Source organism: Chelonoidis abingdonii, chromosome 7 (assembly GCF_003597395.2).
Source record: "Chelonoidis abingdonii isolate Lonesome George chromosome 7, CheloAbing_2.0, whole genome shotgun sequence".
In the NCBI taxonomy this organism is placed as follows: domain Eukaryota; kingdom Metazoa; phylum Chordata; order Testudines; family Testudinidae; genus Chelonoidis; species Chelonoidis abingdonii.
This window is the reverse complement of record NC_133775.1, coordinates 8,127,752-8,190,753: the sequence shown is the minus strand read 5'-3', so window position 1 is coordinate 8,190,753 and position 63,002 is coordinate 8,127,752. Positions and strand designations below refer to the sequence as shown.

General features: G+C 40.6%; 1 protein-coding gene across 1 annotated transcript; it reads left to right on the top strand.

The window, feature by feature from the left end:
• The first annotated feature begins 2,272 nt into the window (after positions 1–2,272).
• Positions 2,273–59,076, top strand: SPATA6 (spermatogenesis associated 6). Its single transcript, XM_075068242.1, has 13 exons — positions 2,273–2,293; positions 4,359–4,496; positions 6,498–6,546; positions 8,040–8,081; positions 9,379–9,503; positions 16,750–16,830; positions 19,324–19,602; positions 21,474–21,561; positions 24,445–24,485; positions 27,224–27,405; positions 41,065–41,164; positions 51,035–51,123; positions 55,017–59,076. Exons 1-13 carry the CDS (start codon positions 2,273–2,275, stop codon positions 55,195–55,197), a joined length of 1,416 nt encoding a protein of 471 aa, XP_074924343.1. The 3' UTR covers positions 55,198–59,076.
• The last annotated feature ends 3,926 nt before the right edge of the window (positions 59,077–63,002 follow it).

The following is a 63,002-nucleotide window of genomic DNA, read 5'->3' as shown; positions in this document are numbered from 1 at the left end:
CCGGCGCTTGCCCCCAGCGGGGCCCCGCGCTGCGGCCCCGGATGTGGCGCCGCTGCCCAGCAGGGAAACTGAGGCACGGGCAGGCCGCGCCGCGCGCCCCAGGGGATGGAGTCCGGCGCTCATCGCCCTGTGACTGGCCGGGCTCTGCCGCCGAGCTGCTCGGTGAGCGGGGCTGTGGTTCGAGCCGCCCCCCGGGGCAGCGCCTGGGCCGCCATCCTAGCATGGCGGTGGGTTCAAGGCCCCGTGTCCCTCCGCTGATGGGCTGCGGCGCCGTTAGTTTCAGCCTCCTGCTCTGGCCGCCTTCGCCTTGCCCGGCCCCTGGGCCCGAGGGTCAGAGTGAAACCCGCGCAGACCCGGGGCGGTTGATTTAGTTTAGTCTGCGGGTGTTTCTCATGGCTACCAAATTCAGGGCTGTGGAAGCCGGTCTGTTGTGTGCTTTCACCCTCTATTACCCAGACTTCACAGGGGAGCCCAGCCTTTCTCAGACGCGGGGTCCTGACCCAAAGGGAGGTGACCACAGCGAATTGAGATCCTCACTACCCAGCTGGCAAAGTGAGGTTGGGATTATGGTTGACTCTGCGTGGTCAGTGCTTGCTTGGATCTCTAGGTTATAGTAGCCCACTGGTTCCTGAATGCACTTTGCACAAAGAAAAATCCTGGATGCCATCTAAAATATGAAAATGCATTGTCCTCGCATTGTCAGTGAGAGCCTATGATGGAAACGGAGCTGGTGTTTTTGGTTTCTGATGGGTTTTACTGCTGGCAATTGCTTGTTTGCTCTAAAACAGCTGCATGACCATGCACCTATTATGAGATGAAGGATGGGGAGGGTACTAGCTTTCCTTCAGAGATGGCAGCTTGGTAAGTTTCATATCAGCCTGTATCTATGGCTGTCTAATTAAAGATGACCTTTCCCTCATTCCCCCCAAAAGCCCTTTTTGGCTGCTGGAAGGAAGAACTAATATTTTCTCTGGATTCTTCTTTGAACCCTGGGTTCTGGGTGCTGTAATGGTGTGTGTGGAATGGTAGCCCCTACTCCCTCGCCTCTGGTTGCTGCAGTCAGGGATATTGGCTACTCTTCCCACTCTCACATTCCAGGTTGCAATCAAAGGAGGCCTTTTAGTTATGTCCACCAGCCTCTTTTCTGAATGCGCCTTCCTAGAGAATAGCTCCAGTGCCTGCCTTTGATGCTACCTTTCCCAAGTAGCCGCAGAGAGAAATTCACCTGATTCTTCATTTCACTGCCAACTAGAGAGTTCTTACCTGCAGCAACATGCTGAATTACTAGAGCTGTGTGGCTGCAGGCTAAGGAAGTTAGTATTGCACCTGCATTCCATTCACATTTGGAAGGTTACCTTTGCAACCGTATTGGCTAATACCTTATTGTAAGTGAAAACTCTGTAGGAGTTGATGGGCATTGTTTGTCCTTGACACTGAGAGCATCTTATTTGTTAGTAGGCAAGTGGATTTTTGAAGCCCTGAGTCTGGAGTTAGTTAAATACACATACACCACAGCCCTAAAACTGCACGTAAACTCAAAAGAGCAGGACTCCCCTTGAAAGGAGATCATGGTTCATTATAATATGCTGTCCCCTTATGTGAAATGAGTTTGATGGGTCTCATTCCATTTCTTATTGGATGCTTATTGCATCACAAGACCACTGTGGCCACACATTTTTGGTAAGCTTGGCACAGAAGACACAAATTGAATGAGCAAGGATGCTGATCTAGTTTGTTACTGTATCTTTACTGGTAGTCTCTCCAGGTCTGTTCTGAGATCAGTTTGGGGATAGCACTGCTGCTCCCCTAACTGTACTTGTCTTGGGGATAATATTACCGTATTTGTACATAGCGTGTCACAAAGCATAGAGTAAAACTGTCCATTGTCCTTAAGAAATGCAATCAAATAGGGGCTTCAGCGTAGTTGTCAAGGTCTGTGCAGCTCCATGTGACATGTTATGGAAATTATTTAGTGAGTTAAAATATATATTTGTAATTCACTGGTATATACCCATAAATTGCTTTAAAAATTGTAGATTTAGTGCTTTTGCAGCTCTGCTAAATGAAGCCCTTAGTTTGTCTACAGGGCAGCAGAAGTGCAAGCTTCCAGCATACCCGAACAATGATCTGGGAAGAGCTTCATTTTTCTGGCAAGGCAAAATGGAAAACTGGATGAAACTTGAGTCTGTCGGATTGGAGACTTGGGTTCTGTTCTCAGCTCTGCCTTCAGCGACCTTCAAGCTTTCTTTTTTCTTATCTGTAAAATGGGGGAATGCTAGCTGCCTCCTCTAAGGTAAAGATATGAGGCCTTGGTTAGAAGGGTTGTGAAGTGCACAGAAATATTAAGAACATTCAGTTGAAGAGCTGAGTCAAACACATTGTCTCTTAGTTTGTAGTTCAGGGAATCTTTCCCTAGGCTACAAGGGGTTGCATGGGGAAGTCTCTCTCTCATTCATACTTATGTATGCATGAGCTTCCTGCAAGAGGTGTAATACTTGCAGGTATGTGTCAATCTTTAGAACTATTAACCTGGTGCCTTTCGTCAGAGATAATAGCTCTTGGAGGGGGAAACCTTTTGCTTAGTTAATATGTTTTAACAGGCTTTCTTGTTTAGACCGCAGGTCCCCATTAAATTCCACAAATCCCATGCTTAATTTGTGTCAGGGTGAGCCCTGGCACCTTTGGGGTTGACCGTTCGTAGCCCCAGCACATCTGGGCTGGCAGCGTCAGTTATGAATGTAAAAAGAATTGCTTGAGCCCCGGCACCTCTTTCATTACTAATTAAGCACTGCACAGATCCATCGGATTTAGCCTCCATAACTTCTTTCATTCAGGGATTATTTTTCTGTGATATATGAAGGATCTTTCTTTAGGTCCAGTAGGCATTTCTCATGCAAAATATTCATCTGAGAGAAGGAGAACTGTAGCAAAATTAACCTCACTTCATTCCTGTCACTCTGGTCCCTTTCTCCTCTAGCTGGCAATTGAAAATCTGAGCACTGCTTCTCCGGCAACCTTGTGTTGCAAGAGGCAACCTCACATTTATAATACTGTGATAATATGAGAGCAGCATAAACTGAAGTGAAAGGTGACTGGGAATTCTCTAGCTGGATCACACAGCAGAACCATCAGAATTGGAGAAAATAACATATACCTGTAGGGAAGAGATTTGTGTGTGTTCTTAATGTGAGAGAACAGCTGAGAATTGTGTGATATACATCACAGCTTGAAAAAATGTATGAGATGCTCACTATCCAGAGAACTAAATTTATGAGTTAGAAATAGATGTGAAAGACAATGCAGTGGCCACTCACCAGCAATGTCCAGGAGTATCACTCTAGTAAAAAAGTCCAGTCTCCCTTTAGTACTCCTGCGGTACTCTGGGCTGCCCAGAGGATTCGAGGGGCCTGTGGTCTTTGGCGGCGGGGGACCCCCGCTGCTGAATTGCCACTGAAGACCCGGCACTTCAGCGATGGGTCCCGGGGCGGAAGGACCCCCTGCCGTGGGTCTTTGGGGCACTTCGGCGGTGGGTCTTGGAGCGGAAGGACCCCCCGCCGCCGAATTGCCGCAGAAGACCTGGAGTGGAAGAAGCTCTGGGGTCCAGGGCCCCGCGAGAGTTTTCTGGGGGCCCCGGAGTGAGTGAAGGGCCCTGAAAAACTCTCTTGGGGGCCCCTGCAAATTGCCCCACTTACCCCCCCCCCCCCGGGCGGCCCTGGCAGTACCCAAACTTTGCAACATCAGGAATTGCATTGGCAACTTCCCAGGAGGCCAAGAACTACACCTAATTCCCCCATACACTTACATAAACTTGAAAAAGAAAACAAAAACCCAACCTAAAACAAATGTACCTTTCTTAGGCAGATTGAGTTAGTTCATGAGCAATAAAAACTACCAGTTCATCAGCTGAGTTCTCACTGCCGGGAGGCTACATTTTAGGACTTGGACAGCTTTTGGCTCTTGGGACGTGTTTTGTATATCTCATGTGTCATTGTTTGCTCAGTATAACCCTTAGTGATTAAATTACGTGGATCGTGAACACCAGCAGCTGTTACAAAGTGTGGCCTTAAGACTGGGGAGTCTGGTTCAGCTCTGGCTGAAGTTAATGGAGCTGTGACTGCTTATGCAAGGGGAGAACTTAGTCTTAAATATTTTAAAACTATTAAGTATTTGCCTTACTATAAGTAAGTACGTCTAGAATTACTTTAGAAAAGGAGGGTGTGTGACTGAAATATGTTACCATATGATTCTCAAGCAAACAACTATTTTCATCTCAGCCCATTCTATTTTTTCTCCCAAATATAACCATTAATTCTAATGCTGAAGCTCAAGTTTATATAATAAATATGTTGTTCTTCCAGATAACTTGCCCTGGAGTATTGCTGAAAGACAAAAGCGAACTCTATCTCAGCGCCTGTGTGTTTGGACAGTACAAAAGGACTCAATGTGTCCCTGCAGCATTTCCACTCTTCTTTGAAGAGAAACTAGTATTTGAAAAAGTAAGAACCTAACATTGGACATGAGCATTTAAAAAACAAAGAACCAGAATCCCCAAACACAAATGATCACACTGAAAATGGTATTGTAATACTACTGATTTCAGCAGCTCTTCAACACAAGACATTTGTTTTTTCAGTATAGATTTGGTAATTTAAAATAAATTTGTGAGCATATGACCATAGTACATCGTGGATTTCTTTTACAAAATGACCTTTTCCCCCCCCCCCCCCAATAGTTCCTCTTAGTTCCTGCCAAGTGTTATGCTTCTTAAATGTAAGTCAAAATGGAAAATAAAAGTAGGGAATAGGGAGAAGAATGAAAATGAAAAATCACAAAGTTAGATTATAAAAACAATTGGTAGTAAAAAGACGGAATATGAGCTTGGGCTTTCTGGTGACAGCTCTCTCATATGAGCAGTTCTTTCCTGGTTTGATGTCGCAAGAGTCCCCTTGATGGCACTATAGCCTTGTAATTTACCGTCGTCTATCACCTCTTCTGTGACCCTACTAGTTTCATTGTGATTGCCATAGGAATAATGAAATTCTGTACCTTACAAACATGATTCCGGTTTTTGACTGCTCATGAATAACCATACTTTGCATGTCTCTAGTGCTTTTCATCCAAGTATCCCAAAGCACTTTCAAAGACTGACTGATTAAGCCTCAGCAACACCTTTGTGAGATAGGTAAGGCGTGGAGAGGGATAATTTCACCCACCACTGAAAGGCAAGGTGGAAATGGAACATAGCAGCTATTTAGCAGTGCGCAACTAGAGTACAAAACAACTTAGGACAGGAAGTGCTGATTACTGTATTCAACTGAAACTGAGGGAGAAATCTCGGTGTATTTATAGAGTGCAATTTCTTAAGGGGGAATTTAGCCAGAGCACTGGGAATAACATCCAGGCTCTTACAAATAGTGTCATTTAATAGCTTGAGGTATTCAGGCTCTCTACATTTACATCTTCAAAAGTTTGGTATCTCCAGCAGTAGGATGTCCCTCATCAGCACGCTGAGGCAGTGACTCAGTACTGAATCAGTGGGAAAACTGCCAGCTGCTGAACTTTGAACGCTACTGTCTTCAGCTAAAATTACTGTTTGCCCTCTAATTGGGTGAGATGTTTGTTTACAGTATCTTTCAATGAGATTTTTAATGTTTCCATCCATATTCTGAAGACGAAAACTTAGCGTATTGTCAATAGAGTACAATTTAGGCATACTTTGCAACTGTTCAGCGGAGTTCTTCTTCTGCAGTTTAACAATAACTTATTAATCTATTTTCCCCTAGAAATTATAATAACCTAGTCACTATTTTAGCAGGACTTGCAGAAATGTTGTAGAGAGCTGCCCTTTCTGGCTTTCCAGCAGTGGTTAGTGAATGAATGGTATTACCAGGGTGGTGCTGACATGATCAGTAATAGTTATGCACAAACAAGAATGTAATGGAAATGTGCCACGTTATTTTAAGTTCAGTTACAAGTGCCAGAAGAATTATTAACGTTATAAAAATGGAAAGAAGACAAAACAAAACGGAGAATAATTCTATTTTCAAATATCTAAGAGAATTGTGGGATTGCTCAGTGTAGAAAACCCAATAATTTAAAAAGTTGCTGACATTGACCCTTTAATCTTTTTCAGTTAAAGATGAAAAATGAACGTTTCTAACAAGTTTAGCTATTTGTCTTTTATATTGCTGAAATTTGTGCAGACTGCACTTGCATGTTCATGTGAGTGCCTCTTTATCTATGGTAGCTCACATAATTTAGATGGAGAGGAAGAATCTTGAAATGGTTAGAAATCAGCGGCCCAAAAGTGCCGTCTTTCTAAGAAATAGATTCTGTCTCAGTGCCAGGTTATAATTTCAGTTTTCTGTTCTTTTTTCCCTATGGGGAATAGTATGGTTTGCAATAATCAATCAAAGGCAAACTTTAGTTTTCTCTAAGCACATCTGTTATTTCTGATCAAATGTGTCCATTACATTGTTTTTAATCTTTTGTTTTAGGTATTTACTGATGTAGTTGATCCTGGAAAACTTGTTGAGCTGCTTCAATGTAGGTTTTGCTTTTAATATATATTATATTGTATGCACCTAGGGCTAGATCCTCAGAAAGAGGGCTTAGCCTCAGCATTGTGGTGCTTGATATGTAGGCATTCTGCTTCCCATCAGAATTCATGGCCACGAGTTTGGCGCTTGGACTCTGTACAGAATGCAGTGGGGAATTCAGTCCCTTAAAAATAATCATGGGGCAAAAGAAAAAGAGAGAGACTCTGTCTCCTAGTGGTTAGTGGTCTCTCTGGGAGACTCTGGTCCAGTCCGTGCTTCAAGGAATATTTAAGTATTTCATACAAAGTAGAACAGCTTTAACAGAAGAGATTGAGAACCCTGCATGAGCTGGGTTCCGAGCGCTCAGCAGTGTCAGGATTTAAACACTTTTGCTCATGCCCACAGTCACAAATTTAGATGCTTAAGGGACTTTACCAGTGGAAACTTCGGAGTCTGGTTAATTTAGGTTCCTGTGGGATTATGTGGCCACTGAGCAGGGCTTTAGAGGATCTAAAGTTTGAAACTTTGGTGCCTAAAGTGGCATTTAGACACCTGGATCCCTTTGTGGATCTAGCCCTTGGTGGCTAATATATTAATAATATGGAATCTAAAGATACTTGTGAGAGTTGAGGGGTTAGACTGGGAACAGGAAAACATTCTTACTATCTCTTTGAAACACTAGTGCTTAAGAATGATCTGCTACAAATATGTGTGATCATTCAATGAAATAGTCATTGCTCAAAGTGTGATCCTTCAAATGTGAGCCTAAAAAAGTTTTAGAGGATGCAATGGCTTCTTTTGATAGTAATAATTTACTAGGAATACAGATAAATAAGAGGTCACTTCCAGAAATCTCTAAATTATACATTTTTTCTAGTGTATTCAAGAGAGTAAAATTTAAAACAGTTGAAAATGTAGCTTGTTCATATACAAAGACTTCATGAACTCAACAAACTGACCCTATATAGCAAGCTGTGTTCAAAGACTTTGAACTTCAGTGAGCATTTTACCTTGTCAAATGATTTTTTTTTAAACAGAGTGACTCTACAGTGAACAGTGCTGCCATACGTTGAGCATGATGAATCATGTTAAAATAATATTGTGCCTGAACTAAAACTCCAAATCTAGGTCCCTTTAAACATTGCGAGAATTATAGTCCAAAACAGGATCCAAACATCATGGCCTCTCTGTAGTCTCTTCAAAGGATTGAATCCATGTGCTGCCAAACTTGACAGTGTCTGTTATAAGCTTGAGCCAATAATTTATGATTTGCATTATGGTAGTGCCTAAAGACTCCATTGTGTTAGCCTAGGTTTGTAGTATTCATATGAAGTGTTCATAATCTGCTCTTGTTACATCATAATTGTATTTATTACATTAGCCCATACATTGTCCAGATGGTTAAATCAGTGACTGGGTTGCTCTTTTACTTTGCATATTAAAATTACTTCTGATCATAGTTTATTTTTTGACTTATGAAAAAACTTTTTTCCTTTCTAGTTGACACAGCAGTACTTGAACTAATACAACTTGTTCCTCCAGGTATTGTATCAATCTTTTCATAAATTATGCAGTTCAATAGGTGAATTTCCATCAGGATGTACAATCATTTTTCTCAACATACAAACCATGTAGAAAGCTCTTCAATAAATAGTCCTCTGAATATAAAATGTTAATAGATCAAGAGGATCTCATTTTTGAAAGAGAATAAAGCTAATATTGAAATGTTCCATTCTCAGGCTTACGAAAGTGATAATACTTCAAAAATTGAAAATAAACCGAAATCACTCAATGCACACTTATTATAGGCATCAAAATTCATTTGTGGTGTGTCTGCCTGTGAAGTTTCAAAGTGCATAATCTTGTTCTCAAAATGACACTTTTCTTTTAATGGTGACCACTCGGAAAAACTCTTATCCACGCTATAAATATTACAGGTCTCTGGGGAGAGGTGAAGATGATAATGATTTGTTGTATTTCTGTTATAGGTTTATGTGATTATAAAGAAATCTATCTTAATGAAATTTAAATGTTCCCATGGATAGTATAAATATGCATTTTATTAGAAGTAAAATAGAGTTTGAAGGAGGGCTTGTTTGAGAACTGTGGAATTAAAAGCACCCATAGTTACAGGTCCTTAATAACACCAGAGCAAGCAAGAAAATACTTGTTTCTCTCAGTGGCTCACTGGGATATTTCACAATGAAACAAACTGAATGTGGATTTTGTTATTGTGGGAGCGTAGGAGATTTTAGAAGGAGAGGGTTAATTTCAGGGGCTCTGAGATCGCTTGTAATGGATGTTTGGAAAAGTCCCTGTGGTAGAACAACTTGAAAGTTATCTATCTTGTGTTTTTTCTTTAAAGAAAATGGAACAAGATTTGAGGATCTTGAAATACTTTTTTTTTTTTTTTTTTGCTTGTACCTAAATTCCTTTCTGGCAACTGGTTAAATCTCTGATTAACAACCATAAGAGTTCTATAATACAGAATAACAGATATTGGCTACTGTTAGAAAACCGTTGGCTGTACATAGAAGAGGAAGAAAGAAAGAAATTGAAGAAATGTTGTAGGCAAACCTTTTACATGTCTCTTAGTGCAACAAAGACAGTCTACTTTACGTAAATTTGGTACAGTATTGAGTAAAAGGTGCTTAAAGGCCCAATCCTGTGCATTCTTGCTATCGGGCATAGTCCCACTTTAGTCAGTAGTCTTATAGACTAGTGTAATAAGAGTTTACTCTTAATTTTTAAAAGTAAAAAGTTATACTAGTTTCAGCATAGTCTCGTGCATGTTTCTCTACACCGTATAACTGTTTCCCAATACATATTTCCTTTTTAGTGGGAGAAATTCTAGCCACTTACGAAGAAAATACAAGAGATTTCCTGTTCCCTGACCCTAAGCTTACTCGTGGGCACCATGGTTCAGATCGTGAAGTTTTAATGAAGCGGTCTTCTAGTTTTACAGTAAGTGCATATGGTGTATTGTACTTATGATACAGTATGTTTCACAGGAACAGCTTCGTGAACTACCTCAAGCCAAAAGTGATTACTTTTGACAGTTAATTCAGTACCTGAAATGACAAGTCCTAATCCAAGGCTGAACTTCGTGAAGATAGAATATGTCTGCTGGAAATGTTATTTTAACTTGATGTGCAAACGATACGTGTGAGCAAGTTAGTTTCTAGATTGATTTGATATATAGTACCATAGCCTTTATTTCTTCTTTTCACCCATCCAGTGGGAGGGAAGCTAGATTTACTGCCAGCAGGAACCATCAAATTGTACAGCAGTTGAACTACGCAACAGGACAATCTTATTTTTGTAACTTTCTCCCCCACTTACTCTTTTTGTTACATTTTGGCTCCAGTTACATTGGAAACCCTCTGGGTCAAGGTCTGTTGATCCATCTGTTCGTACAGCACTGCGTGCAGTGCGTCTCCAGCACTCACTGGGGCTTAAGGGATCTCGCAAAATAAGAATGAATAATCATCATAACCTATATTTAGATGCTGTTATAGCTTTGGTTGTCCCTTCTAGAACTTGTCAAACTCTCTTTAGCCTCCATTCACATTGATTGGCCACGCCATTTTAGAAACTAGCCATATTTAGGCTTTCAAAAAAGCCATAATAGCTGAGGGGTGATTGGGAAAGTGAATAGAATGAATTAGCATTGATCTTTTGTAGTTGTGGGCTCAAATGTACACTAAATGAAAAGAAGTTTGGTCTCAGCCTGCATCTTGGTAGGCGTTTAAAGCTGACGATTCTCAGGTGGGAACGGGATAGTCCTGAAAGCAACTTTAAAGGAAATATCATTAAAGTGAGAGAACACTGAGATTGGGATGATCTGGGGCTCAATTAACCTGTCAGTTACTACTGAATTTCTTAAATTCATGATTAAAGGTCAAAAATGGCTTGCAGCTGGTACACTCTGCCTCATAAGGGCAACCTAAAAATCACCCTGTCAGTTACAAATAGAGGTGACAAGTTTCAGAGTGGTAGCTGTGTTAGTCTGTATCAATGAAAACAACGAGGAGTCCTTGTGGCACCTTAGAGACTAACACATTTATTTGGGCATAAGCTTTCGTGGGCTAGAACCCACTTCATCAGATACACACACACACACACACACACACACACACGACATGAAAAGATGAGTCGCCTTACCAAGTTGGGGGGGGTCAGTGTAATGAGACAATTAAATTAACAGTGGAATACCGAGGAGTCTAAAATCACTTTTGTAGTGGTAATAAGGGCGGCCCATTTCAAACAGTTGACAAGAAGGTGTGAGTAACAGTAGAGGGAAATTAGTATGGTAAAATTGTGTTTTGTAATGACTCATCCACTCCCAGTCTTTATTCAGGCCTAATTTGATGGTGTCCAGTTTGAAATTAGTTCCAGTTCTGCAGTTTCACACTGGAGTCTGAGAATACTTCATTTAAATGACTTGAGTAGCAGAGATGGGCGTATGATGATAGGTTGTATTTGAATGAACTTTGTTTAAATGAACATTTAGTTGGGTGAGTTGGAATCCAAATAGGTGTGTGTAAGCGATTTCTCCTGTACCACAAAGTTGTAACATCATGTGATGCGATTTGAAGTTTGCTTATAACCAATCCAGATCTGGACCAGGAGTGTTTTTATGTAAAAATTCAATACACAGGTGCACCTTGTTTTGGAAGATTCCCCAGTAACTACTCTATACATACCCTTTTTTTTAGCATTCTATGTGCATGTTATCAAATATATTTAGTTTGATGATAGATACAATATAAAAGCAAATCATACTGCATAAGGGTAACTTCTAATAGTAATAGGAAGGTTGTTTTTTTCCCAAAGAAAATATAGTCTTATTATACATTGCTGTTTAGGACTTGCAGTAAATATTTGAGGGTGGAATGGTATTAAATATGAAGCTTATTAGAATTCTTTAATTAAAATTTGGAATTCTTTAATTTCATTGAAAAGCTAGTTCATGTCTCCCCAAATTCTTTATGGTAAATCAAATGCATTTTTATTTGTATTCATTTTGAAAGGCTGTCTACCTCTTTGTAATACAAGTGTCCAGATAGTTGGCTTTTTGCAACAATCACTGTAATGAACGTGGTAGTTCAGCTGTTCTTTAGGGCCTTTGATTCTCGTTGAGGTGTTGAGAAGAGCCAGCTGGGGCATTGGCAGCTGCACAGTGAAGCTGTGGCAGCCCTAAAAAGACTGGAATGATGGAATGGAAAAAGGTGCTCCAGTCTCTCTCACGCCTAGGAAAGTATGTGGAGCAGTTTAGATGGTGAAATCTGTTCCTGCAAAAGCATATGCACCTCCTCCCTCCCAGAAATATGGAATGGTTTAAAAGGGTAATGAGGGTAATGACTGTACCCCAAGAATAATTTAAACAATTTGCGTCTCTTTTCTCTCGCTGATGGTTTGGGCAGCCATGAGGGAAACAACCTCCCCTTCCAAACCAGGATGAAAGAGTCTCAAATGTTCCTTCCCAGATCCCCATCATACCAGCTGTGTTTCCTTTTGGGTAGTTCTGCCTCTACTCTCTAAACGGCTTCAGATTCGAGGTTTGGAATGATGGCTGCTTCTGCCCCACTCCTCTGCTTTCTTCCCTCTTGAGTGAAAGGTGTTCCTAAGCTGCACCAGTAAGATATACTTGCTATTCCAGTGGACAGCAATCAATGTATGTAAATTTTATTGCAAATGGTAAAATATTAATCATGATCTTGAGAACCAAAAGCACTCACCTAATTTCCACACTAGTCAATTGAGTTCTTTCCACAAGAAAAGTTATAACATGCTGCCGTTATAAGTATATGTGACTAGTTTGGCCACAGAGATCCCCTTGGGACTGTCACCTGATATGCTGAAATTATCTCTGAGCCCTTTTTTCCTGCCAGCTTGAGACTCTAGAACCCTGCCTTGTTGAGCCAGACACGCTAGCCTGCTGCAACACAGACCTAGGGTCTGGGCCACACCCCCAAAGCTGCAGACTTTAACTAAAAACAGCTCAGCAGGTTACTTGTCTGCAGCACCAGACACCCAGCTCCCAATGGGATCCAAACCCCAAACTAAATTTATACAGGATAAATTCATAAATTGTCCACCCTCTGTAACACTGCTAGAGAGAGATGCACAGCTGTTTGCTCTCCCAGATATTAATCACTTACTCTGGGCTTATTAATAAACAAAAGTGATTTTATTAATTATAAAAAGTAGGATTTAAGCAGTTTCAAGTAATAACAAGCAGAACAAAGTAGGTCATCAAGCAAAATAAAGCAAAAACATGCAAGTCTAAGCCTAATACATTAAAAAATGATTTCAGGTAATATCTCCCCCTCAGAGATGTTTCAGTAAGCTTCTTTCACAGGCTAGACTCCTTCCTAGTCTGGGCCCAATCCTTTCCCCAAGCACAGTGCTTGTTAGTTCCAGCAGACATCTTTGGTGGTAAGCAGGGGTTTTCTCATAACTGGCAGCCCCCTTTGTCCTGTTCCACCCCCTTTTATAGCTTTAGCACAAAGCAGGAATCTTTTGTCTCTCTGGGTCCCCACCCCTCCTACTAAATGGAAAAGTACCAGATTTAAGATGGATTTCATTATCAGGTGTCATGGTCACATGTCAGTGTAAGACCCTTAGTCTCCATTCTTCCTGGGTTGGCCCACACTACACAAGGTGGCTTGCAGGTAAATAAACCATTTACAACCAGTTGTCCTAGTCAAGGGGAGCCATCAAGATTCTAAAACACCATTAGTGGCCTGCACTTTGCATAATTACAATAGGACTGTCATGATATAATTCCCCACTCTGAACCTTAGCGTCCAAGAGATGGGGTACCAGCATGAATTCCTCTAAGCTTAATTACCAGCTTAGAACCTGTAGCGCTGCCACCAACCAGGAATTACAGTGCCTGGTACACTTTGGTCCCCCCAAAACTTTGCCCAGGGACCCCCAAGACCCAGACCCTCTGGATCTTAACACAAGGAAAGTAAACCCTTTCCTCCAGTCGTTAGGCCCTCCCAGGCTCCCCTCCCGGCCTGGTTAGGCTGACTGATCACTGTGATTCAAACTCCTGAATCTAAACAGAGAGAATAATTCACTTTCCTCTCCCTTCTCTCTCCCCTCTCTCCCAGATCTCTCCTGAGAGAGAAGTAATCCTGACACAAAGAGAACAATTAACCTTTCTCTCTCCTTCCTCCTTTCCTCCCCACCAATTCCTGGTGGATCCAGACCCAGTCCCCTGGGTCCACCAGAAATAAAAAAACAATCAGATTTCTTAAACAAGAAAAGCTTTTATTAAGAACGGAAAACAGTATAAAAATTGTCTTTGTAATTTAAGGTGGATATGTACAGGGTTTCAGCTATAGACATGGGAATATCCTCCAGCCTAGTATACAAGTAAAAAATTCTTTCCAGCAAGAATACAAAATTTGGAACGTCCTTTCAGCCAACAGCAACAAATTGCAAATAAGAAAAACAAACATTAAGCCTAACTCGCCTTATCTCTAACCTAGTACCACTTTTTTGAATATATAAGAACCTGTATCAGGGAGATTGGAGAGAAACCTGGTTGCACGTCTGGTCCCTCTGAGCCCCCAGAGTGAACAAATTCTAACAGCACACACAAAAACTTCCCTCCCTCAAGATTTGCAAAGTATCCTGTCCCCTGATTGGTTCTCTGGTCAGGTGACAGCCAGGCTCACTGAACTTGTTAACCCTTTACAGTCAAAAGAGATATAAAGTATTTCTGTGCTATTAACTTCTACTATCTGTTTATGACAAGGACCTCAGAGTTATACTTCATATTTCTAGCTTTAGATACAAGAGTGATACATGCATACAAATAGGAGGAATATATTCAGTAGTTTATAACCTGTGTTATGATACCTCACAAGAGACCTTTTGCATAAAGCATATTCCAGTTATGTCACATTCACACTCATAAGCATATTTCCATAAAACATATGGAGTGCAATGTCACAGTATATTTGACTGATAACTGTGCTACAATAGTGCTTTGATGCCCAGTAACTTTTTTTTCTTGTGTTAAAATTAAAGGTAGCAAAAGCAAGGTTACTGCTCTGGACTTCAACTAGGCAGTGACAAGCAGTGTCTGATTAGCACTGCTAATCTGCCAGTTGGAAAGAATCCCAAGATTAGAAATCAGAACTCCTCCAGAAAGCTGGCGGTTGGCTGATAATGTCTCTAGCTAAATGTCTTACAAGGCTCACAACACACAATAAGAATACAAGGCATTCTTGGAGTTCTCTCAGAACAATTTTATTTCTTTTTTTCCTGCTCTGGTGTTGTCCTCATGCTTTTGCTGACTCTTCAACATTTCTGTGCAGACCTTACCTCTAAGAACATGATTAACCTGCTCTGATTGTGACTGCCTACATAATGTACTATCTTCTCCCTCTGTGAAATATTTGCAGCATCACTTAAAGAGACCTTTTCTCCCCTCTAGTATCTTTCATTAGGGTGTCAGTTGGGGAGCTGCTATTTTTTTTTTTTTTTTTTAAACCACAGACTACTTTCCCTCTTACCGCTAACAGTTTCAAACCTGTCATCTGATGCTTCCAAAGTCCTTTATAAGCATTAACTAGCTTTACGATGTTCCCTTGATCTAGTTCATTTTATACCCATTTGACAGCTGGGTAAACAGTTGGCACAGAGAGGCTGAGTAATTTGCCCAAGGATGCCTACACCCTCAAGCCAGTGGCAGAGTAGTGAATAAAACAAAGGAGTTGAGACTCTTCGTCCTCTCTTGCTGCTAGTCTGTCAGGTTTTCTGAGGCATCCATTGCCATGATACCTAGGTGCTAGTCGAAACTCGCTGTCAAGAAACTGTTTCTCTGTTGAACAAATGTCTAAAGTTTCTGTAACAATTCTTGGTCTCTTTAAGAACAGTAGGCACCCTACTGAGGCTTTTCATAGGAGATGTATTAATTCTAATTTTCTCCTGTTTAGGCAGTTGATAATTCATGTAGATAATAAAAATGAGTGCTGATTAAAGAAGGTCAGCTTTAAGATGTGTTTATATCCTGTGGTTTGACTTTTTCACTAAAATTAACCATTAGATTGAATTTGTCACCATCCAGGGTTCTGATGATTGTCATGGCTAAAGGTAACGAAGATCACGTTGGGCTTTTTTGTCTCTTGCACTTCTGCTTTTAGTACTCTACCTTGGGGCCAGATCATGCCATCTCATGGAGGGTAGGGAAATCAGTGGTGTAAGCATGGGGGAAGAAGGGGCAGAGAAAAGTCTCGCTCATGGAGTTCCCCCATAATTCTTAGGGTGTCAGAAGCAGGATTCACAATAGAAGAAGGCTACCTTGAAATCTCAGATGATCTTGGAGATCTACTGGGGAAGAGGTCCTTTGCCTCCATACGAATCCAAAGCCCCTCTGTCTTTCCATGGTAGTGCACCTTCTCTACCACCTGTGGTAGTGCCCAGGACCCCCAGGCTGTCCTGCAGAATGTCCCAGCCCTCATCCTCCTGTCTCCCTTGCCCCCCGCATTTCCATGTTCAGATACGTAGACCCCAGTGTGCTCTGCAGGTCTGGGGATCTGCACATGGATAGAGGTGTGGTGCTTGGAGGGGTTGGGGATGAGGGTCCCTACGGACAGCCAACCCCTAGCTCTCTTCTGCACAGCTGAAAAAAATGCATGGATAGATGGATCCCTCTGTCCCTTGATCTGTAGAACATGGTATGGCCCTTAATTCTGTATATGTTTTTTACTAACATTATACACAGTCAGTGAATACCAAAAGTTCACATATAAATAAACAGAAAATCATTAGTTTACCATAAGCTACAGAAACCGCAAGTAATAATGTGTTTTTAAATAAGTTTGCAAAGTCGGTAGGAATGAAACTTGCAAAGCATTACTTGAATTCTTATTGATGTTGTAACATGACATGAAAAATCTTTAAAACTGCTTTTGACAAAGAAATATATTGAAATAAAAGTCAGATCTTAATTGTTGTACAAAAGCAATGTAATCATCTGTAATTGAATTGTCAGAAATGCAAATGTTATCTTCTTGACATTTACCATTGCTGTTCTGTCTTTTCTAATTATCTTTATTAAAGACTGAAATTAACAAAGGAAACGGTTTAAAATTAGGAATGGTTTGTTATATTAGGTGACATTTATTTCTTTGATACCCTTTATCTTTAGTTGGAGCTTGATGTTCAATTATTGTCTCTCTTCTAGGGAATTGCACCAAAATTGAGATTTTCTACCAGCTCCCTTATTACGGAAAGCCTGATAAGTTCAGGAAGGATTCATGTACAGGTTAGCATAATTTAACTGTTTGTGATTTAATATCCAGATTTAAATTGACAGCTATGCTGTCAAATGCTTGCATGTGCTACTCCCTACAAACTTTTTTCATCCTTTTGTTTTGGGTAAAACAATTGTCAGAGGTGCTTGACAACTTGATTAAATTTTTAATCAAGCATGAGTAAAGAGAAGGCTAGGTGCTTGACTGTAGGTGCCGAGAGTTCCTCGAATAGGAAACAATTAACAGCTGCCATATCCTGTGATCAGCTGAGGTGCCAGTCCCTGGTGTGTGTGGAGTTGAGAAGATGCCTTCTCGTCATTATCTAACAGTAGCAGAGTGAACCTGGAGATGACAAATTATTAAAAACAAAACAAACCAATACATAAGTATAATTGTAATTATTCTGAGAAATTATTTTTTGTAATGGAGATGAAGACTTCATTTTAAAAGGCGACCATCAACTTGTCAATCAAATATCATTGTTTCATAATTTCCAGATGGATAAGTCATGCTTTAGATGCCCTGACTGAACAGACTGGAGGAAACTTTTTCCTCAATTTGTTTACTTTGTGTGCTTGACGGTATTTTGTGTATAGTCAGTTTCACTGTTTTGAGCCTCTGTTGGGCTTCCTGTCTTATGCACTCATATGATGACGTCACTCTTTTTTCCACGTTGTTCAAAATGGTGTTTGTTAGTAATAATGACAGCAAAACTGAAAATGAACAGGCAGTAGGCAGGAATGTACACAGGTAGAGAAAGGGGTAGCCTGTGAATTTTGGGTGGTGGTGATGATGTTGGGTCTATCCTTAAGAAGGGGAGCAAAATAAAAAAAAGCCTTATCAAGATTTTTAAAGGAGGATTTTTTTTTTTTAAAAAAAAGCACATTCTGTTAGAAAACTGAATGCTTCTAAACTGATAAACCTAAAAAAAAATCAAGTTGACATTGTCACTTAAAGAGATGCTGTCATATTGGTGTTTTTCTGAAATGTATATAGCATGTACTTGAGATTTTTAATGTACTAAAAGATACCTGAGATTCTTAACATATCTAGTCTTAAACACATAACTGTGAGTGCAGATGGAAAGTCAAGCAATAAGCATTGAATACAGCTCAGTTACTCTAGTCAATTTCTGTTTCAGTTCTTATGCACTGATCTGGCGCGTATGCAATGCAACTGCACTACAAGAATGTCTGTCATCTCTTTTTATTTTAAAAGGAAAAGTAATTTCCAAAGGCAAGTCATAAAAAATATTCAAAATTAAATACCAATAAAATAAGGTATTTGGAGCCAAACTTTACCTGAAATTCCAGTTCATTATACTGTTACATCAAAGCCAAAATGTGCCATTGAGGAAGCGTTCAAAGCATAGCATTTTTTTCTAGTGTGTCTCAAACTATAAAGCTTGTAGAGGCAGCTGAAAGATGACTTTGTGCTGAAATTACAAAAGAGGGACAATGTATTTCAAATTCAACTTCAGTACTGAAAGTATTAATCTTGAGAGTTGACTTTTAAACTGGTAAGTGAAGAAGTTAATAGTTAGGGCTGGCTCTTAGTCAAACTAAATAACTCTTAGTTTGGTGTTGCTGCTTACAGAAGAATTGTGGCTTGTTAATATCCATGCATGTGCACAATGTAGTATTTTTACAGCTTGTGTCAACTCTGAGCTAGACTCCTATGCTGGAATTTTCAATAGTCTCCAAACTTTGCCTCCAAACCTTGTATTTGTGGGTGCAAAAAATGCCATTTTTACAGGCAAATGTTTTGGTTTTGCGTTTGCATTATATTATTGGCATAACTGGAAAGTGGGTCCTTAGAGTTGTATCATTATAACTTTTTGCCAATAGCCTTTTCTTTAACAAAATACTCCAGTAAGTTCCCCATCTTTCAAGAAAATGCATTTTTCAAAGCAGTTAGCTAATTATGAATCTTTGGTCAGCTTCTAAAATGCATATAAATTAACCATAAACAAGAATTCAGTCTGTTGCCATCCGCTATTTTTTAAAAAATAGGCAGATTTATTTAACCTTACACTCAGAAAGGTAAAAACTTGAAAATATTTTACAAAAAAGGATGGTAGCAAGTTGAGCAAATACATTTTCGAATCTGTAAACTTTTAATCATATATGCTAGGCAGAGTTGTCATTAAATGAACTAAAGTGACATAATTCAACTTAATTTTATATAGTGTCTTTAGCACCAACTGTGTGAGCAAGCTAATTGGATAAATATCAGGCACTTAACCTTAAAGTCTGACATTTAACAATGTGCATTTTATCCTCCTCCTGGTTTTAAGCACATTATTTTAAAAGGACCATCTCTGGTTTTTTTCCTAAATTGCTGTGCAATTATAGTTTTGTTAGGGTAACTTGAACTGATATACGTCTATTTCTGTCGGAGATGTTGGTTCCCGCTTTGCAGATGTTTGTTTGTTTGTTTGTATTATCAGTAGCAATCTTTGCTCGGCATGCTGTCAAGCCACATAATTTCTCTTTTCACTTTAGGATAATTTGGATCGGGTGCATCATTCAGCTCCAAATGGAAGATTACAAACAAGGTCACCAAAGAAAAACACCCCTTCACCTGAGAAAAACCGACACTGCTTAGCAACAAAGAACTATGAGCAGCCCACAATAGCTTCTAAATCACGATCTCCATCTCCATACACAAAAAGACGAATGTGTGAGCTATCGGAAGAAGCCAGACAACGACTGGCCCATTTAAATCTGGGGCCTTTTGAATTCAGAAGAGAAACCGATAAACCTCCATTTGTAGTTAGACATGTATGTATTCTCTGCAAAGTGTTTCCCATTTAAGCTCAGATCAAACATTATTCTTTTGTTAAATATTACTCCCCAAATCCTAGTTTATATGAAAAATCTTTTTTTTCTCCTAAACAGCCTGCTACATAGTGATTTTAAATGTAAAATTAGCTAGAATAAAGGTCCTTTTGTCAACATTGGTAACTGACAAGGATCAAACTGTTTCATGAATACCACGTTTAAATTCTGAATGCCCATTCTTTTTCTCCTAGCACACTGGACAGCATAATAGGTGCATAATTCAAGTTGGAAGTAATTGGTATTAGTATTAAAAGTGGCTGAATAGGATTTGAAAAGAGTGCAGTGACTTTATGAAAAGTCAGACTTCTTCCTTCGTACCTTTCTTTACATTATCATCTTGTCTTTGAAATTGTCCCTTTACTAAAATATAAACTTAATCCTTCAACTTCCTTTACATTCTGACCCTGATCTAGCAAAGCACTTATGCATGTGCTTAACTTTAAATGTGTGGGTCATCCTGCTGAAGTCAACAGGACTACTCTTGCTTAAAGCAAAGCATGTTCTTAAGTACTTTGCTGGATTGGGGCCAGAGTGCTTAACATCTTGAAGGATCATGTTGTTTGATATGTACTTTGTTAATTTTCTTTTTTCTTAATATTTCCCATGAGCACTATAAACATCTACCGTAAGAATCCAACCTCGAAAGATTGCAGAGAGAAAGAGAAATGGGGTTCTTTTGTTTCTGTCCTATATCAGGGCTTGCGTGCAATTCCAGCGATCTTATCTGCCACGTTACCTGATTATCTTAGTTACTTCTCTGATTATTCCTTTTTTAGCTTATTACTAATTAATTCATTAGCATATGTTGTCAAACTCTGGAATTCACTTACAAGTTTTTTTCTTTTACTCCTAGATACCCTTTAGAAATTCAGATGAGCCTTAAGCAACCATTAATCTTCATTCTATCACTTATCATAGTCTCATGGATATTATTTTTTCTTTTAACTCAAATTAGTCAGTTCTTCTGTTTCTGATCTATAGGTGATGTTCACAGTATAATTACAGCACCTTTACATGACAATTGCTGATTCTGATTACTGACTACTTTTGGGCCTCTTCCACAAAAAGAGAATGTGTATCTGCTGCATTCTTTTAATGTACCACATCCAGACTTCCATTGCCTTTCTGATGTCATAACACTACTTACAGGTATCTTTAATGCTGAGGTCTTCTTGGGCTGGGAATTTGGTGTGTTACATTAAGATCAAAATTTGAACTTGCTAAAACGTTATCCTTTAATTAGGAAGAAGAGCAACGCTGTAAATATCTTGGTGAGATCTGAACTATTTCTGGTAAATATTAGATATCTAATTTGTAGCGAATGCATAAAAGGGAAGGCCTTTCCTTTTTTCCTGTTATGTAACTGGTGCCTGTAGCAGAGTGTCTGTCTGTAACAAAGCTGCATGTTTGGCCAAGTTCAAAACAAGAACTTGTATTTATTGGTTACTTTGAGGTACTGTAAGAAGGTTCTAGTGGATTTGCATCAATATATAAGACAATAAATTGCATCTTGTTCTGCTGCGTGTCACCCTCTCGCCTCCTTTCTGGTTTGCTTTATAATTTCTCATCCAAGGGTTTTTATAACTATGTTCTTACGTTATTGTCTGGGTATATATAATAATACTACATAGACAACATTCTGAGAATAACTTCCTGAATATTATCCTCAAAAATCTTAAATTTATAATTTGAACCAGAAAAGAGCAGAGCTGGACACGCAGGAGAAGGAAAGTTAATTTAATTTGTATGTGCGTGGCAGTATAAAAAGTTTCTCTCCAACACTAAACGTTTTAACGATGTTTTGGCTCCAGATTGAACATCCGAGCCCCACTGTTGATGTTCATACTTGGCATCCTACCAGAGACAGTGGACGAGAAGATTGGTCCAGGGTATCTTACAGTAAGTATTGACTTTTGTATCTTGTGTTAGATACTCCTGTTCCATACAGCAGGTTAGACTTTTTAACCCCTTGGTGTGGAAGGACTGTCCTTTCTTCCTAGGATTTAGCCAGGACGCTGGGATGAATGAAACTAGTGTTATAAAAAACGTGGCTTAGGGTATCTAATTACTCCAATGATTGGGGCCTTAGTTCTGTATCATCTGAAAATAGTGTCCCCCAACATAGGCTGGTGCGTTGGTAAAGTACAGCCTAGGCTAGCAAAGAACAAGGCACGGAGAACCTGCTGAGAGACACTAACTGACCTTGGCTTGAAAACCTGCAAATGCCTATTTGCTTGAACAAAGATGAGACTGGAGAGGGCACTCCAAGCACGAGGCCTGAGGAGCCCTGACAGCCCGAACAAAAATCCCTAATACTCGCTTTGAACTGTCACTACTTTAAGCTTCTGTATCTAGGATATCTGCAACCTTTCCCTTTCCTGCCAGCCAAAGTAAAATTCCCTTTCACTTAGCCATGCGTCTGATTATTGAGACCCACCAGGGCTAGCGCCTGCAAGGCCTACTGCTGAAGCCCCTCTAATGCTTGCTTCTGAATTTCAGTATACTCGGCGTGCTACTGTTAGCCTACAGGGTTGGTGTACTGGGCAGCGACAATAATTATGTATCTTCATAGGCACTGAAAAATACTGATCTTCTTACAGCCATTTTATTTAGTTTCTGATTTCTTATTTCCTGTATGCACAACATGGATTATTTTCTTTGTTGCTTCCAGTAATCCATGGATTAAAGTTAGAATCCTTTAGTGGAGAGCTATATTGAATCCTCCTTCCGTACAGTATATTTCCACAGACTTGGAGATTCCCTGTCTGTCTCAAATAAAACTAGGGAAGATGGTACTTTAAAACATGGTTTAATTTGTTCAGTATTCCTCGTGTATGATAGCATGAATTGTAGTGAACTTCATCGGTATTTAGGTGTACTTCTGTTTACGTTTTATTGTGATTCCTCACTCGTATACCTTCATTGCAATTCACTATCAATTAAAGGTACTTTGCAGTTTACCCATAATGGAAGGACTGGAGGCTCCAGATGTAGACACTGGGGATGCAAAGCCTTGCACCTCATGGTCATCAACTTGAATCTGTTGCAGTTTGATAATATCAAACCCACATTACCACCTTATAGGCATCACACACTTGTATGAAATGAGTTAGTGGTCTCAGGCCAGTCACTAGGAGACTGAAATCTACCTCAGAAAGAGTTGTCATTTCTAACAGTCATAAGATTCACTGGTAGAGAGCAACCCCATGCCTGTTTCCTGGGGTGTAACAGTTACAAGGATCAGACTTCTGAAAAATACAGATTCCTGAAATCAAATGTTCTAATAGGAGAAATGACAGCTCAGTCCTCTTTCATCCTTCCGGAGGTAGCTAGCTGAGTCCACGCAGTTTACTGCCAGTATATATTGATCTTTTGGATGAGACTAAAAACTGGAGATCCTGTCTGCTTTCTAGGAGGGGATTTAGAAATTTTGGTTACTTGGTTGCACCCCCAAATTAGATACTAAATTCCATCATTTTGTGCCTGCAGAATCAGAGACGGTTATTGAAAAATTGCCTCTACAGATACTATGACGCTTTTAATTAAAGAAGGGTTTGGCCCAGTGCTTTAGAGAGAAGCTTTCATCCCGAAGGATCCCAAATATATGGCCTCTTTTCGATATAAACACATTGTATCAAAACTTGGCAGCCATTGATACCAGTGGGATTTCTGTGCATGTATCTGTAGATAGAATTGTAGCCCCTTTCTGTTTGTTCTGCTCTCTGGATATCTAAAGTTGCACAGAACTACTAAGCTTTAGATACTATTAGGTGAACTCACTTGTACCTTTTAGGTACTATCCACCAACTCCATTCGAGGCATAGCAGCACAGAGTGAGAATAGTTGGGACATTTCCAGTCCTGTGGATACACAGTGAACTTCTCTTTTAGGGTGGAAATTTGACATCCTTTTCGAAGTGGCTTATTATAGGGTAGTGGAAAATATAGTTCATATTCTGGTTATAGTTCTACTTTCCATTGGTTTAAGCAATGAATAACAATATAAGCCACTTCAATCCACTCACAAAACTGTACTCATCCTCTGTGATGAGTTCCCATTAACTTAGGCCATGCCTACTCAGCCACTTATGTCGGCAAAATGTATATCACTCAGGGGTGTGGAAAAATCACCCCTCTGAGCATAAGTTTCTCTGGCATAAATGGTACTGTGCACAGCACTATGTCAGCAGGAGAACTTCTCCCACCGACATAGCTACCACCACTCATTGCGAGTGGTTTAGTTATGTCTGCAGGACAGCTCTCTCTCATTGGCATAATGCAGATAGGTGAGAGATTTTACAGCAGCGCAGCTGTGTCAGTACAGCTGTGCCACTGTAAGGTCTCTAGTGTAGACATAGCCTTAGGCTGCAGTCAAACCTGAAGTTGTTGTTGTCAGATGAAGAAACTGAAACCCTAAAACACTAATGGCCGTGATATTATATTGTGTAATTCAAAATATCTCGTATCAGAGGGGTAGTCGTGTTAGTCTGTAACCACAAAAACAAGGAGTCCAGTGGCACCTTAAAGACTAACAGATTTATTTGGGCATAAGCTTTCTTGGGTAAAAAAACCACTTCTTCAGATGCATGTAATTTTCATCTGAAGAATGTAAATGCATGTAAATATAGAACAACAGTAAATTGCTTTGGCTACTGTTTGAAAAGTGAGTTATAAGTGATTTTTGGGAAATACTTTTTAAAAATATTTCGTAAACTGCATGTAACTTCTAGATCTATAGTCTCAAACTTGTTTAAAAATTCTGCTGGGGTTCTCTTTTTTCCAGATCCTTCTCTTCTTGGCAGCTATAGACCCAAGCATACTAAAGTAAGTAATGCAAATAAAATTGCATGTAAATTTGTCTGTGATTTGGATTGTGTGGAATAGAAAAGCGTTTGGGATTTCTGTTGAAGGTGCCTGAGTGAAATCAAGTATTCAACTTCTTCATCTTGTTGTTTGATGCTTTATATTGGACCATTACTTAAATATAGATACGGTTCTTTTATTGTACTATAAAGCATTCTCAAAACATTCTGCACAAACAAACTGTTAACATTATGGACGTAAACTCATAGTAAATAATCATGTTCTGCAGTTATAGAACCCAATTTTTATTTACAGTAACGTCACTTTCACATTACGATGCCAGGGTGAGTCAAGGCGCTTTAAAGTGGGTGCGAAATTACATTTACATTCACTTCAAGAGGATCTCTTGTATCACCAAAGCATTGGTGTAAATGAGAGCCGGGCCCACATTGTTTGTTTTGTTATTTCAAATGTTTGGCTCTTGTGATTATTCTCAAGTTTTGTCTTTCCTTTTTCAGCTAGCTGCTTTTCACATGTTCTCGGTTGGGATGAAGGGGCTTGTTTATCTCACCCACCGGATAGCCGTGTGAAATGAAATGTAACTTGTTTATCCTTTTTTTTCCTAATTTTTGTTTTTCCTGAAATACCCTGGAAATTTTATTAGCAGACTAATAAAATAATTTTATTTATTAGACTGTTAATTATTGTGCGTGTGCCCTATTAGATTTCCTAATGGCTGGGAAGAAAGATGTTGCAGGGAGGGAGAAGGAAAGCGAATGAAAAGGATAAAACTTTGGTTCAGGCCAAACATTCTTGCCAGCCTCTCAACTTTCACTACGTAGGACTGCAGTTTTATGTAGCATGTAAATCTAATCTGTTGTGCTGCTTCTGGATTGTTTCATATTGATAAGTGATAAATTGTATAGAGAACTTCTAAATATGCTTTTATGATGGATGTTTTAATTCAAATCCATTTTTCTCAAATGGGGAAGAAGATATTAGTGGCAGTCATTGTTTGGAACACATAGATAACACAGATACAGATTAAATTCATCACTCTCCTGATGCCCTTAAGCATTCCTGGTTCCAACAAAAAAATACAGGCAAAAGGGAATATACCTTTTATGTTGCCAAAAATAATTGTATAGCTCTGAACTAGATGTTAATATTGTGTAGAGTAAGAGGACCTGAGAATTACTATTGGTGTAATGTAGCTGTTAAGGGGAAATCATTGTTAAATTTAATAAAGCAGATGATATTTGGGCATGCTGTTTGTCTGTGTGTTTAATCTGAAGATTACTTTTGAATGGAATTCTAATTTTGTAGCAAACATCAGCTGCCTCTTTTAAAATTGTTAGGTGAATTAGCTCATGGTGCCAAAATGTTAGGATTCTCCTGGCTTTTATTTGTTAATTTAGGTCTTCTGTGCGGTGTGACTGGGGCATTAAACTTTGGTTAAAGTTCACCTACAAATATTGTCTTGTACAATGGGGTCAGATACAGTCTTGCCTTTCAGAGGGTTTCCTGGCTATCATGGAGAATCCCATGGAATATTATTGAGTTCCTGTACGTGCGTGATATAAAATAAGAAATTAATTTTTTTTCTCCCACAGGGGACAGGAAGCTTTAAAGGGCCAATGGCGTAAAGCTTTAGTCAAGGTTACATTTGAATAAGGCTATAATGAATCTCTTTGTAGGAATATATGAGAACAGATCAAAATTCGATCTAGAAATGCTATTTTTGTATAAGTGGGCATGGCAAACAAGATGAGATGTGGCCTGTTCCTCATGGCTGGAAAACGTGCATCCTTATCCTGCCCTACATCTTTATCATGGAGTCTTTTTTGGTGTCTCTGCCATGTCCAAACATCTCCCTTATGGGGCTGAAGCAGTATCTAGAGATCAAGAATTTGGCCCTAGTTGATGGGACCAGCAGGGAGTGAGATGCTGGATCAAGATGGCGGAATACTAAAGGTTCATCACAGTGGGACACCTTTCTGTGAAACTTAAGGAATATAGCAACCCTTCTAATCCTGTTGCACTGTTTATACATTTTTCATTAACAGCAAACCCCATTACTCAAGTGTGCAAGGTGTAACTTTCCTTAGCACTTTACAGGCTTAGAGAGAAAACCCATGCAAAATGCACTGTATGGGTGTAGTATTCAGTTTTTTAAAGGGTCATAACTTGGGCAAATAGAGAACGCTTCCAGTGGAAATCTCCGAAGTCTCTTTTCACTAGAAACCTGCAAGGCGCTTTCTTCAGTGAGGGCTGTTTCAGATTTTTGCCTCTAATTTTTTTCAGCTCTGTAGCTGATCCAAAAAAACTGCAAAAAATTCTTTTATAATGGGGGAAAATGTTGTCTCCCTCCAGACCACCATCTTGTTTGATAATCCAATATGGCTGAAGAGCTTTTGCTGAGACAAAAGTCCCTGTGCAGAAACCAATCCTAGAAAATTTCAGCCCGAAAGGTGAAAACTTCAAAAAGATATCAGTGACTGGAAACAGGGGATTAGCCTGGAATGCAACCTTAATTATGGGGGGTGCTGCCGTTCCCACTCCTATGTTATATGCAAATCTCTGTAAATAATTGTCTTATGAGCATTGCTTAATATAGACAAGTCTAATTTTTAAACTTTGTTTTACATACAGAAAAAGTGGAAAGTATACATCTCTGCTCCCTGTTAGCGTACGCCCAGGCATAGCAAGGCACTTCTTATATATTATTTGAAGTTCTGCTGCTGTTTTTTCTCTGACAGATTATCAGGTCTCATCATGGGAAAGACTTAGATGGCTCTTCTGACAGCTGTGATGAGCACCCGATCTCGGGTACTGCTACTAGGCAATTTCGTTCTACTAGTTCATTAATACGTTCAGCACCCTCCTCATTGCAGAAACATTCCACAAGTCCTGTACTAAACCGTTCTTCTCTTAGAGAAAGGTAAAGGCTTGTTTTCATTTGTTGTCTGTGAAATTTTAGAAGAATTGGCAATAGTGAATAACAGTTATGTTTGCATAATTGTAGGTTGACTGGGGTTATACAGGCTAAAATGACTGTGGATTTCCTGTTACTTTATGTAGTCATTTGAACTGTCATCAAAGGATCACACGTACAAAACTTAGGGTGTCAATCTTCTCTCATCTGCATTAGTACAGCCCGACTGACATGGGTCCCAAAATCACGGCAATAAAAATCTCTTTTCCAATTGCATGTTTTGAATATTTGGTATAACTCAGTCCAAGTTTTGGCTCTGAAAGTCTATTATATATCTCAAGCAAAATGCTAATATTCCAAAGACTGACTTAAACATCAGGAACTTAAATGTGGTGATTGCATTGGTAAAGTATTCTGAAGGTGTTTTCAACTTTTTACTTTTGATTGTTTTTTAACCCCAGTATTTGTTTGTATTCATATCTAATACAATTAAAGCTTCTTTGTATATATAGAAACTTTACTTTAGGGTTTTCTTTTAAAATATGTAGAAATATAGTTTTAGTGGGGCATATGTGGGCTGGATTTTAAATCCTTGTGAGAGTTTAAGTTGGCGTCGCCTTAGTATTGCCCTCTGCCTGACACTTTTGCAGCATTCTGAATATGATAACTGAGAGATGAATGTGTATTGTGTGTTAATGTTTCTCTTTTTTCTCCTTGTTTATTTGATAACTCTCTGTGTGTAATTAAGGTCACTATGCCACCCTAATCGATTTTACCCCCTATTCTTTTGTGTGGGTCTTTCACAGGCAGTAGACAGGAGAGAGCAACACTTCGAAATCAACCTTTAGCTTTTTTTTGCATGGTACTCAGCTTTGCCAGTCCAGCTCAAAATCAGGTCAACATTCTTGCTGTTTCACTTCACAGGTCTTTCCCCAGCAGAGATTCAGAATTGTGTCCAATGATGTCGTGTTCCGTTCCTATCAGTAGGGGGTACCAGTGTTGTTAATAAATACCCACTGTTTCCTTACTTGAGATCCAAGACTTTTTAAAAAATGTAAATGTTTAAAAAAAGTCTTTTGGCAGAAGCAAAATCATAAAATAAGAAAGCAAAGAGGCAGGAGCAATGAAAACGTAGTCTAAATCTGACCTTAATATTAGTATTGCTAAACATGCTAAGGTTTTAACAGAATATATACTGTAAGTTACATTTGAAGTTGGCAAACATGTAGCCAGGGTCAGCTTTTCGAAATGTATTAAAATACGATTGTTCAAATCACCTAACTCTGTAGAACGTCAGCATTGCTGAAAGCATAACACAATACATCTAGACAAGATGGAGCCTAGGCTATACAATGCTAGTCAGCACATAGCAACAACAAAACTTTGCTAAATAGGTGTGAAGTGAGTGTCCTTCATGGTATTACTTCCCCAGAGCCCCACTATTCCTGTTACTTGCATAACTATGCAGTCCCAGAACCTTTTTGAGCAAAATATGGGAAGGGGTGGGGAGAGGGTTTGCATAATTCCCATGAATCCTGCATTGCATAGCCCAACGGTATAAATACTTGGCCCTTTTCTAATAGTCCCTCGGTGCCTGCCTGCCTGCCAGAGTGGTTGTAAAAGTGCTCCCTTTTTCTGTAGTGTTTGATAAATAAATCAAATAGCTCAACAAACTAACTATTTACTGAGGCTGAAAAGTTTGCTTGTTGTTTTAAAGTTTTGTCTGTTTTATTTTTCTCAGTTTTTAGGTCGCTTTGTGTCATTGTCTTAGAGAAGTCTAAGATAATGGGTTTAAGACAGGGGTGGGCACACTTGACCTGAGGGCCACATTGGGTTTCTGAAATTGTATGGAGGGCCAGTTAGGGGAGGCTGTGCCAAGCATGGCCTAGCTCCCACCCCCTATCTGACCCCCCCGCTTCTCGCCCCCTGATGCCCCCGACTCCTGCCCAATCCAACCCCTCCTGTTCCCTGACAGCCCCCTCCCCCCTTGCCTCATCTACTCCCCTGCTCCCTGTCCCCTGACAGTCCCAAGAACCTCCACCCCTGACTGCCCCCCTGCTGCCCCATCCAACCCCCCCTCCTTCCTGACTGCTCCCCTGGAACCCTTGCTCCCGTTCAACCCCCCTGTTCCTTGCCCTCTGACTGCCCTGACCCCTATCCACACCTCTGCTCCCTGACCACCACCACCCCAAACTCCTCTGCCCTCTATCTAACCTCTCCACTCTGTGCCCCCTTACCGCACTGCCTGGAGCAGCAGTGGCTGGTGCCGCTACAGCCACGCCGCCCAGAGCACCGGTGGCTGACGCCACTATAGCCATGCCGCCCAGAGCACCAGGACAGGGAGTGGTGGCGCCCGGCTGGGGTCAGCCACACCACCGCGCAGCACAGAGACGAGTCAGACGGTGGCTGTGCAGCTGCGCTGCCCCAGGAGCTCACAGCCCTGTGGCCCAGAGCATTGTGCTGCCAGTGCAGTGAGCTGAGGTTGTAGGGGAGGGGCCGGGGGCTAGCCTCCTGGGCCAGGAGATCAGGGGTCGGGCAGGAGGGTCCCGCGAGCCGTAGTTGGCCCACCTCTGGTTTAAGAGGTGGTGTTCTTTCCTCAGACCTGCTTTATATAGATCTGTAATGTGCCCTTTATACCTTGGGGAAGTGCATTCCGCTAAGCAGGGATAGACCATTATTTTTTGTCAAGGTATAGTCAAGGTCCAGACTCCAGAGAAAATAATAATAAAAAAATAATAATAAGTAAACGAACAAATTTTTGGGGTCCATTCAAAAGCACCTGGCAGTTCGGATTTGGCCTGCAGTATGCCTCTTGACTACCCCTCCTCTAAAGGCTGTGACTCTCAAAAAGGGCCCAAAAGCATTGTAAGACTTTGGTCCAGAACTTGCTTTTGGAAGAGGCTCCAGTAGCGTGCATGTCCAGGTGGTTTTCTCCTATGAAAGTATCTCTCTTCCCCACTCCATCCCCCCCCCCCATCTCCCCAAGCGCAAGTAATTTGGCAGCTAAGCCTTGCTAGATGATAAAGCCTGATGCAAAATCTCAAGCTGAAATCATCCCCTTCTTTGGGATTCCTTTACATGCATTGAAATGGGTTCGACCAGCTAAAGATCTAAGTTCTTTGGTTGGAGCTGAGAAAAGAATGCACTCGGTGATTTCTGGTGTGCTGAGAGACAAATCGGGCTTTGAGAATCATGCATCCAGTTTGAAGTAATCCTTTTTTACACCTGCAACTGGCAGATGTGAAAACTCCCTAACTGCTATTTTCAGTCTGAAAGATGTGGAGCATCATGAGTGGTCACTCCTGCTCTCAGGTGCTTGTGTGATTCCTGCCAGGGGGGATTGCTGAAACATGGATTCATTTGCTATAAGTCAGAACAACAAACCACAATCAGGTTTGCTTGAGAACAGTCAAAGATCTATGTGTAGGACTCCTTTCTTTTGCATTGCCAAGAGAGTCTCATTTTACTCCTTTCTTCTGTTTTCTCTCATTTCCAGAGTACTGGGAAAGTTTTGGCAGCATAGAGTTGGATGATCTTCGTTAATCCAATATGGGTCCAGCTGATCATGTGTGTCCTGGCTCCATTGAAATCTATGGAAGTTTTGCCTTCGAATTCAATGGAGTCATGATTTCATCCCAGGTTCTTGGCTTCTAGTTTTGTCCCCAGGTTGTTTATTCACTCTCTTCCTGAGACAAGATCCCCTGTCCCAGCAGGGTAATGCATCCGGACTTCAGGGTCCTTCGTCTCATGTTATAAAGATATCTTAAAATGGAATCCAGAAAGCCACCTCCGCTAGAAAGCAGAATGCTGGTAAATATAACTGTTTTTAAAAGTTTGCTCACCGTAGAGGCTGTGACCTGGTTTCCTGTCCAGTTCCAATTTCTTTAGACTTTCTTCTCTCTCTGTTATCAAAGCTGTTCTTAAGTAAACATCTGCAGTTTCCATCTGCTATTACTGCTTATGTTGGCCCTGAACCTAGTCCTGTGAAAAGGTGCTCTGGCTTTGTCTGTTCCCTGGTGAAACACTTCTTTAAAAGTCATACAAACTTGTACAGTCCTATTCAGGAACCTACTCAACGTTGGGACTTGGTATTAAATAAACTCATGGGAGGATGTTTGAGCTTTTAGGGTCTTGCTCTCGTCATTGCTTTTCAGTGAAGATCTCCTATTTTGTCACAGTTGACTTGGCCAGAAGGGTTTGAGTTACAGGCCTTGATGATCTATCACCTTATACCATATTCCACGAAGACCAATGGCTACTTTACCCTAATCTAGACTAATTTATATCTGACATATCATCTCAATCACTGATATCTCTGCCTGTCTCTTTCACAATGCCCCATAATGATGCTGAGGAGGTGAAGTTGAACACCATGGATGGCAAGAGCACTGGCTGCTACTTAAACGGGACTAAGCCATTTCAGAAGTCAGACCATTTATGGTCTCTGGAGAAGAATTTGAGGATCAACCACCTGAGCTCAAAGACTGTCACAATGGATAAGAAAATGCATCCAGTTATGATATATATACCAGGTGTGCCTGAATTTTTAAGGGTTCGATCAACAAGGGCATTGCAAAGTTGATGGTGTATACATGCAGTGTACCCTTATGTGAAATTTGTAGGACTGCTACCTAGAGGTTAGTTCACACCTATGAATCACTATTCTCTTGACATCGCAGCCAGAGCAAATGGTGGTATTAAAGGACATTATTTAAGACCCCCCCATCCTTAGAAGGTGATTGGCTAGCCTTCATGCTTTAAATTAAACAAGTTTACTTCTCAGCAAGTTTCAGAGTAGGAGCCGTGTTAGTCTGTATCCATAAAAGGAATAAAAGTCCTTGTAGCACCTTAGACTCTAACAAATTTATCAGCAAGAGCTCTTGCTCTCTGTGTGCCTCCGTAGAGCTACCTCTTTTCTGCTTCAGAGCCCAGCTCTATACAGGGCTTCTGGGGGTGGAAAGCAACTGAGGGACCATTAGAAGGGAAGATGCATTCCCTGTCTACAGAATTTTGCACTCGAGGAATTGAGTGCACCCCCCAGCTACTGCTGAAAACAATTATGTACTGCCATAGTATAAGTCTTAGTACTTGTCTACACTTTAAAAAAAAAATGTGGTTATTGTAGCTATTTCTTCACAGTTAAAGCAGCAAAATAAGCATAGTCTGAGAGCAGTGATATCAGTATAAAGGTGCTTATACCAGTATAGTTTCTTGTGATTTGGAAACTGAAATAAGCTATATACTATAAATCATATAGGTTTTATTGGTATAGCTATATCTACAGGAGGGCTTTTACTGCCATAATCATGTCAGCAAAAAAAAAATCACACTTCTTACTGACATAATTATGCCAGTAAGACCAATCCTTACAGCATCTCTCTGTGTTGGCAATACATGCTGAGAACAGGTTATTTTTGGTAAGTAGCCACTTCGTATCCTTTAACTGGGAATAAAGTTACTTCTGCTGGTTACCATGAGTACTGCAAAGATACAAAATATCCAAGTTCTATCTATTCTAGAATTAAGTGTACCTGTATTTGGTTTTTCTGGATGATCTGATCTCATGTTACATGGGTAGTTTCTCAAAAGATTCTTTTAGCTGCTTGTCTGGTTATAGTTATCTAAGGAGTTATTTCTTTTTTTTTCTTTTCTTTTTCTATCTTGCAATAGAGCTCTCCAATTGTGAATCTGCTACTACAGTACTTTATTGATTTCTGTTCTGTGATTGTTTGTCCTTCCATGTAGTTTCTTCTCAGCATGAAGTTTCTGCTTTGAAGTTGATAAATTCTTCATGGAGGCCACATGCACACATTTACACACACAGTTGGAAGTTTTGCTGGTGGGGAAGGGGTTGTACCTGATGCAAACGTTTTGCAGTAAGCTTTGCATTAACTCTGCTATCCAAGATGGTGTAGGTTTTCTTGCTATGTGCAAATGAATGTTTGGATTGTCTGATATTTGAAAATACCTATTTATTATAAAGTTGAGCATTGTAAGCTGGTGTTTAAATAGTATACAAACATCTATTTGAATTGCTAATAGTCTGTTCCATCTTAGTGGATGTCTGAGAATTGTATTCATCTGTATTATAACACCCAGACTTGATTCTTTTTTTTTTTTTTTGAGCTAAGGTAAATGTTGTCTGTTAGCATGACTTTAAAAAAAATCCTTACCTCATAAAAGAAAATAAATGTCTTTAGACACATTCCAAGGGAAAATAGTTTTGTACCTTAGATCATACTTGACATAGCATCTTTGAAATGAATGATGAGAACTTCTCTGATCTGGCTTTTTCTAGGTCACTGAGCTATACTTTCAAAGTGTTTATACAATCTATTGGAATCAATAAACAATTTAAACTGATGTAACTGCAGAATGTTTGCAAGTCCCAAGGAAAATTGGAAGTATGACAAAATACAGCTATAGAAGTTTATCAGGGCAAACAGCCATTGAAATGAAATGACTTTTCCTCCAACATTGCAATAGAATACTGACACCTTATTCACATAAATAAGTAGCTAGTGGTTTTTATAATGCATTATAGTGGTTTTGTGCAACTGAAAATCCTTTATTTATATTTTAAGAAGCTGTCTTCTGAAAGCCGTTTTATAAAATGTCTCCAATAGGAGTTATCACATCATTAGATGGTTTCAATTTAGATTATGGGTGTTACATTTTCTGGCATCATGTTATTTTCGGATGAGTTTTGATTGGTGTAAATATTAACATTGACTTAAAATGTGGATTAGGCTTTATAGTTATTACTAAAATTAGACAGTAAAGATACTGGCAAAACTAATTAAAAAGGAGCTGATACTGTTTTAATCATACTTAAGGTTTTGATTTTTGTAAATTAAGTTCAGGGCTTATGTGACCAACAAACATTTCTTATACCACAGTGCAGACTAGTGGATTGTTCAGTAATGCCACTGACGAGATGCATATAGCTTTTGCACTAAATACATAGTCTTCTGCTGTGGAACATGGATACATTTCATATGTGTGACTAAAATAGCAAATATAGTTTTATATTTTCCAAGATAAAGCATCTGACCCCAGTGGATATTTACAAACATAAAATCAGTAACAGTGCTTTGAAAGCCTCCAAACAAACTTTAGCCGCTTTATTTCCTGTTTCAAAAAAGCAAATACTATAAATTACAGCAACATGTCTGACCTCTGTTTCCAGTATTAAACAACACAAGCAAATCTGACAAATTGAAATTGCTGCATACATGAGACACAGTGCCATGCTCTCATGGACTGTTTCATTTGTGGCAATAGGAACTGGCACACTTGAATTGCTTGCAAATCTATATTTTTTACATGCACAAGTTCAGCAGCAATTTATCCAGTGCTAGGGTTTGAAATTAGTGATCAGAAGTTGGAAGATCACATTACTAACCCTGCTTTTCTTTTCTTTTTTTTTTCGGGGTGGGGGAAGGGGGAAGTTATTTCATTCTTACCTGCTCAAATGTCAGAGCATTTCAGCAGAGCTGCAGGTTTCTAGCAATTTATTGGATAATAATACAATGTTTTCCTTCTAATGTTCAGTCCTAATTCAGTTACATGATGAAAATGCAGAATCCAGCCCTCTCACTCATAATTTCTCTGTCAGATCAATTAAGAAAAGTCAACAGACCATTCTGCCTTTTTCTAAGAATGGTTATTGAAAATCTGTTACTCTGACAAGATTTGTTTTGTTTTTAGGTTCTTTGTGGAGAACAAAAGAGTCATTTGAACTGCTCATATGCATTGCTAGGTTTTAAAGTAACTGTAACCATTCCAGAAAAAAACATTATGTCTGGCTTAATGGAAAAAAAAATCTGCTCAGTGACGGTCAAAGAGCAAACAAAATCTTAAACTATGTAAGGAATCTGAAAATATGCCGATATATAAATCAGTGATAACCCTCACCTGGATGACTGTGTGAATTCTATGCATTCTCTCTCCAAAGAGAGATAGTAGAAACAGGAGAGGGTCAGAAATGGATGACAAATGATTAGATGCATGGAAATATTCTGTAGGAGGATAGGTTGAAAAGATTGGGACTGTTTACAGGGAAGATATGGCGGCATACCAAATAATGAATAATTTAGAACAGGTAAAATGGATACAGAAAAATGGAGAAAAGAACAGGAATCTTGAAGTAGAACACTTATGGAATAACCTGCCCATATTTAGAGTTGCTCAGTTAGAGGTTGGTTATTCTCTGAAGCATGAGAGTTTAGATCACATCAAGACCTTTGGGTTATCATTGTCATCTTTCTTGCCAGTTCCCTTTTGGGGGTTGATGGTTTTGAGTCTTTTTCCAGAACTCATGATCATCCATGAGGCTGTTGTGCAGATTGGCCGTTCTGAGGTCTGTTGATATCTGGTCAATATGCAGTGCCTATAGTCTTCCCCTGGGTTATCATCTGTGCAGAACCATGAAAGAGCCATCCTACTGATGTAGCTGTCTGATCTCTGCATGATATGCCCATACCAATGTAGACCAGCCTCCCTCAACTTGTCTTCACTTGGAGAAACCCACATTAGGCTCCTTACAACCTCATTTTGTTTCCTTTCATAGAATGTCCAACCATTTCATAGAATCATAGAATATTAGGGTTGGAAGAGACCTCAGGAGGTCATCCGATCCAATCCCCTGTTCAAAACAGGACAAACACCAACTAAATCATCCCAGCCAAAGCTTTGTCAAGCGGGGCCTTAAAAACCTCTAAGGATGGAGATTCCACTAAGTAACCCATTCCACTGCTTCACCACCCTCCTTGTGAAATAGATTTTCCTAATATCCAACCTAGACCTCCCCCACTGTAACTTGAGACCATTGCTTCTTGTTCTGTCTTTGACCATCTCAGTGTCTTAATTTCTGTGGTGGAGAGCATACTGATTTCCTTTCTTGTGGCTGGCCGAGTCTCTGTTCCGTATGTTAAGATGGATCGAATTACAGTTTTAGATACTCCGCCTTTTAACATTATTGAGGTCAGCTGCTGCCACTTGCACCACAGAGCTTTAGGGTAGTGCCAGGCATTACTCGGGGGGGAATCATCATCCTAAGAACGACCATACTGGGTCAGACCAATGGTCCAGCTAGCCCACTATCCTGTTTTCCAACAGTAGCCAGTGCCAGGTGCTTCAGAGGGAATGAACAGAACAGGCAGTCATGGAGTGTTCCATCCCATTTTTCACTCCCAGCATTTGGCAGTCAGAGGCTAGGGACACCCAGAACATGGGCTTGCCTCCCTGACCATCTTGTCTAATAGCCATTGATGCACCTATCCTCCAGGAACTTGTCTAATTCTTTTTTGAACCCTGTTATAGTTTTAGCCTTCACAACATCCACTGGCAATGAGTTCCCCAGGTTTACTCTGCATTATGTGAAGAATTACTTCCTTTTATTTGTTTTAAAGCTGCTGCCTATTAATTTCATGAGGTGACCCCTGGTTTTTGTGTTATCGTGAGCCATTGATCCTAGATATTTAATCACTTTCACTCTTCAAAGCTCTCTGCATATATAATCTTTGAAGGAGGAGGACTCACCAGAAATTATCCTAGCCTTGATCTTATCAACATTTACCTGAAGTGCAACCACTCAAAATATGTTGCCATTGTTCAGAGCTGGCTTGCAGAGTCTCTCAGTCTTTCACCTATATCACTAAGTCAGCAGCAAACAGTAGGTTCCAAGGCACCTCCCTTCGTATATTCTCATTTACATGCGTGACAACCACAAACATAAAGGGGCTCAAAACTGGCCTGTGTTATAGGCCAACATTTACTGGAAAATCTCTACTGTGGCCCCATTCAATTTGACTATGTAGTCACTCTGTCATACATGTCCTGGATAAGACAGTCACTCTGTTATACATATCCTGGGACACCCTTCTTTTACACAGTATACAGAACTGTTTCTTATGGTACGTGATTATACGCCAAGACCAGACTCAATTGCCATCTTTTTTTCTCTAAACTTCTCTGTGGGGATTCATAGTGCACATATGGCATCAATTGTGCTCCTTCCTGGCATGAATCCAGCCTGATCCTTCCAAATTTCAAGCATTCCACATAGACACTTTTCAGTAATCTTCTTCCATACTTTCGCAGCAGGTGATATCCGCTTAATTGGTTGATAATTAGCACACAATGTAATATCTCCTTTATGTTTAAAAAAAGGCACCTCAAAGTTTTCACGCCATTCATCCAGCATTTTCCCTTTCTTAAGAATATAATTAAACAAATGTATAAGATACTTAATACTTTCCATTCCCAGTGATTTCATTTCACCCACTAGTACTTCTTCTGGCCCAAGTACTTTGCCCTTTTTCATTTTCTTAAGTGCTTCTGTAGCCTCTTCCTTCTGTATGCAATCTATCAGGCCCCGATTCAGCATACATGTTCTTACTTCCTCCCTTGGGTTCTCCTCATTCATCACTCTTTCACAGTAATCACTCCAAACTTTGTTGATTAAGGAATATTGCAAATAAATGGAGAAATATTCATTTCTAGTGTAAGCAAACTTGTTCACGTCTCTCAACATTTTCTCTCTTGCCTTGGCAGGTCTTTTGATGATCTTCTCTCCCTCATGTCCTCCTAGTTGGTTATATCACACATCACAGGCCACACTTTTAGCCCCTACAACACTTGTTATGGCTGCTTTGTTTGCCTCCATGTATGCCATCTTATCTCTCCTCAAACCACTGACCAAACATTTTGTTTTAGAAGGTTACTTTTTTTCACCCCCAACAGATTCTTTAACTTGAGGAGTCCACCACCCAAATCTCCCTTCATATCCTTTTTGGCATTGGTTTCATCATTTCTAGGACTTCATGTGCCATTTCTAACAGTTTACTTTCATTGGAATCAGTTGTCCTCCACTCGTCCCTGTGTGTAGTCAGGAAGTCTATGCATTACTCTTTGTTTGAAGGTTTTCTCATTCCCATCTTTAAATTGCCATCATTTAGGCCTCGCTGGTGCCCAGGGGGCTCAGACATTTCTGCCTTCTGGAGTCCATAAGGAGAAGTCTGTGCTGTCTGACAGTGCGCCCTCTGGGTATTACCTTACCATTATTTGTGATCTATCTAATAAATCAGTTTGGGACTTATCTGGCACAAGTTATGAGATGGCTTTCCCTTTTCTGCGAGTGCTGTCACCAATTCCAATGCCAGACAAGTCTGTAGAACCTTTTCCTCTCTCAAAAGTTCATGGTTTCAGTGCCTTATGGCCTGCTTCATATCCAGCCTTGTCAGTTCAAATGTGTGCATTTTAGATCTGTTTCAGTAAATGTTTTCGCATTGGGTGGTATGTTTCCAATAAGGCACAGCAACTCATCGAAAAACTTCTCTTTTGATCCTCTCCTAACTGTGGTGCACATCAACTTAATATAGCTAGTGACATCTTCCCAACACAATTTAACATCCATTAGTCAGTCCAGCCTTCTGGTAATCTCTGTCATATGCCTGTGAATGGTTTCATCTGGAACAACTTCCAACACTATTTCAGGAAGTTTAATTCCCTGAGTAGTGAATTTTGTAACCATCCACCAGCATCTTGGCATCTACAACTTTCCCTATGATCTCTTGTATAAGTGTCATGTTAATATTAGCCTCATTTTCAGACCTCGCATAGTTCCAGATTTCCTCCAGTGACTGTTCTACGTTCCAACTTGCACGTCTGCTTACTCGCTTGCTTCTTTAACTTTTTAGCAGCCTTTTCTCAGTTACATAGTCAAACAAGGGTTCTGTACATAGCTTGCAGGGAATATCTTAGCTCTCTGGGGTACTTGACATAGATATCAGTTCACATGAGCTTGTCTGCTGGATGAGCTTTATAGGTCAGCTATCCAAACATGCGACCTTTGGCTTGAAATTAGAGTTTCCTTTCTCCTAGGTGAGCTGCCTACCAAGGGTGACAAGCTCCACCTGCCGTGGAAATACCTTTGGGTGTTTTTATAAACATATTTAATCATCATCAGTTTAACCTTCCTTCTTTGCAAACTCTTGGTCAGCAACTGTGCTTGAGTAGTCAATAATAATTATAGGCTGGGCTGGTAGCCCTGCCTATTATTAAGGTTGCCCAACATGTCCCATAAGACTCTATTTTCAGTAGTTTATAACTTTACCAGAATTCAACTGTTTGGGCTGAAATTTTCCATGCTGGATGTGTGCCTCAGGCTGATTTTGGTTTTGAAAATTTCAGCCAAAATGATTCTCTCGGCTCTGAGAAAGAGGCTAGTGCAAGGTACGTTTTGTCCATGTTTAAGAATTCAAGTGCTCTTTTTTCTTTAAACAGCTCTAGCATCTCTGTGCTTTTGAGCAGGGACTTGAAGTTGCTCAGGTTGTGGCCCTGTGTTGTCCACATTAAAATCGCCCCAAATTTGGCCAAATTGTAAGCCATTGAAAAATTGCACACATGCTTAGTAGAGACTTCTTAAACTGGGACTTGCTGGACAAAGAGACTGGAGCTAGGAATCAGTGTGAGTGGATGCTGAGGAAAGTAACAGGGGAGGAGGCATGGGGAAGACTGATGGAATGAGGAGCCTGAGAGTAGACACTGGGAGCTACTGTGTGGGGAGCAGAGAGAGAGATCAGACATGGAGCTGGAAAGGGGGAAGTGGAACTGGCTGGGCAAGGTGACAGCTTGAGAGGAGAGATCTGTGAAACCTGCTGGCAAAGGTCCCATACCGTTCTCCTGCTGGTCCACACAGAGGTTGACAACCTACTGTTGCTGTCAGTTACTCCATTAGCTCAAGTAGCAGAGGACTGTGTAGTGGATCTAAAGGTTCCATCCCTGCTAATATGATGCAACATCATAGAAATCCTGGGTATTTTTAGTTGGCTATTTTAAAAATCGAGGAAATTACACACAGAAAAACTATTAAAAATACATTTTTGAAATTGTGGCTATATTTTCCCAATGCCCTCCTTCGAAAGGTTTCTTTAGCTCAGTGATACTCAGACTGAGGCTCAGGAGCTGCAAGTGGCTCATTGCAGCACACGATATTAAAACGCTGTGTGATTTAATTATTAACCAATCAGGATGCTTTTTCTATGTTATTAACTAATTGTAGTTGATAAAATAATACTTGGTCAGTCATTTTGCTGTGAGAATATTATATACACCTCTACCCTGATATAATGTTGTCTTCGGGAGCCAAAAAATCTTACCATGTTATAGGTGAAACCGCGTTATATCAAACTTGCTTTGATCCGCCGGAGTGTGCAGCCCAGCCCCTTCCCTCCCCCCGGAGCGCTGCTTTACCATGTTATATCCAAGTTTGTGTTATATCAGGTCGCGATATGTAGGGGGTAGAGGATGGATGTGTGTGTGTGTATGTATGTGTATATACATACATATATAATATGCTAAGTATTTTCCCTGTTGTACTGCTTAAATATGAATATATAGTAAATGAAACAATGAATTCACACTTCTATGGCTCTTTTGGGTAATGTTGATGGCTAATTTGGCTCCTGAATACCACCAAGGTCTGAATATCACTACTTTAGCTCTATCTGAGAAGAGAAAGAGAGGATTGAACTTTAACCGACTATACATTCCAAATAGAAAGTAATAATTTGTGTTTCTTAATTTAAAAAAACTTCACAGCAAAAAGCGTGGCCGTCTTTAAACTAAGGATATTTCTTATTTTCCCCCCCTTTCCTACAGATTTAACTTTGGTTGGTCTACACCAGCAAATGGAGAAGAGATCCATAAACGAGTGAAAAACATTTTAAGGACACACAGCGCTAGGCAAAGGCTAACATTTGTAAGTTTTATGTTTACAAGCTAAAAACATTATTTGCCACAAAATATTTTTAAGGAAAAAATTGTGCCTCTTATAGGTTTTATGTAATAAAAGATTTCTTTTCTGTGGAAGTCATGGACAGTGTGGCAGGCACTATGCAGCCTTTATGGATGAGGTTGTGGGTAACTCCCTCACAGAGCGTTGCAGGATAGTGACATTGTGTTAATCTTTATATTTCTCTCTCCTGCTCCATTTTAAAATAAACTTAGTAGAAATGTGTTATGTGACTTCAGAAAGCTTAATTCCCAAGTGCCTGAATGTCACCTAGCTGGAGATGCTGTATTCAGCTATTTTGTACGGGTACCTTTATTCCTCAGATGCATGTTATTTTTTCTTCATTACCTGACCTTCTCTGAATGGTGGAGGAAGAGTGTGCTCTTTATGTAAATAAGAAGTTTATGCCCTAGATCAGCATATTTCATTCTTCTCTCAGTTAGAACTTAAGGGCATGTGTAGTCAGATAAGTGAACCCATATTCCAGTGTGTCTGAGTCCTGGAAATGTAGACAGAGATTTTTTAAAAAGTTAAGCTTCTACAGCCAGAAAAACAATTCTGCTCTGAAAATGATTTTGTAAAATTGGCGTAATGAGATTCCATTTTTGTGTCTTGGTGACTCTAGGTCAAATCAATTTACAAGTAAAAAGGTTTTATTATAATTGCCTAACTCAGCCTGGAATCTGAAAGTCAGTATGTGTTCATTCTGGCTCATGGTCCCCCAACAATAATTCTGTAGCTGAAATGCAATTAACAGTGCTGCTGATCTGTAACCTAGGCTGGAATCCAAGCCACTCTCCTATAGCTGTGTTGGATAGTCAGCAGTAATGAGAGTAAAAACACTAGTAAAACTCAAATTGGAACAGATCTACACAGTAGTGATAATAGTTAAGTGTTTTCATCCATGGAACTTAAAGGGTTTACGAAAGAGAGCCAGTGTTAGAGTGGGGAAACTGAGGTGCAGAACGGTGAAGTGACTTGCTAAGGTCACCCAGTAGGTCAGTGGCGCACCTGGGAATAGAAACTGATCTCCTAACTAGTTGGGCCACCCTATCCAAAGACAAGAAGGACTCTCTTCTTTTTTCATAACACTCTTCAGAGTAGAACTGCACTTAAAAAAACCTCAAATCTATGTAGCCAGAAATCTCTTTAGTTTGAACCTATTTCCTGAAGTTTCAAGTTGCTTGAGTTCATCTATGTCCTTTTGTGCTCTGTTGACAGGTTAAACAGTATGACAATCTGTTAACGCTTTTGTGATGTTCCATTTAGTCCGATAATTCCCTTTTTGAAGCTCTACCATTGTATGGGGTGAATACTGTAGAGAAGTTTCCCTTCATGAGATTTCTTATCTCCAAAGCACAGACTTCTCTTGTAGCTCCACCTGTGCATGCAACATAGCTGAGGGTGAGCAAAGCATGTTATATGCCATACCAGCTTACTGCAGCACTGAGTATCTTAAACCATTCTTTACTGAGAACTTCACAAATACGTTTTCAGCACTCTGGCACAAATAGCAATTATACCTGTACTCAGGTTTCATTGTGCGTATGGATAGATTAATGGAGTATGGAAAAAAACAAGACACAGTACACTGAATTGGAAGACCAGGGACAAGGAGGCATTATCAGTCCTTTCAACGGTTGATTTGAGATGTTGGTTCTATCACACTTTTTTTTGTCACTGGACATGAGAACAAGCCTCTTTCCTTCCCTAATCTTTATCCTCTACATTCTCTTAATATTAAAACATTTCCTTGTTTTTCTCCTATCATGAAAATCTTACTGAATCCCAAGTACTGTATCATACTTTCCCTCCTCTCTTGATCATATGGACAATTCCTTCCTACCAACTCTCTCTTTGACACCTTGTAGACTAGCTTTCTGAAGAGTCAAGTTGCAAAACCACTCTTGCTAAAGAAACCCATGGTAATATCTTGGCAAGATCTAATGGTTTTAGCTCTCTCTTCACCTTTGAAAGGACTGATAACGCCTCCTTGTCCCTGGTCTTCCAATTCAATGTACCATGTCTTGGTTTTTCTCCTTCCTTTCTAATTAGCTCCATAGTCTATGGCACTATCTTCTCCTTCTTTGTCAGAGTTCCTGGGACTCCATTCTTGGCTCTTATCCTCCCACTCTCTCTGGGTCATCTCATCCATAACTATCTTTACAGTAGTAGTTATCCATAAATCTACTTCTCTGCTTCTTATCGTTACTTCCAATTCTGCATCATGCTGCTACCTCTGATTCACAATAGTGAACCCAGTCTTGGCTGTTCTTCTACCCCCCATTGTCTTTGCTTTTTCCTGAATTGGTTCATGCCACCACTATTTTTCTTGTATTACAGGCTCTCATGCCTAGTGTCATTTTCGATTAGTCTTTGATTCTTCCATCATGGCCAAACCATTGCCAAAACTTGTCATTTCCTTTTTTACAATACTTCCAAAATTAGTCTCTTCTTTTCACACCCACTGCCAAGGTGATAGTCCATGCTCTAGTAACTTCTTCTCTAGGTTACTGTTCCTCATTGGCCTTCCCCTCTTCTTCCTTTTTTAGTGTATCCAAAATGTATCTAAGATCCGCATGTTGTCAAAGCTCTCCATAGCTCCACTCTACCTTTATACTTTCCCTCATCTCTACCCCCAACCCAGCCTCCTCACTATGTTCTGCCATACTTCCTGTTTAACTCTCCCTGGTCTCCTTTTCCCATGCTCTTTTCATGTTTCCCCGGCATCGCCCTCCAAGTTCAATGCAGCTTCTCTGGGCACATCTACACTGCCAGTTGGTCTGTGGCTTCGGACCACAGGGCTCAGCACCTGCTGGCTCTGGATTGTGTGAGACTCAGTCCCTTAGCCCAAGTCAGCAGGCATGGGTAGTGTAGACATACCCTCTGAGAGTGATACTTGTTCTGTGAAGTGTATCTTTAGCGCCTTCTACCAGCTGTGTGCTATATTGTACCTGCGCTGACTTAAGACTGTTGGATTTTCATATTGACTGAAAGGTACAGTTTGACACTAATGGTGGTATATGTGACTTCTTTACATGATGGGATGAGAATGAATTCTTACTGATTAGCTTAAAATCACATCCATGAGCTCCTGTGACTTCTCTTTTGGAGGAAGGACAACAATTTTGACTTTCCAAATTATTAATCTACGAGTTTATTTACAAAACTAGGGGTACGCACAGACTGAAGTTCTTGTCAAATGAAAAATATTCAGTCTGAATCCCCAGATTTACAGTATAGACAGTAACTAAAATTCATATAATTCATATGTTTGTACCCACCCATTCATATTCAGGTATGAGAACCTAGTCTCCCAATCTGATTTTTCTATCAACTGTTGGCTATTTTTCAAAGCTATTAGAGAGACTTTGTGAGATGGGGGGGGGGGGGTTAAGACTATTTCATTAAATGTAAGTGAAGATGCTGTACCTTCCCTAAATTTTACATGAATTTCATGACCTTGTGTGAGGTGCCTTGCGGCCTGTTAAATACAAGATGTTTGTAACATTTTTCTGTGTTCGAGGCACTAAAAAGCAGGTACAGCTCAAGTCAGTCTCTTCTGATGTGCCAATGAATTTAGGATGGTAAATTGAATTTTGTGACGGTCCAGCACCTATATGTAATGAAAGTTTGCACAGCCTAAACCAGCTCCAATAGTCCATGACTGTATCTCCTGAACACCAGACCATGACTCTAAGGCCTGGTCTACACTACACGTTTAAACCAAATTTAGCAGCGTTAAACCAATTTAACCCTGCACTCATCCACACAACGAGGCCCTTAATATCGATATAAAGGGCTATTTAAACAGGTTTTGGTACTTCTCCCCGACAAGAGGAATAGCGCTGAAATCGGTATTGCCATGTCGGATTAAGGTTAGTGGGGCCGCAAATCGATGGTATTGGCCTCCGGGCGGTATCCCACAGTGCACCATTGTGACCGCTCTGGAAAGCAGTCTGAACTCGGATGCACTGGCCAGGTAGACAGGAAAAGCCCCACAAACTTTTGAATTTCATTTCCTGTTTGCCTAGCGTGGAGCTCTGATCAGCACGGGTGGCGATGCAGTCCCAAATCCAAAAAGAGCTCCAGTATGGACCGGGACGGAGAGATATCGGATCGGATCGGCTGTATGGGAACAAATCTTTCAATCACAGCCCCGTTACGAAGACGAACATGGCCAAAGCATATTTGAAAAAATTCGCAGGCTATGATGCAGATGTCCACAGCGACGAGTGCTGTTGACAAGCCGGTAAATGGAAAGCCAAAGACTCAAATGGACCTCATGGAGAAGGGAGGGGGGAACTGAGGACTCCAGCTATCCCACAGTCCCCAAAAGTATTTGCATCTTGGCTGACTCCCAATGCCTGTCGGCTCAAACACGTTGTCCGGCAGTTCATGGTATATCTCATCATTTAACTACTCCCTCCCCCCCCATGAAAGAAACGGGAAAAATGTCCTTGACTGTTTTTTCATTTACTGTCACCCTATGTCTCTCATGCGGCTGGGTCCTGAATGGGGTGCTTGCCGCTGAAGCTCACCAGCATCCCCTTATCAGCCCTGATGCGTCAACGAGTGGTACAATTAAAGATATCCGTCTTCATGTCAGCCATCAGTGCCCTTGATGGCTCGCGGGCTGGCCTCAGGTGAGTGTCGGGCAGGAGGGCGCTCTGGGTAAATAGGAATGCTCCCGGTTGATTCCCGGGCAGATGGTACAGAACGGCTGGTACCGTCCTCATCATAGCAACACTCGGGGGCTGAGCTCATCAGCTGGGCCCCCTTTTCACGTCTAAAGAAAAGTATGCTGATACTACCTGGACAGATCATAGCAGCTGGAGGGCTGCCTCCCTCTTCAATTTTTCCACTGAAAGTCAGGTCTTCTTTTCCTGCTTCTTTATTACTTCAATCAAAAATAGGGGACCTGCAAGGTAAGCCCAGGGGGTTAGGGAGCAGGATAGCATGGATGGGGTTGGTTGCAGGGGCATTCCCCTAGAATGTCATGCAGCCACAGATTTCTGGCAGGATCTGACACGAGCGGCTGGCTCTCTAGTACACTGCGTTCTCCTAGCACCTGCGCCATATTCTAGGCCAGGAACTGACTCCTCATTTTGGGGGATATGAAGCATAAAGGAGGGAATGACCCTAGTCATTCCCATTTTTGTCTTGCGCTCCGGCGCACCTCAGCGAAGGTCAGCAGGACGCACCATGAACAGCAGCAGATGGTAAGAACACTGATAACGCGTCTCTGAATCTTGCAAAGCAACTGATGCTGCTGTATAGCGCTGCAGTACACGCCTCTGATCAGCGTCATCCAGAATTCACATATGGTCGACATTGACAAAGAGGCAAAGACGAGCCTCCGCATGAGTTGCCATAGGCTATGGCTCTGCCAGGGCATCCAGAGGGAAAAGGCGGCAAAATGATTGTTCTGCCGTTGCTTTCACAGAGGAAGGAATTGAGGTGTGCGACAATTTATCTCAAACACGCGCGACACCCGTTTTTTGCACAACACATAGGCAGGTGGGATCGTTCAACGCCAGAATTCCAATGGGCAGGGGAGACTGTGGGAACTATGAGATAGCTACGGGATAGCTACCCACAGTGCAACGCTCCAGAAATCGACGGTAGCCTCGGTACATGGACGCACACCATTGAATTATTGTGCTTTGTGTGGCCGCGTGCACTCGACTTTATACAATATGTTTTACAAAGCTGGTTTATGTAAAATCGAAATAATCCTGTAGTGTAGACGTACCCTAAGATAAAAGGATTTACTCATTTGCTAAAACAGCCTGATGACCGGCTTCATTGTCTTCCCATGAAGCCATAAATTTACTTTTAACTATTAGAGGAACTGCAAATGGGGAAATGTGAATCTTTTCCTCCAAGCTCCCCTTTTCCACTGGCTCTGTCTTGAAAAGTCATCATTTGAGAACACAAAAATAAAACCTCATACCACTCCTGAGCTGTCTCTGCACAAGGGGTTTCCTGTCTCTTACCACCATATTGAGCCATTTCTCCTTCACACGCTCACCCAGACTTGACAGGATGTGCTGCGTTTGCTTGAGCAGACGTTGCTAGTTCTGCAGGTGAGTGGATGGACTAGCACAGGCTGTGTTGAACAATGGTAAAGCAAGTCTCTGTGACTCCACTCTCCCTGCCCAAAAAGACTATCGCATTTAGGAAGGCAGGTGGGAGTGAGACCCATTGGGAACAAACAGGAAGGCAGGACATCAGGCAGGATGGGATCTTTTATTTTTGGTAGACTTATAACTGGCTTTCAGATAAAAGCACTGCTTCTTATTCTCTCTATTCATGGTCACATCACCTTTCTTCACTTAAATAAGCAGAGAATTGCTTTTTGACATTTATTATGTATCATTAATTTGTGTTGCACTATTACCTGAGGCACCATAATTCAGGGTGCTCTGTAACACCCGGTAGAAAGATACTTCTTGCCCTAGAGAGCTCAAAATCTAGGTTGCGATAGGAGGCAACAGGTAAGTGAGGCAAATGAGGAGGGGAGGACAAGATAATAGTAAAGCAATCAAATTAGCATACAGGAAATGGAGGTCTTGGCCCAGGTCTCCACTTCTGTCCAAATTTGTTATACTTACAGAAGGGTCTCTAATTCCTGTTATTCCAGAGAGCAAGGGCCTAATGTCTCTAACCTTTCCAAAAAACCACAGTCCTTGAGATCAAGTGCAGCATCAGCCAACTGTGTTTTGCTAGTTCTTGTATCTATAGTGCCTTCTTAAAATACCGTGACCAAAACTCTGAAGAATATTCCAAAGCGGGCTACGACAGCTCTAATTACGATGTGTGGAAAACTAGAGCTGGACGAAATATTTAATCTGACACTCTTTTGCCAAAACATAGAGATTTAGGTGGACCAAAACATTTTGTGGATTTGTTGATTTTTGGCAAATTGTTTCAGTTGAGAACAAGGAAAAAACAAAGTGTTGAAATGAACTATTTTGGCTTAATTGAAATGAAATATTTAGACTAGGGGGTGGGGGCTGGCTTCACCAGGAGACATAGGTACCATTCACAAAACGGAAAAGGAGGCAATGTCCATGTCCCACTTATATGGAGTAGCTCAGTGGTTAGAGCAGGCACCTGGGAGACTCTGGTTCAAATCCCCACTCTGGAAGGACGACTCAGGTCTCCTACCTTCCAGGTGAATGCCTTAATCACTAGGCTTTAAAGTGTTCTGGGTGGGGCTCTCAGTCATCTCCTGTTGAAGCTGTTCCACATAGTGTATCTGTTGGGCCAGAGGGAGTGAGAACAACTCTAAACTATAATCCTAGTGGTTATGGCTCTCACGTGGGTGTTCCAGTCCCTGCTTCTATGAATATTTATTTGATTTGTTTTGTTTTTCTTTTTTGGACCTACTAGCAAACCAAGAACTCAGTTATTCAGACAGCTCTATGGTCACCATCTTCCTGTTTACATTTGATGCATCATCTTATGCCGTCCAAAATTTAATTTGGTTCTGGCAAACATTTCAGGGTTTATCACTGCACCTGATTCCTTCTGCTCAGTGCTTTGTAGAGTGTGCCTGCTGGGGGCAGAGTCAGATTTCCTGTTTACACATGCACCCTCATTACCTTCTATTTTTCCGTGATAAATAGTGTTAGCCTTTCCACAGTCTTAGGCCATTCAGCTTGCTCTCCATTTTATTTCTCTTTTCCTTTATATTCATTGTCCTGTTTCCCAGTTTTGCGTTCTGGACCAATTTGATTATATTAACGGAATACGTGAAAGGTAATTGTTCACTAATCCTCGCAGCAGTTGGCTTCTGCTGAAAATATCTTCTGGCTTCGACTCTGTACAGTCCTTTCTTCTATACCTACCCAGTAGGTGTGGGTAAGCAAGGGAAGGGTGTGACACTACACCCCCATATTCTTCATAAAGATGTTGTTATGATTATGGCATAACTGATGTATTTTTTACAAGATAGGTCATGTGATGTATCATTGAAAAAGTTATGATTTACTGAATAAGATCATCCTACTTGTAGGCATGTGTCATTTTTGTATCTGAAGTTAGGAATATTGTTTTTGCATATATTACAAATATGTTTGCACCTGGGGAATGCCTATTAGGCAGCATGCAATCAGTCTAGATGGCTGGTTGGGAAGGACCATTAGGGAGAACAATAGGTTTTAGAAGGGGAAGCCCTCCCGTGGACACTGCAAACAGCCTGTGAATCATGGCTGTGGGGTCCTACAGGCACATGTGACCAAGTCACCTGATACTGGACTCCATGATAATACTAGTGTTTTTCCACTGACCGGGCATGGGAATCAAACTGGGTGACAAAGGGTTCCTACCATATGTTAAAACTGTTTAAGACAGGAGAGTGACATCATCGTGGTTCCTTCTTCATTGGCTCCCCGCCCAGGATGACTGCTGTAAACACCTAAGAAACAGAAAGACTGAGCTGGGGGAGAGGGGCTGAACCCAGGCTAGAGGGCTGTCTAGCCTGTGCAAGGAATAACTGGAGTTTTAAGTTGCAAGCAAGGGCAGCTTGCCTTCAAGACACACTGCAATCTGCCTAAAACAGCATTTAGGGTGAGAATTTGCTACACATCTCCAATTTCTTTAGTATATTAAGCTTAGATTGTGTGTTTGTTTTATTTACTAGGTAATTTGCTTTGATCTGTTTGCTTTCTCTTATAATCATTTAAAAACTATCTTTTGTAGTTAATAAACTTGTTTTGTTTTGTCTAAGACCAGTGAGTGGAAAACATAACGGTGGGGCAGAAAGCTGTATACATTCCTCTCCACGTTGAGGGAGGGGGTGAATTTCATGAGCTTACGCTGTATAAATCTCTGTGCAGCGCAAGACGGTATAATTTTGGATTTACTCTCTAGAGTGGAGTGCACTTGAGTACTGGGCAGTTCCTTAGCTGAGCCTTCCCCTGCAGCTGTGTGAAGCTGCACCTAGGTATGCCCCTAGCTGTACATGTGCTAGTAAAGTTCAGTCTGAAGCCTGAGGAAGGGCTTGACAGGCTGCCCAACAATACAGTGGAGTGGGAACCCAGACTGGTGGGTCAGACAGGCCAGTGGTATCCCAGTTCTAAGTGGCACCCCGTGGGGGTGGGGGACCCGTCACAAAGGGATTCCTACCTTCTAGTCTTGGTTGTTCTACTGACTTTCAGTGGGTATTATGCTACTTACCTTTTGCACAGGGGACTAATTCTTTAATGTTTGTTAAGCACTCGGAAGATGGAGAATCCTAAGTAGTTACTTTTTAAGACTTTCTCTACAGAGTCAGTAAATACTAGGGTGATCAGATAGCAAGTGTGAAATATTGGGACAGGGTGGGGGGTAATAGGAGCCCATATTTAAAAAAACAAAACAGAACCCAAATATCGGGACTGTCCCTATAAAATCAGGACATCTGGTCACCCTAGTAAATACATCATAGTTACCTTGACGTCCATTAAACTAAAGACATACCCTTCTCCTGAGCCCCACATACCCCTTCTGCAAGATACAAATGTAGTGCTGCCACCAGCATGCTTCCTAGCACTCAGCCCTGTGTGTGTATATTAAGCATGAGTGACTAGCATCATCTGCACAGGCCCTTGGATGTACAACTCCCAGAAATTCTTTCCAGTTTATTACCTGAAAATTATTAGCTGAGTTCCAGTGATTTTAATTAAAACTGATCATAAGTAGTATGTGGTTCATTACACTTTTTCCTTTCTCTCCCTCGAGAAATGTAAGCAGTTTCATAGTCATTTACTAAATGAAAGGAAACTATTTCTAAATGAAACTATTGTAATCAGAAACCGGGCTAATGAGAATTTGATTTCTGTTTTTTAGGATGAGAGTAACTCATCAAAAGGAGACTCAAGTAAGACAAGAGACATTTCGTGTAAAGACTCATTATGTGACAGTGAACTACAGAGCAGGTGTGAAGTTTGGTTACTACTATATATGCTGTCCTGTCTGGTAATTGGTATAGAAATAACATGTACACCACATTGCTCATATCTAGCTGCAAAATGGATACTTAAATAATTCATTTTCTATTTTAAATTATGCATTATGCTGTAAAATGGCCAAATGCTTCTCTGAGTTAGTCCTACTAAGATTTACCTAAAAGCAAAATACAGTTAATTATCATTGTGTCTTCCATACTACTATGACTGACACTGTCAGTCTAACCGTCATTAATCCCTATTTTCAGGATGTACATGGTCATAAAAACGATCCTTGGGCAGTAATTTGGATTTTATTTCAGCCGGAGAGCAAATTTTCCATTTTTTTAAAAAAGTATTTGGTTATCTTTTAAATTATAGAAATGTGAAAATTGATGCTTAGTAGTTAGACAGCTTTTCCCAGGCATGTAACTGAGAGGATTTTTTTTTTTTAAATTTAAGATCGTGTCGTACTCTATATGCTTCATCTGTGAAAGGGTGGATTAAACACAGTATTAGGTAGTTTAGTGTATATATTTCAGATGAGACCTCAAAAACTGAGGTCCTATTTAATTTACATTGGCTTGTTATCTTCTGACACTCTTCATCTGAAGAAGCTCTTGCTCCAGCATTCCCACTCACAGTGCATTGGTTCATTGCCATCCTGTATCCTAGAAATGGTTGCAGTTGCGGGGGTGGAGGGGTGATGAAAGGGTGTTGGTGATAGTTTGTGAAACATTTTGGGATTTCTGAGGATGAAAGGCACTATGTACATATGAAACGTGATTAGGTCTATGTACCTTTGCTTTTTGTTTTTAAAAAGAAAAAAAAACCTCCAGAATTGCAGTGCTAAATCTAGGTGGATTTGATCTAAAATAGCTATGTTTTGACACTTAAATGTGATGCAAACTTTCACAATGACTGCCAAGTCGTCATTGTATGTGCAGTCAGGAAGAACATTCATATTGTGCAGCGTAGTGCACTTGTAACATTTAGTAGTTTGCTATTGACATTGTTTAAAAAACCCTACATTTTAATTTCTGCAATTAGGGTGTAACTAAGGGTTACAAATACAGTCATACTCGCTTCTGTCAAAGAGCACTTATCTCTTTATTAAGTTTTAGAGCAATTGCTATGTAAGTTGTTGGTAATACTTCTGTACTTACTTAGGATAAAGGAGTGGCAGTATCCCTTATGTTCCCTTACCCTGACAGTTGAAGCAAACAAAGCATCTGTGTGTTTGTGTACACACGTCTCTGTATTGAGGCAGCTTTGAGACTTTAAGATTGGTATTGAAACTTTAAGCCTTGAAGAGGGAAAAAAAATAATCTCAGTACTACAGCATCAAGGAATGACGGGATATGAAATGAGCACTCAAGTTGGAAAAGTACTGCATCTTGGGGTTAGACACTGGCAACACTAATTCCACTCCACAAAAGGCAAAGAGACATGAGAACTCAAGGATGATCTGACTGCTCAGGATTTGCACAGTTCTTGTCAACAGGATACAAGGACAGAGACAGAGTTCAGAGGAGGACATGGTACTGCCGACAAAATGTTTGCAGTAAAGTAGATGATTGAAAACCACTGGGAGTATGGAAAAAGTCCATGTTGTGTGAAATATTTAGTGTATGGTTCACTCTGAAAAGAACTTCTGGGACTCATAAAGGAGATGTATGAGGGAATAAAAGCCCATGACAGGTATTTCAGAGTGGGGAGTTGTGTGCAGAAATCCTGCTATTAATGATTTGTGTGTGTAATTCCCAGGTCACTTAGCTCAGATTGTCAGGACGGTTTCCAGTTAAGACAGGAGACTGGCTTTTCTGTAATATGGCTGTCTTTGTCCATACCAGTGCTGAATATCTCATGAGCAAGGAGCGACTAACGGAAATATACCAAAAATAAAAAAGCTTTAAGGCTTTGTCATGACCTTGATATGGAATTTTCATTCTTGATGAGTCAGCCATGTTTGACGCTGTGATGGTTTTTGAATGGAGGCACATGAGGAACTTGAGTTTTTCTGGCCCAAATTACATTTTTAGTAGAAGGAAGTGCAAATACAGACTATAGGGAGCAATCTGTCTAAATAAGGAAGTAGAAGTGTTGCTTGAGTTGTATACATGAAGGTGGATGCATTGTCCTAATAGGATATTTATTTGCTGGGCTGCGGTCTGTGACTTCTCTTCGGGAGGGTAGATAGTAGGATGGGCTGTGGAAAAGAAAATAGAAATCTGGTATCTTGACCTAGCCCCAAATCCTGGAGGCCTCCAATTCTATAGAACTGTTCAAATTCAATATGGGACTATGAGGATCCCTTGTTGATTTTTTACAAGTCAAAGCTGTAAAGTGCAGTTCTACCTGGATGGTAAGGAAAGGTATGTTTAATTTACTGCAAATAGTCAATTGATTTAAAATACCTGGGCCTGTTTTTGTGGAGGGGATTAAGTGTCAAGATGGCCTTTATGCATTTTCAGCCTTGTGCCCACAATTGTGGGCACAGCTGATGCCATTTTTCACCCAACTCCCTGTTTCTATAGCATGTAGACTGGCTTCCAAATTACATTGTTTGTGCCCCAGCATATAACTGTAAGTGGAAGATTATACCTTCGGTTTATCATGCGCAAAAAGTGAGACCAGGGTTTAGTGATCTGGCCCTAAATCTCTCATCCTTCCCCACCTCATTCCCATTGTTTTAAGTGTACCTTTCAGTGGAAACCTCAGTACAAGATGCTGTAGCTAGCTAAAAATACCCTCATGAATAATGTCACGTACGTTGGTTCACTCATTGTTTAATACATATTAACTTCAAGACAGAATATTAAGACCTGGAAATTCCGTCACCCTGCTGGAGTGGTGTGACGTGACTTGATCAGTATATGCATAAGCAACACGTTTTTGAAATATACCTGTAAAATCAAATCTTACTTCTATTTTCCAGGCAAAAATGGCCACCAGTAAACTTCACATGGTCCAGTTTATTTTCCCATCCAGAAGATGGTAGGGTTGGGATCTGAACCTTTAGAGAACAGGGGTAATCAATTCAAAAACACCTAACTCATTTAGATGTATTTGAAAAATTTACCCCAGAACTGATTGTAACCTTTTTTAATTTTTGATGATCTAATTTCAAATATAATATAATATAAAATCAGACTGGTTGGTTGTATTATAATGCAATCATTTATTTCAAAGGTTCTAACATAAAGCAAACAATCCATGAAGCTTAGATATATAAATGCATTAAAATCTGTCAGTGCTTGGTAATGAAGACTTTCAGAGGATAAATTCTACTTGATAGTTCTAGGAAAATGAATTCTGGAAGCTACTAGTATATGAAAATCTTTTCTTACAAATATTAAAACACTGACACATAATGGGAAGAAACAAGTAACATTCCAGTGCCATTATATCATCATGTATTTGGTAAAATACATTTTTAACTTGAGATGGTGAGGATAGAACACATTATAGCTGCAGCTGCAGTCATTTAATTTACCTTGAATAGATTGTCTTCATATTGAAATAGCTGCTTATAGTTCCATTTTGACCTTCAGAGGACACACACATCCTATGTAGCTGCTGCACAGGGCTCAATGCCTAGTCACACTGCCAATCAAAATACTGTAAAGCGACCACCTTCTGTTCCAAAATGAATTCTGCCTCTATTGCAAAGGTATTTATAAAGTGTACTTGGTTACATGAACTAAGTCTTCTGTATTTTAATAACATGAGCTTCTGTTTCTTAGAATAATTGCGGTATAATCATATTTCGACTTGTAAAATGTCACTTTCTCAGCACTGTATCTGAGTTCACACTACATTTTCAGACTCATGTTTCCTCCTCTCCTCAGACTGATCATTTTTGGCTTTGCTTATGTTAACAGTTCATCAGCTCAGCAGAACACCACCGTTCACTTGGATAATGGTGAATATTGGTCCAACCGTGCAGCTGTGTACAAAGGAAAACCCCACAGAGCTGTCTTTGAAGACAGCTTGGAGAAAATATACAGAAACATGTACAAAAAAGCTTGTGGCACCATTTCAAAAAGAAAAATACATTCCTGATAGCAATACAACCAGAAATGTACAGTGCACAAGGTTATTATTTTTAATGAGAATTATTTTTGTGTAACAAATCTTTGTACTCTATTTTTTAACAGGGAATGTTCACTGGGAAGAACTTTTATGGGCTAGTGGGGCTTTGAGGCTGGGACCCCAAAAGCAAAATGTTAAAATAAAAAGAAAATCCGAAACAATTAAAGTTAAACAGGTGCATTGTTCTCTTAAGAAGCTAGGATGGTGCTATTTCACCCACCCCTTCTTCATCCTTTTCAGTTCTGAAGCAGGCACTGAGTAAAGTGGATGTTCCTATCCATCATCAATGCAGGCTTTGATTGCAGCCAGCTCTGTTTTAGTTATTAGCAATTTAAATATAAGCGGTTGAAAGTGAAACCTGCCCCAGTGTTTAAAGAGCTAGTGAGATGATCATAGTACGATACTATTTATTCGGAGGCATTTTTTTAGAAGGAGAATGTCTGCTCATTCCAGGTGTAGAAATGGAGAAGGGAAAAATTCTGATAGTTAACTCTTGTAGCTGTGTTTAAAGTGTTTCTCAGCACTCCCAGCCATGACATTTCTATTAATGTCAAGCTCTTTTGAAAATAACTATCTATATATTGTAAGAAAACGTCTCTTCTTCTTTTTCATGCATCCCAATGTAACGATCTCTAAAAGTTTCCAGGATCACTTTTGGAGCTCGTCAGCTAGAGCCAGATGCCCCATGCAAGCATTATGAAGTTCCTGCATCACAATCTCACCATATTTGGAGCCCATCCTTACTAGCCTGCTGGGGATGTCTTGGCAGAAATTGCATCTTTTTGTTAAAGGCCACCAAATGTTCGGCAGTAGTTGGATGCTCTCCCTGGAGCGGGAACCTTTTCAGCCTCACATTGAACAGCGCCCACATTAACAGACATGGGCAAGCTGCCCATCTGAGTGATTTAAAAGGGCAAGCATGTCCATCTCCTGCTTGTTTCTCCCATTTCAAAAGGAAATGTGTATCCTGGTGCATTCGCTACAGAAGCAGGCAGCTGGGACAGATTTAGTTATACTGGTGCCATCTTATATCTTGCTTTTGGACAAAGGATAAAACTAGTTGTACAGATGGCAGAAATCTAGGACTGTCCTGCCAACATACGGGGATAGACTAAATGTTGGCATACTGCAATCCGTGCTTTAATACTAAGATAACCTAATTGATTTAAGGAAGCAGCCGGTGAACGAGTAAGTCAGGTGGAGAACACACTGAAAAGCTGTGCAGCGCAGCTTCGGGAAAGGGGGCTTTTGAAGGAAATGTACTGAATACAGGCATTTCTGCTCCTGGTAACAGCTAAACCAATCGCTGGATTAACAGCTCCATGTTCCTGGCCTTGATCATGCTTGGCCCTTGCAGTGCTTTAGATTTTCAGAGTGCAAAACAAAGATTAACCAGTTATTTAATCCTCTCAACAGCCTACAATGTAGAGAAGCATTATTAAGTCGCTTTTTAGAGCTGGACATGTACAGCACAGACTTATCCAAAGCTTGGTACTCACTAGCACAGCAGGGTTTAGAATGTACAAGTTTCTGGATCCTAGCCCTGTGCTCAACCATTAAACTGGGCTGCTTTTCTGTGGCTCCGGTCCCTATTGGTCTGTACTACAATAGTTTCTTAATAGATAAAATTGACCAATGAAAAGATGGCAGGAAGAAACCAGGAAGACCACTTAGGCATCATGAAAAGCCAAGGCAGAATTTGATTGGCTCTCTGCCAGCATGTGACCTAGAGTTACCCAACCAAAATCTACATTGCAAGTGCAAGTTGAAATGATTTCCTGATGTGAAGGAGCACTCAGCCGTGAGTCCTGTCTTCCTGCCCATGCAGTCAACCCCTCCTTGTTCAGTACACCCTCCTGGCCTGACCCAAGTGTCATAGCTAACTGAAAACTGTAAGCATACACTTTACTACTGTTCAGGTAACCGGAGCAAAGCTGGTGTTTGCCCTAGGCATCCTAGACCTGCAGGACATGAAGCGTGTGCTGTGTATGCCTCACCTTGACTGCTTCCTTTGTAGCAGCCGCAAGGATCCTTCACAGTCTCAGCAGGACAGGGGTAATTGTGGTGTAGGGACTAAGAATATTTTGGATATCACCTGCTATCCTTTGTTTTGCACCTTGGCCCATTCTCTCTCCATGAGTGCTACTCACCACTACCCATCTCTGGTGGTTCAGTCAATTAGTTACTAATTTGAGCCCGATTAAACACATGGGAGGTGCTGAACATACAGAGTTGCCATGTCCTTGTGCGTGAGACTGGAGACCCCAGCCCCACATGTGCAACCATAAAATTGAGGAATGGGGGAAGACGGGAGAGAGACCCACTATGAGAAGCCAGGATAATGAGTTGGAGGATAGAAAGAAAGTGTGGGCTAAAGGGACAGGAGTTTGGTGAAAAAGATGAGGCTGTAATTTAAGTTCCATTTTAGCTTGATTGACAGGTGGCAATCCTGCTTCTTTAAATTTTGGGGGAAACCTGCAGGCTTGCTTAGTCTGGGCTTCCTTTAGGAAGAATGAGAAAGGAAAAGAAGCGCTCATATTTGAATTTTGCTGGATAGGAATATTCTCCATATGAAGTTTTGCTATATAATGTAACTTGTGCTATAAATTGAACGGCCACCCTTTGGCCCTGCTCCTATCGTGTGTAGATGTGTTGCCTCTTAGAATCAGCTAGTATCATCAGTATCAGCTAACCACCTCTCTGATAGCAGGATTGTGCTTGTAATATGTACACCATGATATAGCTACGGGTTTTCTTCCAAACTCTGTATTGGAATCCATTTCTGTTGTTAGGGGGAAACTTGTATGCAAAATGTGACTTAAGAGTCAAGTTACACAGCTCTGTCCACTTGAAATCTGCAAGCCACTTTTAGAACAAGTGTTTGGCCCCCTCTCCTGTTCGTGTGCTTGGCTAACCTTCTATTAATATGCATATAGCTCAAGTGCAGAGAAGACTGATTCTCCTCTGCTACTGCAGTGTGTGATAAGTATAGTCTCAGGCAGTGAACCAACATAGTAATAAACAGTGATTGTTTAGTGCACCTTGCCTTCTGATACAATTTAAATCCCTTCTATCAAATGCAAATTTCTAAGTTCCTGAGCAGAGCTTTAAATGGCATTTTCTTGCTCAATCCTTATCTTTTGCCATCTACAAAGTGGTGTGTTAGGGACAGCAGGATGGCATAATTCCACCACCACCATTTTACCTTCTAAAGGAAAACTGCCTATTCAAATCTAGAAATAATAGGCTAGATTAAGAGAGAATTAGAGTTTATTGCATCAGTCTTTATTTCTTTTTTTCCTCCCCTGGACTGTCATAGCCTAGGAGTATTCTAACCAGACTTTATTTGCCTTTTTGGTATTGTGTGTGACACAAAATGTAATCAGCGTAATATTTTAACCACTTTTCTTTTAGTAAGTCAAACTGAGGCTACTTTTGTCTCAACTCCCACTGGGGCAGAAACTTTAATTTGTGCAAATACAAACAGTGGGTCGCAATCACAAGTCAGGCTCTTTGCTAAATAGCAGTCACTTTAAAAAATCCCTCTGCATTGCCTTGTAGTTATTAAGAGGTGGAAGTGTCAAGCTGTTTAAGGATCAGCATTATCTAGCTTCCCAGCTAGAAGGATAGAAGCCTCGGCTTGGTACCTTGAGAATGTCAGATGGAGCGGACGATGTGGAACGCCTCAGGTAATGAAGACACTGAGAATTTTTAGGCTCAAAATTTGAACTTCTTTAAACTCATTTGATGAGGAAAGTGCTCCAGGTTCTCTGAACTGTGTGTGTTTTGGGTTTTTATAGACTAGCTCTCCAAGATTTCTTCACCTGAAATTTTCAGTGAGTGACCAGAAAATTAGCTTCTTTTAACAGATTTCTTAGTCTTCTTTGAGGTGTGTCCCTGTGGGTGCCTCACTTCAGGTGCATGTGCACCTGTGCCTCTGATCAGAGATTTTTGGTAGCAGTGCCCATTCAGACTTCGCCTGCACCCTACACATCCGCATGCCCCATTCTGAGGCTATATAGGGCTGTGTGAGTGCAGCGCCTTCGGTCCTTTCTCACCCACCTTCCCTTCACAAGCTCCTGGCCATATTGCAGACTTCTACTTCAGCACAAGTGGCACTGCCAATTAATGATGCTCTCCTTGAGTCACCCCAGACCATCTGGAAAACTCCAGCAGTGGCACCTTTTGTGCAAGGATGTCAGTAAAAAATTCTATCTACCCAGCCAGGGATTCTGAGTTTTTGTTTTCACATCCGGCATCAAATTTTCTAGTCATGGACACAGTTAATGAAAGGGGGAGTCAGCATATTTCTAAAGCTACCCTGTATAACAAGGGCCAGAATTGGCTGGAGTTTTTTGGTCAGAAAAGCTACTCTTTGGCAACATTACAGTTTGGGATTGTGAATCACCAAGCACTGATGTTGAAATGTAACTACCTGAATTATGAGACGTTTAATGCTTTCATTGACCATTTACCGAGATCCATATAGCGCCATAATAAAGGAGGGTCAGCTCGTGGCAAAGACATCTTTGCAGGCTTTACTTGATGTGGGCGACATTGCATCCAGGTCTATTTCCACTGCAGTAGTGATGTGTGGACTACACAGGCAGCTCACTTCGTTCCCTAAATGACTCTAGGTCTACACTTAAGTTCCTGGAGATGTACATGCCTGCAAATAAAAAGAAATTCAACAGGACTCAATCTGTGCAAAGATCCCATCCTGCTTAATGTTCCAGCCTCCGTAGACCATCTGAACTGCCGGCTAAGAGGTCAAGATTTTCTAAAAAGGAGCCGGTGACTAACTTGAATACTTCATCCGGGCCGATCAACATTTCCCAAACTTCACTTTTGTGGGTTTCGTCGGGAGTTTGAACCACCTGATAGGGTTTCTTGGCTACACTATTCCACCCTTTTCCCTTAATTTGACACTGTCTCTCGCTATACCAACAGGTTACTGTCACCCCTTTGTCTGATGCGTGGGAATCAGTCGCTGTTACTTTTGGTTATATGATCCAATTTATCTCCATTCTGCCCTTCCACCTGCCTTTTCCTTCTCTCTTCAGGGACCTTCTCACGATCAGTTGCTGACATGAGATCACATCACTGTGAAGTCAAAGGGCTATAAAACCAGTTCCACTTCAGCCCAAAGGACAAGGGCTTTTTCAAAAGTATATTCCGTTACCCAAGGAAAACGGGTTGGAGGCCAAAAGTAGATCTCAAACAATTGATTAAATACGTCAAGACATCTGAAATTCAAAATGATGTTCCTAGCAGCTATTATTTTGTCCCCCCAAATCCAGGGACTGGTTTGCAACTCTTGATCTCAAAGATACTTACTTACGTCTTGCAATTTATTCCTCTCTCAAAAGATTTCTTCATTTCATAGTCATTCACCAACGATTCCTACCCTTCAGCCATTCTTCCGCCCTAATGATTTTCTCAAAAATAATGGTGGTTGTAGCTGTCTACCTCCATCCTCTAGGAATAAGTCTGTCTGTACCTCAGTGACTGGCTCCTCGAAGTGCGGTCTTATCAGGAGATGTTGTCAGCAGTTCAAACAATTTCACTTTTCCACAATGTAGGCCTACAAATATTGAGAAATGGCCTTGCCCCTATACACCGTATATTTTTTATAGCAATATTTTTGGGTTCGATGATGAGCAAGTCTCCCGACGGGTTCCTCGCTCTATCCAAAGAATGCAGTTCAGGCCTCAAATACCAGCTAGAACATGGCTGCAGCTTCTGGGTCATCTGGTGGCTTGCGTTTTTGTAACATAGAACACTAGGTTACATCTTCAGTGTGTCCAGGAGTGACTCAGAACAGCATATATATTCAGCAAAGAGTCTGAAATGATACTCAGCCATTCACCTGGTGGAAGGATCCTTGCAAGGTTTGTGCAAGAATCCTGTTCATCCAGCATCCTCCTATTGTCATGATAACATTGAACTCTTCTCTGTTGGGCTGGAGAGCACATTTGAGTCCTCGTGTCCCAAGGCAAACGATCACAACAAGAACAGTGCTTGCACATCAATCTGCTAGAATTGAAGGCGGTCAGAAATGTTTTTGATTAGGGGAAGAAAGTGCTGGCAAACAAGTCAATCAAGATCATGATGGACAACATCTCTTGTACGTATTATATTATATTGTCATCTGGGAGCGTGTTCCCTCTCGCTCTGCACCGAAGTGACAAAGATTTGGAATTGGTAAATAGTCAACCAGATATTTCAGCTTCTTACTTCCGAGGTATACAAAACACTGTGGCAAATGATGTCAGCAGACATTTTACCCTAAATTGTGAATGGGAGTTGGATTTGTGAGTCTCTACAAAATATTCCTAATTTGGGGGTTTCAAGTGCAGCCAACACGGAGTGCAAAAAAATCTGCTCCAGAGGAGGACTCAAGCCTTTATCTCTAGCAACCACCTTTCTCATTACATGAACAAAGGGTCTTATTGATGCTTATCCACTGATTCCACTGCTTTTAAAAGTTTTCAACATGATCAAGCAAGACCATACCAGGGACATTTTGATTGCACCAACTTGGCCAAGGCAGGTTTGGCTTCCTTACCTCATCGAACTCACCTCTTGCCCTCAATTCTCAACTATTGTTTCAAAATGCAGGTCATACACTTTGCCCCAATCTGAATGTTCTGCAACTCCAGGCACGGTTCCTCAATGATTCTTGGGATTAGAAGTGTCCTGTTCATCAGGAGTACAACCTATACTGTTAAGTAGCAGGAAAAAATCTACAAGATGCACTTATCTCCAGAAATGGAAAAGGTATCATCTTTGATGTAACCACTTTCATCACTCACCTGTCCAGTCATTTCTTTCCACAGTCTTGTATTTACCTGTTGGAATTAAAGATATCAGATCTATCTGAGAGTTCCATCAAGGTTCACTTAGAATTAATAACAACTTTCCACTCACCAGTAGATGGTTTCTCATTTTTCACATATCTAACCACAAGGAGGTTCCTGAAAGGTCTTATGAAACTTTTTCTGTAAATTAGAGATCTTTTCTGCTTTAGGATCTCAGTCTTGTCCTTAACTGTCTCATGGAACAGCCCTTTGAGCCACTAGCTACATGCTGTCTGTTACATTTGCCTATGAAGATGTCCTTTTTGGTGACCATCACTTTTGCTCGAAGGGTTGGGGAGATTGGGACTCTAATGGTAGGTCCTCCATTTACTGTGTTCTTCAAGGGCAAGGTATCATTACAACTCCATCCAAAACTTTTACCTAAGGTTTCTTCTGAGTTTTTCACATTAACCAGACTATTCACCTTCCAGTTTTCTTTCCAAAGCTGCATAAGACAATACCCAAAGCCACGTTCCATACACTAGATGTTAAAAGGGCATTGACCTTTTACTAGGACAAAACTGAACCATGAACCATTCAGGAAGTTCCCTAGACTTCTGCCGTTATTGCAGACAGGCCTAGGGGATCCACTATCTCCATGCAGTGACTCTAAATGGATCTCTGAATGTATTCTTACCTGTTACAGTTTGACTGATGTTCAACCTCCCCTATAAGGAACTGCGCATTCTACTCAGTCACAGTCTACAACTGTAGCCCTACTGGAGGTCGTTACAGTTGTGGAAATCTGCAGCACTGCAGTGTGGACCTCAGTACTTGCTTTTCCCAACCATTGTGCTTTGGGTCATGCTGTAAGATCAGATGCTACAGTAGACAACCCAGTCCTTTCTTCAGTGCTGGACTCTGTTATGAACCTTCTGCTTCCTTAAGGGGTTATGGCTAGGAAGTCACCTGAAG

Coding starts and splice junctions, on each gene's coding strand:
- SPATA6 (XM_075068242.1), top strand. CDS start 2,273: ATGCTAGCTGCCTCCTCTAAG. Junction 9,504..16,749: donor AGCGGTCTTCTAGTTTTACA/GTAAGTGCATAT, acceptor TCTCTCTTCTAG/GGAATTGCACCAAAATTGAG. Junction 27,406..41,064: donor CGTTCTTCTCTTAGAGAAAG/GTAAAGGCTTGT, acceptor CCTTTCCTACAG/ATTTAACTTTGGTTGGTCTA.